The sequence below is a fragment of the Chiloscyllium punctatum genome, chromosome 25, assembly GCF_047496795.1.
Source record: "Chiloscyllium punctatum isolate Juve2018m chromosome 25, sChiPun1.3, whole genome shotgun sequence".
Taxonomy (NCBI): Eukaryota; Metazoa; Chordata; class Chondrichthyes; order Orectolobiformes; family Hemiscylliidae; genus Chiloscyllium; species Chiloscyllium punctatum.
The window spans coordinates 15172837-15244925 of NC_092763.1; the positions used below are offsets into that span (position 1 = coordinate 15172837).

General features: G+C 42.1%; 1 protein-coding gene across 4 annotated transcripts; it reads left to right on the forward strand.

Annotated features, from left to right (window-relative positions):
- Positions 1-1604: 1604 nt before the first annotated feature.
- Positions 1605-59829, forward strand: LOC140495711 (lysophosphatidic acid receptor 4-like). 4 transcript variants are annotated; one of them, XM_072594722.1, is made up of 4 exons: positions 1812-2307; positions 45989-46054; positions 55429-55464; positions 55578-59829. In XM_072594722.1, the coding sequence occupies exon 4, from the start codon at positions 55715-55717 to the stop codon at positions 56750-56752; it is 1038 nt and encodes a 345-aa protein (XP_072450823.1). In that variant the 5' UTR covers positions 1812-2307; positions 45989-46054; positions 55429-55464; positions 55578-55714; the 3' UTR covers positions 56753-59829. The 4 variants fall into 4 exon arrangements, with proteins under 4 accessions (XP_072450825.1, XP_072450823.1, XP_072450821.1 ...); XM_072594720.1 differs by lacking the exon at positions 45989-46054; XM_072594724.1 differs by lacking the exons at positions 1812-2307; positions 45989-46054; positions 55429-55464 and adding an exon at positions 1605-1801.
- Positions 59830-72089: the final 12260 nt, after the last annotated feature.

The window sequence follows — 72089 nt, forward strand, 5'->3', positions numbered from 1 at the left end:
CACACCATGACTAGCCAGCGTCAGTCACACTGAGGGGGCAGCAATATCTGGAAGGGATGCCAGTTGCCAAGGTAGAGTAAATAAATCACCATAGTTCTAGATGACCATCAGGCTGCTTTCTCATTAGAGTCATGACTGGTGGTGAGTTTAATTTAAGGATCACCAGGCCTCAGGCCAAGGGAGAGATTGTGAAGATGGTAGTTGTAGTGACTGAGAAGGATGAGGGTACCTCCTCTTGAGTGTAAGGCCTCCATGCCCTCCCTGCCAATTATTCTTTCTACAATGCCCTCCCGATGCCTGGGACCATGCCCTTCCTGCAGAGACTGGTTTCATCTCCAACTCCACTAGACCCAAAACCTGATAGTGCATGGCCTGCTCTTGTGATCCTTATGCTCAGCTGCCCACACCCCTTCTCCATTTGTGCATCTCAGGCTTCCCCTTCCATTATAACCACCAGAAAGGTGACTGTCCTCTGCACTGGACCAACGGGCTTGAACTAACTGGAGGTCACCCAACATGCCAATGACTGGATTCCTTTGGCACCATTCACATTTCATGGTGCCCATTGAAATCTTCAGAGTAACTGGGTCGAGGCATTGAGTATAGGAGTTGGGACACTATGTTACAATTGTGTACGGCATTGGTGAGGCTGTGCTTGAAATATTCTGCGCAGTTTTGGTTACCCTGTTCTAGGGAAGGCATGGTTAAACTAGAAAGAGTACAAAGAAGATTACCAAGGATGCTGCTGGGACTAGTAGGCCTGAGTTCGAGGGAGAGGTTGACCAGGATAGGACTTATTCCTTGGAACGTTGGAGAATGAGGGGTGACCTTATTGAGGTGAATAAAATCATGAGGGGCATAGATATGATGAATGTGTGTCGTCTTTTTTTCCCCCAAGGATGGGGAATTGAAAATGAGAGGGCATAGGTTTAAGATGGGAGGGCAAAGATTTAAGAAGGACCTGAGGGGCAAGTTCTTCACGCAGACAGTGCTGCACGTATGGAACAAGCTGCCTGAGAAAGTGGTTGAGGCAGGTACAATAGCAACATTTAAAAAACATTCGGAGAAATGCATGGATGGAAAGGTTTCCAAGGGATATGGACCAACTGCGGGCAACTGGAACGAGCTGAGTGGGCATCATGGTCAGCATGGCGCAGTTTGGGCTGAAGGGCCTGTTTTCATGCTGTATTACTCTACAGTTGTATCTGGCACCTTGGCATGTGCCCATCTGTTCCAGATACGATGTGGAGGAGCCAGTGTTGAACTGGCGTGGACAAAGTTAAAAAGCCCACAGCACCAGGTTACAGGCCAACAGCTTTATTTGGAAGCACTATCAGGTAGCTCTGAGGAAGGAGCAATGCTCCGAAAGCTTGTACTTCCAAATGAAGCTGTTGGACTATAACCTCAACTGGTTTTCTTTATAGATTTAGAATCCCTAGAGGGTTGGTGGATCATTCTCCCTCCGTCCTGGTGACTGATGGGCCGTTTTGGAAAGGCTAAAAGGGTATATTACTTCCTCTCCCGCCCCCTCCCCACCTGCCTCGGTTCTTGCTCTGCTGAGTACCTAAAAATACCCAGCCCGCTTTCACATCTAACACACACTGCCCGTTCCTCCCCCTTTGTGTCTCCCTCTCATTCCGGACCGGAATCCCTAGAAAATGCAAGTCCCTCCAGAAGTTAAGGATTAAAGAAGCAGCAAAAACACGATTTTAAACTTTTTGTTTTCTCGCTGCGATTCGAAGTTGCAAAAAAAAATCAAAACCTGGTCGTCTTAACTTGGGCGGTGGCTGAAAAAAAAATGGTGAGATTCCGTGTTCTCCCTCCCCTGAATTGTAACACACAGAAGACAAACATGTTCCTAACGGGCTATCTCATGGGGGAGAGCTCCTGGACAGATGTAAATGAAACCATCTGATGTGTGCCGTAGCCAATCGTGCTGTGGTAAAGTGGAAGTTATAGAGCGGGGCTGGGATTGAGTTACACACACATGGGGGGATAAAAGTTGATGCTGCTCCCTGATGGTATAGAGAGAGAGAGAGAGAGACAGACAGACAGAGTGGCGTGCAGTGCAGTGGGGATCAGATCACACCAGAGGCTGTGCAGGTTGGGGAAGTTGCTTGCAAAATGTCCCTAGACAGCACTGTGTGGCCAAACCAAGCCGCAAGGTGTGGCATCACAGCCAAGAGGAAACAAAGGATAGCCTGAATCCGTCTGGCTGTTTGTTACTGACTGCAGTCAACGTGCACCGAGACTGAATTGCATGAAGACATCCCATGCAAGTGTCCGCACAAGGAACTCAAACTCGAGGTAAGATTTAAACCAATTCTCAGTCGTTCCGCGGTTTCTGCTTTGTCTTCTCCAAACTGACTCAAGCGAGGGTCCTCTTTTTTTTAAATTGTCGCTGCTGTCCTAATGGTGTGAGTGCTGCTTCCTCTGATCCACATGTTTTACACTGATGTATTCCCCGAGCTATTCTCACACTGATGTGAGCTTTTGCACATCAACTGCCTCACAGCTCCCCCACCCACCCCCCTCAGTTCAGCGAGGTCTCTCCGTCTTTTGTACAAGAAAGTGTTCTTGTTCCCCTGTTTGCAGTCCACAGATCGGGATTTTATTCCCAGTTTAAGGGACGTGTGTGAGACCATACATTTTTATATCCTTTGTGTTAGAGCTCATTTGCTCCCACCCTCCCTGGACAGCAAGTCTGTCAGCTTCTGAAAGGACAAAAGTCTCGGGTTGAACCCTGGGCATGGAATCCTTTCCGAAACGCCTAGCTGATCTTCTGTGTATTTCGGATACTTTCAGCATTTGAATCATATTTCCAGAATTTGTAGCGGTTTTTGTTTTATTTCGTCTGAGCAACACCTTCTCTCTCTGTTTCTAAATAAAGTTTACAAAACTCAGTGTAATCCTGCAGAGTGTTGGGGAGAATCTCACAATAACAAATTCACACACTTAGGAGATTAGGCGGAAATAAAATGGAATTGATCATGTCACAACCTTCCTGTTGTGAGATCACCCCCCCCCCCCCTCCTCCACCAGCCCCTCAGAAAGACGTTATGGCACACTTTCAAAAAACAGCACAGGAGTTATTGTCTGTGACCATGTCAATGTGTATCTCTCAATCAACACCACAAAATCAGATCTGACTATCACTCTACTTCCCAGTCACAAATTGGCTGCTGTGTTTCTGACATTGCAACATTGCTTTGTTTATGTTGGCATTGCTGACAGACATCCACATATTAGTTTTAGTTAAAAATCACACAACACCAGGTTACAGTCCAACAGATTGATTTGGAAGCACTAGCTTTCGGGGCATCGCTCTGTCTTCAAGCAGCTGTCTCACCTGATGAAGGAGCAGCGCTCTGAAAGCTAGTGCTTGCAAATAAAGCTGTTGGACTGTAACCTGGTGTTGTGTGATTTTTAAAAAGTTTGTCCACCCCAGTCCAACACCGACACCTCCATGTCATGTTCTTTTTAAGCACAGTGCCATTGGGTTTGATTCCACCCTCAGGTGACTTGCCAGTGTGAAGTTTGTGCATTCTTCCTGTGTCTGAGTGGGTTTCCTCCCACAGTCCAAGTCTGTGCAGGTTAGATCGGTTGGCAGTGATAAATTTCAATAGTATCCAGGGATGTGCAGGCTAGGTAGATTAGCAGTGGGAAATGTGGAGTTACTGGTTAGGGGGTTGGTCTGGGTGGGATGCCCTTCAGAGGGTCAGTGTGGACTTGACAGGGTTAATAGCCTGCTTCCACACCTTAGGGATTCTGTGATTTTAGTCCAGAGGATCACATTTCAAGAACTCGTTCCCTCATTTTATTCCCTCAACTTCACTTTTAACTCTTACTTCCCCCTCCTGTTCTAACTATCTAGCAAAGGCAGCATCCAAACCAGTGACATACACATTATGGATGTAAATGGAATTTCAGTGTTGTCACTTGGGTCAGCGCTTCTTTGTTACCCAACTCTGACTGCTCACACTCTCTACAAGAAGTCACTGAAATGGAACAGCAAGTCTATCCGCATCGAAAAGTTTGGATTAAATTCTGGGCATGGAATCCGTTCCCAAATCCTGACTGATATGCTGCAACATTTTTGGATCTTATTTCTAGAATTTGCAGTCTTTTATTAAAATATATAAGCAGTTCATTTTCTCTCTTTTTCTTCATTAGAGTTAACACTCTCGAGAAATCGTGGAGAGCAGGGATGAATTCCTTGCTTGGGTTTGATTGGGTTATTTCGAGTGGGCTGACGTTTGTAATGTACATTTTCTATTCCAGACTAATTATAAACCTAGAAATTTGCTGTGAGGAGCAGTCATTTGTGGCTTGAGAATTTAAACAGCAAGTTGCTGATACCAACTCCTGCAAGAAAACCAGAAAGGGCGATAGCTTTTGTCACACATGTAACAAATAACGTATTTGCCTCAATAATGAATGACCTGCTAACAAAATCAATTGAAATTGAAGACTGCGATTTTTTTGAGAAGGAAATTTCATTTGTAACCTTATATGTTGCAGAATGTGTTGTGTGCTTTCCACTTTAATTGAAGAGGAATTTCGCTTCATAAATATCCTCAAATATGGGCAACCAAATAAAAATTGATACCCACACATTGAAACCTAGTTGTTAAATATGCGATCTTTAAAAAGACTTTGTGCTGACTAAAGCAGAGTTTATTTTAGCTGGTATAGCGTAAGCAAATTCACTCAAATTCATATCAAACAATCTCAAAATAAGTGGTTTGATTTTTGAGTTCTGAGCATGCTTACACACCAGTTCGTAGAATCTATTTTATTTTTTAAAGTACTTAAATACCACTGGGAACTTTCATCTACACTGTTGGACTGTGTAATTAATCAATTGTATGTGTGAATTCTCACCCAAAATTGTTCGCAACAGTGGGAACCATTCAATATATAGATTTAATGAAATGCTTAGTTTCTTTCTATTAGAAGCAGACCATCTATAGAATAAACTGACTGTCTCAGCAGTAAATGATGAACAGTTCCAAGCATCCTGAACAGTATCCGCACATTGTGGGACTTTCATCTTTGTGGAGTAGCTCACCAGCAGCCACTGATTCACTAATTAGGGTCTGAGGGAAGTGTAAGACTCTGATGCCAGTTTTGCATTTATGCTGGACTTATGTATCAGATGGCCCTTTTCATCGGATTGTTGGACTGGTGTGGGATGTCTCTAAAAGTTAGCTGCAGGCCAAATAGAAATTACAGGGTGTTTGCATCTAAGAGGATCAGTGATGCCAAACAATTTTCAGGATTTTAATTTTTTGCTCTAAGTCTTATCGTTAATGGGAATGTGCTCTCTTGTTTTCCCTTGACTGATTACTCTGACATATCATGTTTTTAGATTTGAAAAGAAAGGAAACAATTAGCTTAAAATACAAAATAGTCAGGCAAAGACTATCTGGCACAATATTGGATCGAGATGGATAGGTGGAGATGGTGTTTTCTGCTGCACGAATTATTAATACCTAAGCACAATTTGCAAAATAGTAAAGAAGCTCTTAGGGTGTGTAGCTAGACCACTTTTAATCATTTGTTCATGGCATGTTGGAGTTCTTACTGGAGCAATAATTTGATTCCCCATCCCAAATTGTCCATCTAAATGTGGTAATAAGCTGCTTTCTTGAACTGCTGCAATCCTGTGCATTTTTTTGTACTAGAAGGGTAAGAATTCCAGAATTCTAGACCAGCAGCAGTGGTAAAATGGTGGGTTTTTTTTGTCCCCCCAGTTTGCTGATATGTTTCAGAACGACAGTGAGTGAAGGATGGAACTGGAACCAGTCTTTGCACACTTTTTTATGAACATTTATTTGAAGTGATACACCTGCTAACAAAACAACCATATTTTCAGTCTGTGTCCTATTTATAGGAGTAAAAGTGAATCCCCAATTAATGCTCAACATCCTGTATATAATTAAAACGCAGTTAGTGTGAAAGTGACAACAGAGAGGCATGCAACTTGAAGATTTATTTGCAGGTGGTGTTTTCTTTATGTGCTCAATGCCCTAGTTCTCCTAGGCAGTAGAAGCTGTAAGTTTGAAAGATACTGTTAAGGAGGTATGGGTGAGTTGCTGCAGTACATCTTATAGATGGTACCAGAGGCAGCTATGACACAACAATGGTGAAGGAGGTGAATGCCATTGAGGACCATTACAGCTAATCATATACCTCAACTTCATCTTACTGTCTCCTTCCCACATCCCTTGATTTCCCGAGACCAAATATCTGTCTATCTCAGCTTTACATAAATTCGACAATGGAACAGCCACAAGATTCAAAAACATTCAAGTGAGAAACTTCTCCGATTCTCAGTTCTAAATGGTTATCCTCCGACCCTGAGACGATACCCCAGTGTTGTAGATTCCCCAGCCTAGATTCCGTGAGGAGACTGTGTAACTGAATAGTGTTCGTAGGTATTAGAGGAAATGGTTTTTGACATGAGAAAATATTTGATGTGCGATGACACTGACCAGAAAGAACCTGGCGGCCTTTTCTGTTGCTGCATCTTCCTATTTGTGAAGTAACGTTATACCTTCCCCCACATCCAGTAAATAAAAATGCCAGATAGGCAATGCTATTTCAGACAGTAGGCACTGAGAAGTTGTTCTGCATGTCCATAATTGGTGCAATGCAACCTTCCAGTACTTCCTAGTACTGGCATCAAGATAGCTCCTAAAAGTAGATCACTGTGTATTGCCAATTGTCTCAAATCCAGAAACCTGTTCTGTGGTCACTGGCTGAAAATGAGACCCATTCACTTTAAACTACAGCCTCAGTCTTGTTTACACTTAGGATGTTTTTCTCTGAACATGGTTCTGCTTGGTTGTGCGGGAATGTGTGAACAGAAGTTACAAAGGTGGATTAGAGAACCTTGGAGAAAGAGTATGCTTATATAGCATATTTCATGATCACAGGGAATACCAAAGCATGTTAGAGCCAATTAAATATTTATGAAGAGTGCTCCCTATTATAAGTGTGTTCTAGACTCCCACCAGAGGGAATAACTTCAATTTAATGTATTTGATGGGGATAGGATTTGATAATCAGCTTCAATTAGATCACCCTTCTTACGTTTACATTCAAGGGAATAGAAACCTGGTCTGGACAACACCTTTTAGCTCGCGTACCACTCTGATAAACTGTATTGCATCCCAGTCAGAGCCAATATATTCTGCCTGGGATGTGGTGTTTTGTGCCTTTATGTTTTCATTTTTGCCCCATTGTATTGCATTGTTTTGATCCAATACCCAGCACTGGGGCAGCACGGTGGCTCAGTGATTAGCACCGCTGCCTCACAGCGCCAGGAACCCAGGTTCAATTCCAGCCTCACGTGACTATTTGTGAAGTTTGCACATTCTCCCCGTGTCTGCGTGGGTTTTCTTTGGGCGCTCCGGTTTCCTCCCACAATCCAAAGATGAGCAGGTTAGGTGAACTGGCCATGCTAAATTCCCTGGAGTGTTCAGGGGTGTGGTTTAGGTGCATTAGTCAGGAGTAAATGTAGAGTAATATGTAGGGGAATGGGTCTGGGTGGGATACTGTTTGGAGACAGTGTGGACTTGTTGGGCTGAATGGCCTGTATCTGCAGTGCAGGGATTCTATGATTTCATTAAGCCCTTATATGCATTTCTACCTGCTTACTGACTTTTATTGATTTCTGTACTTAGACCCCAAGATATATCAGCTCGTCCAAAGTTCTCAGCATTTTGGAATTTGGAAAAAATTCTGATCCATTTTCTTGAGGCCAAAGTGAATGACTTATCATCTTGTCACCTCTGTAAATTCGAACATATAATTCACAAGAACATACTAAAAGCTTCAGGGCAGTACTGACGGAGTACTACACTGCCAGAGTCTTTCAGATAAGAAACCAAGGCTCCAAATGCCCCCTCAAAAATGATCCCACTATTTGAAGGGGGCAAAGGCCTTTTGACCAATTGTCTTGGCCAGCACTTTTCCTTCATGCCGTAACACGAAAAATGATTATCTGCCACATTTTCCTGTAATTTAGTGGTGACACGGTATTTGATTCAAATCCCTGCAGCATGGAAAGAGGTCATTCAGCCCATCGAGTCTGCATGGACCCTCCAAAGAGCATCCCACCCAGACCCAGCCCCACCCTACTCCAGTAACTCTAGCGTTTATAATGGCTAATCCACCGAATCTCAACATCTTTGGTCTGTGGCAGGAAATCAGAGCATCTGATAGAAACTGACACAGGCATAGGGAAAGCATGCTGCATACAGACAGCCATCCAAGGCTAGAGTTGAACCCTGTGAGGTAGCAGTGCTAACCACTGAGTCACATTTCACCACAAATGAAAGGACTTGCATTTATACAAGACCAAACCAGTACTGTAATTTTGTCCAGATTAATGCTAAATTTAATTGAACAGTTAACAAAAAGATTACTGCTTCTCAGGGAAGGTAAATTTGCAGATGTGAAAATCTCAAGGTGTTCTAAGTCTATGCACAGCTCACAAAATTACAATGGTTATTACAGTTCAAAAAGTAATGTTGGGATATACAACAGCCAATCTGCATTACAAGGTCTTAAAAACAAGATAGATGATTGGATAAACTGTTTAAGGGTATTGAGCAAGGGCTAAATGTGGGCTAGGTCTTTTGGAAAAAATTCCGTCCTCTTAGTCAAATCTCCAAGATTTTTAACATTATGAGAGCAGACACGGCTGCTATTGTGCATCTCACCTGAAAGGGAGCTGTGAATTATTATGGAATGACTTGAAACTGTCAAAGTTGGGATATAAAGACATGTTCTGTTATTTTTCCTTTTTGGAAGAAGAAAATAAAATATCTTATTCCAAGACTTTTAGCTTGCTATCAGGATTTGTTTTTTAAATGCTCCTTTAATTGGAGGAATAAAAACCAGCAGAGTTATTTGCACTTGAGAGGCTAATAGTCCTCTGTTTATTTCACTGTGAGGTGTGTAAGTTATACTCAGGAAAACCTATGAGATGAGTAAAATTTTCTTTGTCCCTTTAGGCAAAAAAGTGTGTACCCTACAGTACAGACAATATATTAAAAAATGTATATATGTGTACATTGCTCTTTGTATTCCTTATTCTAACAGCAGACACCGATCAAAGCATCCAAAATCTATGAGACAATGGTAGTTTTATCATTTCCGAGAATGATTTTTATTTGTGATTGGTGGTGATTTGTTAACAAGAGTTTAATCTTGACAGTTTAGCAGTGAATAAAACAAAGGACTGCAGATGCTGTTGATCTGAAATAAAAACAGAAATTGCTGGAGAAATTCAGCAGGTCTGGCAGCATCTGTGGGGAGACAATAGAGTTGATGTTTCGAGTCCATTGACTCTTCATCCAAACTGATCAGTTACGGTCTGCCAGGAAGTGAAAAAAAATTAATATAATTGAAGTTCTACACTTTAGACTAAGAATAGTACTTGCTTTGTGCTTTGATAATTTACAAATATACCGTGCAAGTAAATGTCTGACTGTTGTAGTTGAGCTGTAATTGCAGAATTTCCTGTTCAAGTGCAAACTGAATTTGGCATAGAAACTGCGTAGTGTTTCGATGATCAGAATAACATTGAGAGTTTGTGAAAAGCTTTTCACTCCCAGCGCCCACAAATTGACAACAATTAACAATGTGCCTTTTTTTTTGTTTTACAAGTTCCATTGCTGGAAATGTTCTCCTCTGATTGACATGTTCTATGGTGCTTCCTGCTTTCTAAGCTAATATAGACAATTGAGCGCATCAAATGACAGAGGTCACTGTAGGTGGAAAGAAGGCAAACCTTCAAAATAAGTATTCTTTTAATGTGTAAGTGTTAAGACACAAAGCAGCAAAGAGGAATCTTGCAATGATTTGTATTGCTTTGGAATCTTGCAATGATTTGTATTGCCTTGGAAGCAGGAGATTAGGGGGTAGCTTAATCAGTACTTAAAATGATTTGATATACTAGATATGGCAAGAAAATGCAATTGGAAGAAATTCAGAATTCTCCCTTCTAGAATATTGGGGCTATAGAGCTAGTGATGTGCTTGGAGATGGGTATAGTAATGTCCTTTCCCAGTAAAGTAGTTGACGCTAGTTCAGTAAACATTTTTAAAGCCAAGATAGATATTGTTTGAACAATAAAGGAATTAAGGGTTATTTTGAGAGGGCACATACGTGGAGCTGAATCCATAAAAAGCTCAGCCATGAACTTATTAAATTGTGGAGCAGGCTCGAAGGGCCAGATGTGGTCTACTCCTGCTCCTAGTTCTTGTGTTTTTATGTCCTCATATTCTGTGTCTTCCTGCTTACATTGAAATAGGTTTGGGATAGGGAGGTCTGTGGTGAACCTTCTCACCCATTGATGTCCTTACATGACTAATTAAGGGTAATGAGGGACTGAGTCAAGAGTGTGGTGTTGGAAAAGCACAGCAGGTCAGACAGTATCCAAGGAGCAGGAGAATCAACATTTCGGGCCTTCATCGCAATTCCTGATGAAGGGCTTATACCCGAAACGTCAATTCTCCTGCTCCTCGGATGCTGCCTAACCTGCTGTGATTTTCCAGCACCATACTCTTGACTCTGGATCCCAACATCTGCAGTCTTCACTTTCTCCTAATGAGGGACTGATAGAGTGAGCTGTTTTGAAATCAAGAAACCCAGACGAATGGTTTATGAGTTCTGCTGAAATTTAAGAACAGGATCTGACTGAAACTTTGAGTGGACTCTCCCAGCCACTGAATGATGAGGGTAATCCAACCAAATGTTGAATGGTGAGACAAGACTTTTGTTGGTGGGTGGTGAAAGCCAATATGCATTGTGACAATGCTGTGGCTTTAAGAGGATATTTCGTCCTGGTTTAATTTTGAAGAGAGTTTGTAAGGCAGAGGTGATGAGCAGTCTATTAAAACCACTAGAGTAAACAGTTTGTGAGGCTTTGGGGATTTTTATAAAGTTGGAACAATTGAAGCAATCTGGATGAGTGTGGCCAGCTCTCACAGACCAGCATTTCTAGTTTATTTTAGTTCGTGGGTTTCACTTTAAGCAGTGACTGTTGTGGGCTGAAGAAGTAAAAGGTATTTTCCTCTCTCTCAATTACAGCCAAAAGCTCGGGGTTTAGCTTCCAAGGCTGCTGGATTGCATGTGAAATAAAATCTGTTTTTCTGAATTTGTCTTTTTGCCAAAGGCTGTGTTTAAAGGATGCTACTATATTGGAACAGTTAATTAATAATAGTTACTGTGTCTATTATTCTGTTAAGTTTTCCAATAGAGTTGAGTCATTCTAAATTCCTCTTTCTTTGGTTGTATTTTAACTGTAGTGTTTCAATAAATTGTGTTTTGCTTAATGTCAAGTAGTTTGACCATCGCATTGCATCTGGAACACGGCAGTTCACATTTGCCCAAAAACTAAGAAAAAAAAGTTAGGGGTTAGGCGACCTTCTCAATATATCTTGAGGGGGTCTGGGCTCGTTCATAAAACATGCATCATTGTGCAATAGTGAGGACGTTAATCCACAATCTCGCCTCAATGGTATGCAGCTTTCCGTTCCTGGGATACAAGCTAGACAGTTGCAATTCCAACCTGAAATTTAGCGCAGGAACATGATGACTCTAGCTTGCCGCTTGCAGCTCTGGCCTTTTTGTTTTGGACTCCAGGCACCAGCAGCTCAGGGCAGGGTGTTTGTGGTTAGCACTGCTGTCTCACAGCACCAGGGACCCAGGTTTGATTCCACACTTGGGCGAACGTCTGTTGGAGTTTGCACATTCTCCCCGTGTCTGCTTGGGTTTCCTTCAGGTGCTCCAGTTTCCTCCCACAATCCAAAGATGTGCAGGTTAGGTGAATTTGGGCGTACTGAATTGCCGACAGTGTTAGGTGCATTAGTCAGAGGTAAATGTCGGGGAATTGGTCTGGATGGGTTATTCTTCAGAGGGTCGGTGTGGACTTTTAGGGCTGAATGGCCTGTTTCCACACTGTAGGGATTCTATGACTCACTTCCTGGGCAGTGTTCGCACGTGTCCTGTCCACTAGGACCTTTATGTCTCCTTCAAACATGTCAGTTTCCTTCTGTTTAACCTCTCTTGGGTAATTGATAGGAAATGTGTCGGACAGCTGTGGGCTGAGGTTTGTGGTCCCAGTGTTTTTCTTTATTATTTTGAAAATATCCTTTTATGATATAAAATATAAAATTAATGTAAGATATCTTTGTCATACATAGTCAGTAAAGCAGTTTGGTTCTGTACAATTGCGTATGAAGAAACAAATGAACATTAGAGTTTGACTGTATCCAGCAAACAAGCCAAAGGCATTTCTTACTTCTACAAGACTACATTTACATGTATTGGAGGCATTAGGAGGGCCTGATGACTGAATGTATCCCCATTTCACTTCAGCAGAAAGACCTTCGACATTGGTCTTTCCCCACTGTACCTTGGCGGCAGCTGTCCCAACTTTTAGTGCATTCCTCAGCACATAGTCCTGGAGTTTGGAATGTGCCAGTCTGCATCCAGGTGCACGGCTGGACTTTACAGGTAATGCCAGTGCCAGGATCCCAGCAATAGTGGCAATAGCTGGTAGCTTTGCCTGGCGTGACTAGGATGCTACCATGAGTGGAGTGCCATGGGGAGTGAAGTGAGTTTGAGATGTTCAGCTGAGAATACGAGATAAGCCTTGCTGTGTGGGGGTCCCCTCTATGAAACTCACCAAAAACGGCATTAGCTGATTTGTGGTAAAATTGAGCCGATTGTGTTTCTATTTCCCAGTTGTAGCCAATCAGAATGACAGGTGAAATGAGAGGTTAGGCTTGTAACATGAGAAAGTGAGGACTGCAGATGCTGGGGATCAGAGCTTAAAATGTGTTGCTGGAAAAGCACAGCAGGTCAGGCAGCATCAAAGGAGAAGGAGAATCGATGTTTCGGGCATAAGCTTCTCCTTTGATGCTGCCTGACCTGCTGCGCTTTTCCAGCAACATATTTTTAAGCTTGTAACATGAGAACACAGATTGCAATCAGAAAGGACGGAACGTGGGATCAGCGACTTGATCGTGTGTATGTGTGTGTGTGTGCTTGTGTCTGTCTGTGTGGATATCTGTTTGGGGTGGGAGATCAGAAGCAATGTTGGTGGACTAGGGGAGATCAGGCTATGAGGAATTTGGAGAGTTTGTGGCGGAGTGTCCCGTATGTGGGGTCTGGAGAAATGGGTTAGTACCAGCAGTCAGCAGGCCTCACCTCCTCCTGTTACCTAGGTAAAAACAATGACTGCAGATGCTGGAAACCAGATTCTGGATTAGTGGTGCTGGAAGAGCACAGCAGTTCAGGCAGCATCCAAGTAGCTTCAAAATCGACATTTCGGGCAAAAGCCCTGATGAAGGGTCCCCGGTTCATTTCCAGCTCGGGCATCTGTCTGTGTGGAGTTTGCACATTCTCACCTTGTCTGCGTAGGTTTACTTCAGGTGCTCTGGTTTCCTCCCACAGTCCAAAGATGTGCAGGTTAGGTGAATTGGCCGTGCTAAATTGCCCGTAGTGTTAGGTGCATTAGTCAGAAGGAAATGGGTCTGGGTGGGTTACTCTTTTGAGGGTTGGTGTGGACTTGTTGGGTTGAAGGGCCTGTTTCCACACTGTAGATAATCTAATTTAACAGAGGTTTGAAGAGCTAATGATGATATGAAAATTGCTTTTACTTGCTGATTTGCATTACCTGCATAGGGGCAAGAATGTAAGGTCTTGCTGCAGTAACCACCAAAGAAAGCTCTCCAGGCGGGTCTCCCATCTTCCATCCTCCAAATGCTTGAGTTCATCCAATGCTTTTCTGCCTGTATCCTAATTTGCACCAACTCCCCTTCTGTTAACTGATCTATATTGGTTTCTAGTCCTCCAAAACTTCAAGTTTAGTAATGCCTGGCAATCCTACAACCCTTTTGCAAATTCAGCACTTTTACAATGTAACCTTGTGTCCATCCCTCACCTTTAGCCTTTGCTGCAGCTGGCCATGCAGTTGGCTACACCCAAAGCTCTGTAACTAACCCATTAAACAAGTTTACGCCACCCCCCCCCCCCCCCCCGGCCGTCTTTGTAAGTGTCACATCTAGGTTCTGTTTGCTGTTAGTAGATGAAGACTCAACACTATTCTAGTACAAACGAATGAATATTTATTTACTATTTACAGAGATATGGTTCAGTAGCACTTCCTCTCTTGTTTCATGTGACCTGATATTACCGATAACACATTCTAGTTGCTGTATTAGCACAATAGCTATTAACCTTTTATGCGACACTCTCAACCTCAAATCCCCATTTTTACCTTTTAGAATTTGCATTTTTAACAAGTTTAGATTGCAGCTTATGTCAATTTTGGGCACCTGTGAAATGCTGTGGGATATATTAAATTAAAGGTGCTACATAAATGCAGGTTATTATTGTTTACAGAAATGTAGAAGAGCATTAATAGAATCCCTACAGTATCGAAGCAGGCCGTTTGGCCCATTGAGTCTCTGAAAAACATCCCACCAAGACCCATCCTGTAATCCCATGGCTAATCCCCCTGACCTACACATCCCCGGACAATTTAGCACAGACAATCCATCTAACTTGCACATCTTTGGACTAAGGGAGGAAACTGGAGTGCCCAGAGGAAAGCCATGCTGACACAGGGAGAATGTGCAAACTCCAAACAGACAGGCCCCAAAGAGAGGAATGAAATCCAGGTGTTGAGGTAGCAGTACTAACCACTGAGCCACCGTGTTGTCACGTTTGAAGCAATACAAGGCAAATATGGTTCATCAACATTAAAGTGACTTCTGAATCATTTGGGTCTCCACATTGTGGGATAATATGTTGATAAGTATAACAAGGGCTTACATTTTCAACTTGCAATGGAAGATGTCAATAGGGGTAGAAAGACCGGGTAGTTTCTATAACACAGGGTTGATTCTCATTGTCAGTTTACATTGGGTAACAGATTGAAAACTGCCTATCCGATCTTTTATTTAAGAAGTGATTGTTTTGTCTTTCGTCTGGAAAGATGTTTCATTCAGGCTTTAGAAACTCATTTGCTGCTGTGATAGGTGGTGTGTGATTCAGAATCTGTGGCCAGACAGGGACTTTTGCTGATTACATTTTTCTATTTAGTTCATCTGCGAGTGTGGGTTTTTGCAAGCTAGTTTTTGTATATATCTCGTTAACCAGAGAAACTGGTGATTTGAGAACCTTTTTCTAATTGCTACAACTGAGTGGTTTCTCAGCCATTTTCAAATGCGGTCAAGGTTCGATCAAAATGTAGACCAGACTAAGTTGATTTCCCCCTTTAAAGCACCTTAAAGCCACTCGTACTCTTGTCGTGACCAGCCTTGGATTGTAAAATGTCTTAATTGCAACCTTACATTATAGTTTAATCAAATTAAGCATGACACCAATATTTAAAACTTAAAGCAGTGCAGCTTCATCATCTTGAAGTTTATTTACTTGCATGATTGGTTGCAAGATATATCCCATGTATGGAATATATAGTCTGACAATTATTGTTGATTGGAAGAGCAGGTAAATGTTGATCATGATTATTCGTTTGATTATTTTAGCAGAGACCTTAACCCATCTTAAAAAAAGGTTAGTACGTGTTAAATGTAGCAGACAGAAAAAAAATGTGTACACTGATTTTAAAAATCAGAATAAATATATTAATTTTTAAATTAAGTACAAGGAAGTGCTGGTGTAAAACGAGGCAGTCCGTTTAATTGGACTGTGTAACACCACGTGACAGGGTGAATCTTCCTTTCCCCTGTACCGAAGGAGTATTAGTATTATAGTTCCTAGATACATGAGAAGTAAACCAGGCAGAAGTTTAAAGCTTCCCCATTACATTATCCTAACAATCGCTGACATTTTCCATACAAGACATGGACAGCTTCATAGAATTCCCTGCAGTGTGGAAGTAGGCTATTTGGTCATGGACTCTATACTGACCATCAGAAGAGCATCCCACCCCAACCCTATTGTTCCCATGGCTGCATATCCCGGGACACTATAGGCAATTTAGCACAGTCAGTCCACTTCACCTGCACATCTGTGGACTGCGGGAGGAAACCCACACAGACACCGGGAGAATGTGTAGTCTCTACACAGACAGGGTTGCCCTAGGTTGGGATCAACCCTAGGTCCCTGGTGCTGTGAGGCAGCAGGACTAACCACTGAGCCACTGGGCCATCCTTAATATCATTAGGCTTATATTTGGACTAGGTCCAGGGATAGTAATGTAATAAGTAGACAATAATGCTAGCCTTTAACCTTGCCTTCCTCATTAGCTGGCCAGGAGAGGTTTTATCTGTGAAAAGTTGGCAATGGGCATTGAACTAGGGGCATATAGGAACCAGACAACCCAGAGATTTGAAGATCTTAATACTTGAGAATTAGGATATTGGTAAAGACTTTGTTATAATATTTTTACGACATGGCCTCCCCCCAGAATGACTTGGTCTCAGACCTCAGTGGCAGAAATGAGTGACCCAACAATTGATGGTTCTTTAAAACCTGCCAATTTTTACCTGGTCTGTTTTCCAGTATAGGGATTAGCCAGGGAGTGTGGGTGGGGCTGGGAAATGAGAGACAGGTCTATGCTGGGAGTGGACCCGGGGTCTCCTTGGATAGTCAAAGTACCCCACTGATCTGTGCTTCACCTCGGGAACTCGCAAAAGACTGGGGAGCATTTGCTCCTGAGAACTAACCTGAATTGGACAGTGTTTTCCATGGAAAGCTCAGCAAATATTATAACTGCATTTATTTCATGAGTATAAATATTTTCATATTCATTCCATTTTCCATAACTCGTTGCACTAAATTCTATTTGCAACCAGGGAAATACAGAATTAAGGCAGCTTGACATCTTTCCCATAAAGATTTCAGAATGTAAGTGGTTCATTGAAAGATGTTTAATGGTTTTTCCAACACTGCAGGCAGTGTTCAATTTATTTCATAAGTAGTAACCTAGAATTTAAGAAGGAAAGACAAACATGCATTTATGTAGCGACCTTTCTCAACCATTGGGCACCCCAATGCACTTCATTGCTGATGCAGAACTTTTGAAGTGTAGTCCCTGTTGTAATGGAGGAAACAAAATAGCCAACCTGTACACACCGATGTCCCTGAACCAGAACGTGTGATGTATGGCCAGATTAGCTCACTCTCATCCACTTTAATTTTGACAGAAAAACCTATGTAAATGGTGCACAAAACATGTGTAGGGGAGGCTTCTGTGACTGTGTTTCATGGCCAGCTCCATCTGGAACTTTGCCCTGAATAATGCAGTGGGATCTTTACATCCACCTGAAAAGATAGGCTTTGGTTTAAGCTCTCACATAAAATAGGGCATCTCCAATAGAGCAGCACACCTTCAGTATTGCACTGGACGATCAGGCCCTGATTTTTATGAAGTTGTGGTGATGGTACACATTTTCAAATATGGTGGACAAGACTCAGACCGAGAAGTCTCATCCACATTTCTAACAAGTCCTAGTTTCACCAGTACAGAAGGGACGAGGCATGTGACTCACATATGCAGGAAACCTGAGCCCAACAGGTCCATTTGAACCTAATGCTTGTACTGTAGTTAGGAGCTGAAAGTGCATTGTGTGGGAATTATGGATCATTCAAGGAGATATAGATACTCATGAAGGATGGATAGTATCTGTAGCCTGTGAAGTTATTTAAGTCACTGGCCCTTCAAATAACACAGGTATTTTATTTAAGGTAACAGAAAATGTATGCTCCAACAATTTTAAGAGGTGTTTGATCACTGGAACCTAAAGGTTATTATTATTAATAGTTGGCTCCTTTCCGCAACTTGTCAGTGTCTCAGCAGGAGATCCTAAATTCAGCTTAATTGATAAATCTCAAAGAAATTCCCCGTGTCTGCGTGGGTTTCCTCCGGGTGCTCCGGTTTCCTCCCACAGTCCAAAAATGTGCAGGTTAGGTGAGTTGGCCATGCTAAATTGCCCGTAGTTTTAGGTGGAGAATGGGTCTAGGTGGGTTGCTCTTTGGAGGGTTGGTGTGGACTTGTTGGGCCGAAGGGCCTATTTCCACACTAAGTAATCTTAAAAAAAAATTCCCAACTCATTCTGTCTACCTTAGAAGTGAAAATTCAGATCTCAGTTTAGATTATGCACTAAAGTCTCTGGAGTGCAACTTAAACTTATAAGTATCTTTCTCAGGGACTGGCAGTGAGTATTGAACCACAACTGAGACCAATAAAGCAAACAAACCTTTATTTATAAATACCTTCTCGAGTGATGTCCTGCCATGTTCTATTGGACAGTTAAAAATTTCCTGTATGTCCTAGCCAATAGTGTTGCATACTGTGGCGTGAATATGATGTGAAACTAAATGTGTCACAGGTAGACAGGGTGGTTAAGAAAGTGTTTAGCATGCTTGTTTTTATTGCTCAGATCTTTGAGTATCGGTGTTGGAACATTATGTTGAGGTTGTACAGGACATTCTGGGGGCCTTTTCTCTGGTACTGTCCAGGTTTGGTTGCCCAGTTATAGGAAGTGTATTAATAAACTGGGGAAGGTTCAGAAAAGATTTACCAGGATGTTGCCAGGAATTGAGGGTTTGAGATATAAAAATAGACTGGATAGGCAACGATTTTTTTCACTGGAATGTAGGAGGTTGAGGGGTGATCGTATTGAGGTTTATAAAATCATGAGATGGCAGAAATAAGGTGAATGATAAGGGTCTTTTCCCTGGGGTAGAGGAGTTCAAAACTAGAGGACATATTTTTAAGGTGAATGAAAAAAGATTTAAAAAGGATATGAAGGGCAGCTTTTTTACACGGAGGGTGATTCGTGTGTGGAATGAACTGCCAGAGAATGTGGTGGATGCAGGTACAGTTACAACATTTTAAGACATTTGTATAAGTTAATGAATAGGAACAGCTTGGAGGCATAGGCAGGTGGGACATGAGTAGTTTGGGAACATGGTCGGTGTGGACTGGTTGGACCAAAGGGTCTGTTTCCATGCTGTATGACTTTATAAAGAACATAAGGAAATGTTCAGTTAGTTTTCAATGCATGTTTTATTTAAATCTCAAATGTATACTGATTCTGCAAATTGAAGTATGACTGACAACAATAATGATAATCCTGTAATTCTTGAATGGAAGTTTTCGTCCAAGAAATCTATTCTTGAAAATACATTCATCCACAAAATGTAAAATTATTTTACATCGTGATTACTCACACATTGGTTTCCTCACTATTAATTTATATTCACCTCTCCCTCATCTGACTTCCGTAAGTGTTATTTTCGTGCAGTTATCTAAAAGAAGACTCTGCCAATCTGTTGAGGTTTTGTTGATTCTTGCATGGAGCATTTATCCCACTTCATTTTGTGGTTACTGTTTCAGAAACTTATTTTTTGATGTCTAGTTTTCATTGTCATTGTTAGGGCATATGTCTCCCCAAATCAGGAGTCATGCCAGGCCAGTGGGATTAAGGAGTGGGTGTAGCAGGAAACTAGCATCCATGAAGAATCCATCTGGTAATGGGGCCATCAAAGAATCACCATCGGATGCAAAAGAAATAAATTCCAAAAAGCATACTGTAACCCTTGCAATTGCCTTTCACTAATCAAGAGGAGTGTAGATTGGATGATGTAGGAGCAGTTAACAGGGCAACTGAAATGTTCAGCAAATAGTCTCTTTATTTGTTGGAGGGAGGAAATTAAGGGGTGACAGGGGTACAGAACGGGAAAGAGAGATGAGCAACTGAGGCAACACCATTATCAACAAAAAATGCACTTGATTGTTGCCTTGAAATTTGTAAACCTGCCCAAAATGCTCCACTGCAGCATGATGGAACAAAGCATTGACAGAGAGTTGTCTCGTGGAGAAATTACAAAGGTCTGAAAGCAACTCTAAGCATCGAGATGTTATTAGACGTGGAATTAATCTGTGCCAGTGAGCACAGTAGTAATGGGTGGACTTTGCACAAGTAAAGACACATGCAACTAACTTATTTATTTTGAAAGAATGTAGTCTTTTGAGTTTGACGTCAACTCTTCCGTAGACATAATAAATTTCCGTGCTCGTTGGTCTCCCAGCTTCCACAGCTTATTTCAGATGGTCTCTCATTTACAAACACTTTCCATACAAGTTTGTAAATAAATTGTGCCAAGATGTACCTAAACAATGAGTAATATTAAGAAATTATTTTATTAAGGGCATCATAGCAATATTCTTGAAATATAAAACAGAGTCAGAATATAAGACAGTCAAATGGTCTTATGAAATGGAAGTAATTTTTAATAAATGTATTAATTTTTTTTGAGGATGTAATTAAGTATAGTAGATAATGGAGAACCAGTATATATAATAATAATTGATTTTCAAAAGGTTACCATACAACAGGTTAGAGCTCAAGATAAGAGTTTATGAAGTTGGCAATATATTAGCACAAAAGAATTGATTAACAGACAGGAAAAAAAACAGAGATAAATTGAGTACCACAAGGAGCAACACTGGGGCCTCAACTATTTATAATCTGTGTTAATGATGTAGTCAAGGAGACTGAGAGTAATGAATGCAGTTTTTGCTCAATGGTACAAAGCTGGAGGGAACAAAATCTGTGAATGAATACAAAGAGGCTGTAAAGAGTACAGGTCAAATAATTCAATGGGCAACAAGGTGGCAGTTGGAGTATAGTTTGGGGAATTCTGCAGTAATTCACTTTAGTAATAAGAATAGAGAAGTAGAATTTTTTTTAAAATGCATGGAACTTTAAATATTGACATTGAGAGAGATGGGTAAGAGGAACATGCAGGTTCAGCAAACAATTGGGAAGTCAATGATAGATTAAATTTTATTGCAAAGTGACTTGAGTACAAAAGCAGGGAAATCTTACTACGATCGGAGATTTGCAGCTCGGATATAGTTTTACCTTTTGCACTATAATCCTGTGATATGATTAAACCTAAGGCATATGTGCAAAAGTAGATTAGCACTGAAGAGCCAAAATGTTTCTATTTCATGGATTTAACATGATTTGCTCTCTTCTTGCCAGCAGTTATTATATACAGTACCTTACATTCAAGTGATAAATTCTTAACAATGATGTTATTATGGTTAGTTAGTTGAACAGCAGACTTACCTCATCCGTATCATTTTTCATTATGAGCTTGTTCAGTTTTTTGACCACTAGAATGCAAAGCCAACAATAAGTAACAATGGTTCTGACTGATGTGAAGAATTCATTGCAGGGAACTTGCATTGGTTATTTTACTCTGAACAACAGGTCCCATACTCAACAGCACAACGGTCCCTTGGAAAGCATTTCCTCAGTTAGGTTTTCCAAAACTGTCAGATTAGGGAAGCTGGGTTCCATTTGTCTTCCTGCAATTTTTTGACCTGTTATAACCTTGGCTTCCTGCTTTTAAGGAGTCTGGCAGTCCAGAGTACAGAATAGTGATGCAAGGTGAAAGAATGTACACAACCATACATAGTCAGTGCTTATTTACGAGGGGTTTGGGGGGGGGATAAAAAGACTGGTAAATAACTTTTGTAGCGCCGCTGATCTGTTGTTTGCCCAGTGTGAATAAATGTGTTCTGTGTGATTACTATCCAGTTATTTTATTTGGTAATGTGTTAGTATTTCCTCTGTTTAAATGGGCAGGCTATAAAATGATCAGTTCACAGTTTCACAGATCTTGTGTACAACCATATGAATTAGGAGCAATGATAAGCCCCTTCAGCCTGTTCTGCTGTCTGATAAGATCATGATTGACCTGATTATGGTGTGGAGGAGCCAGTGTTCGACTGGGGTGGACAAAGTTAAAAATCACACAACCCCAGGTTATAGTCCAACAGGTTTAATTGGAAGTACAAGCTTTCAGAGTGCTGCTCCTTCGTCAGGTGGCTAGTGGAGCAGGATCATAGGACATAGAATGTACAGTAAAAGATCAAAGTGTCATACAATTGTCTGAGCTGAGCTATCACCTTTTTTTAATAAAACTTTATGTTATCTCCGGAATGTGACTTAAAAGAAGTTCTGGAATTTACATATTAATGAATCAAAACTGGTACCCATTCTAAAAGACAAAAGACCTAATAGCAGTCTAGGCTTGTTCGATATATCACATCAGTTGTATAACACTTTGATCTTTTACTATAAATTCTGTGTGCTACGATCCTGCTCCATAGCTTCCTGATGAAGGTGGAGTACTCTGAAAACTTGCAGCCTCCAAATAAACTGGTTGGACTGTAACCTGGCATTGTGTGATTTTTAACTTGATCTGATTATGGTGTGAAGTCTACTATCCTATCTTACTTACATATCTCGCTAGTCAATCAAGAATCTAGCAAACTCTGCCATAAAAGATTCAACATCCCTGGTTTCCCTGCTCTCTCCGAAAGAGATTTCAATGATCAGAGAAAAATACCTTTTCGATTCCTTCCTTCTTAAACAGGAGGCACCTTAATTTTAAACTGCATCCTTTGGTTCCAGTCTCTCCCATCAGGGCAAGCATCCTCTCAGCATCCACCCTGTCAGTTCCTCTCAGGGTCTTATACTTTTCAATAAGATCACCCCTCATTATTCTGAACTCGAATAGAGAAAGGCCCAGCGTTCCTCATGAGGTGATATCTGCACTCCTGCAGTCAGCAATCTCAGAACTGCTTCTCATGTTATATCTTTTCTCAAGCGCCGAGGACAGTATTGTACAATATATTCCTGGGGCAGTCTCACCAACATCCTGTACAGCAATGGAAATCATGGAATTCCATTACCTGCAAGATCCTGTGGGTGTTGTTGGCCAGAGACAAAACTGGAGCATTTGCGTAATTGATGTGGCTGCATAAACAGGTCAGAGGCAGGAAACTTTGCAGTGTGCAGCTCACCAAATGTAGAGGGGAGTACTCACTATTCACTGTCTGACTACAGCTTCAACAACACAACATTCAAAGCCATCTTGGACAAAACAGTCTTCTTAATCAACTCTCGGTCCACCATCCATAAATAGATATACAATCTGCAGTATGGACTATAACATCTTACTAATTGTAATGTCAGGAAGACAGGGAGAGCATGAGGTGAAGTTGGTTGTCAGTGAGGGTGGCAAATGCCATGTTGGCCTTCAAAGCGAGAAGATTTGAGTCCTGGAACAAAGATGCCTTGCAACAACTACACACGACCTTGGTGAGACCATGCCTGTGGCATTGTGTTGCAGTTTGTCATAGAGGTCTTCAGCACAGAAAAAAGGCCCTTCAGCCTATCAAAGCTGAGCTGGTCAAAAACAATGACTGACTGAGCTATTCCACTCCCATTTCATAGCACTTAGTCCACAGTCTGGTACGTCTTGGCATCACATGTTTTGGTCCCCTTATCTGAAGGAGGAGGGAGTGCAATGAAGACTTACCAGTCCGATTCCTGGGATGGCAGGACTGATCTACCATGAGTGACTGGATTGGTGAGGACTGCATTCACTGGAGTTTAGAAACATAAAAGGGGGAGTGGGAATCTCATAGAAACTTTAAAATTCTAACAGGATGCAACAGGATAAACACAGGAAGGATGTTCCCAATCATCAGGGAATACAGAATGAAGGGTTCTGTAGTCTATAGTTTAAACAATACAGGGTAGGCCATTTAGGCCATGAGAAGATTTTTTTTTTCACCGAGAGTGGTAAGCCTATGGAATTCTCTCAGATACTCACAGCCATATAGGATATTGGTGAGACCACCCCAGGAATACAGTGTACAATACTGGACTGTCGAGAAAAGATATAACATTAGAAGCATTTCAGAGATTGTTAATTCCTGGATTAAAGATATCATCTGATGAGGAAAGGTTAGACACAGTGGGCATCTGTCTATTGGAGTGACCATATTGTAATTTATAAGACCCTGTGAGGAATTGACAGGGTGGATGCTGACAGGATGCATGCCCTGGTGAGAGAGACTAGAACCAAAAGGATGCAGTTTAAAAATTAGGTGCCTCCTGTTTAAGAAGGAAGGACTTGAAAAGGTATGTTTATCTGTTCATTGAAATCTCTTTCCCAGAGAGCAGAGAAGATCGATTTATTGAATCTTTATTGGTTCAGTTCGATACATTCTTAATGGACAAGCGAGTCAAGAAGTGGTTAGATATAGTTCTGAGGGCTAAAGGGGTCAAAGGTTATGGGAAGAAAGTGGGAGCAGACTACTGAGTTGGATGGTCAGCCCTGATCATGTTGAATGGTGGAGCAGGTTTGAAGGGCCGAATGGCCTAATCTTTCTTCTATTTCCCATGTTCCTAAGATACAATGTTATAAATTTCTTTTTGCACCGAATCATCTTCTTCTTATCATTACCTCTACCTGGATTTTAAAATGGCTGATAACAGACATAGAATGTGCAAGTTGGCTCCTTCCAGAAATTTCCAGCAATTAGCAGGACAAAAGGGAAGGTAAAAACAAGTCTGCAGATGCTGGAAACCAGAGTCTAGATGAGAGTGGTGCTGGAAAAGCACAGCAGGTCAGGCAGCATCCGAGGAGCAGGAAAATCGATGTTTCGGACAAAAGCCCTTCATTAGGAATAGAGGGCAAAAGGGAACTCCGCTGTTCATGGAATGCCACACTCCTTGCACTGTATGGTCATCTGAGTCAAGTCAACACAACAGACTAATTAGATGAAATGTTGACTTCAGTGAGTTCTGAACAAAGGTCATTGAAACCCAATACTGCTTGATTTACTGCATTAATTCCATAGTTATCTGCTCTAAAACACGGTAAGCTTTGGCCAAGACAAGATCCATTCACATGACTGAAACTGCTGATTGAATTGCTCTTAATTACAAGATGACCCCAGATTATGAAGAAGTTTCATTCCTGAGTACATTCATAATCAATTTGTCGGCTCACAGTATAGACCGTATGAGATATGTTTGTATTGCATGTTGGATCCTTAAACTTAATAGTAGTATGTGATCTCATCCATAAGCACAAGTGTTCATAAGTTGAGTGTTTCTTAATTAGAGACCTGGTGTGTGGAATCGTTGACCCCTTTCCTCAGTCTGCTTGTAACACCCGAAGAGTAAGAAGCTCCGGGTAACACCTGAAGAAAAAGAAGCTCCAGGCTTATTTAATATCTGCCTTTGATTGCAATTTCTCTCAAAAGTCTGATTTACAAAAGAAATTTACAATTTATCTACAAAGTGAAGCAATAACCAGCTTCCAACTGTCTACTTTCACCAGCAATTCAACTGCATCTGTGATCCTGCAAAAGAGATTTACAAGAGCAGCCAACTGAAGGAACCTCTCAAGGACACTTACTCACTGGCTGTACATAGAACATAGAACGATACAGCACAGAACAGGCCCTTCGTCCCACGATGTTGTGCTGAACATTTGTCCTAGCTTAAGCACCTATCCATGTACCGATACAATTGCCGCTTAAAGGCCACCAATGATTCTGACTCTGCCACTCCCACAGGCAGCGCATTCCATGCCCCCACCACTCTCTGGGTAAAGAACCTACCCCTGACATGTCCCCTATACCTTCCAACCTTCACCTTAAATTTATGTCCCCTTGTAACACTCTGTTGTACCCGGGGAAAAAGTCTCTGACTGTCTACTCTATCTATTCCCCTGATGATCTTATAAACCTCTATCAAGTCACCTCTCATCCTTCGCCGTTCCAATGAGAAAAGGCCTAGTACTCTCAACCTATCCTCGTACGACCTATTCTCCATTTCAGGCAACATCCTAGTAAATCTCCTCTGCACCCTCTCCAAAGCTTCCCTAAAGTGAGGCGACCAGAACTGCACACAGTACTCCAAATGTGGCCTAACCAAGGTCCTATACAACTGCAACATCACCTCCTCACTCTTGAGTTCAATTCCTCTGCTAATGAATGCTAATACACCATAGGCCTACTTAAAAGCTCTATCCACCTGAGTGGCAACTTTCAAAGATCTATGAACAGAGACCCCAAGATCCCTCTGCTCCTCCACCTGACCAAGCACCCTACCGTTAACCCTGTATTCCGCATTCTTATTTGACCTTCCAAAATGGACAACCTCACACTTGACAGGGTTGAACTCCATCTGCCACTCCTCAGCCCAGCTCTGCATCATATCGAAGTCCCTTTGCAGCCGACAACAGCCCTCCTCACTATCCACAACTCCACCAATCTTCGTACCATCTGCAAATTTACTGACCCACCCTTCGACTCCCTCTTCCAAGTCATTAATAAAAATTACAAACAGCAGAGGACCCAGAACTGATCCCTGCAGAACTCCTGTAACTGGGCTCCAGGCTGAATATTTACCATCTGCCACCACTCTCTGACTTCAACCGGTTAGCCAGTTCTCTATCCACCTGGCCAAACTTCCCACTATCCCATGCCTCCTGACTTTCTGCATAAGCCTACCATGGGGAACCTTATCAAATGCCTTACTAAAATCCATGTACACTACATCCACTGCTCTACCCTCATCCACATGCTTGGTCACTTCCTCAAAGAATTCAATAAGACTTGTAAGGCAAGACTACCCATCACAAATCCGTGCTGGCTGTCCCTAATCAAGCAGAGTCTTTCCAGATACTATTAAATCCTATCCCTCAGTACCCTTTCCATTACTTTGCCTACCACCGAAGTAGGACTAACTGGCCTGTAATTCCCGGGGTTATCCCTATTCCCTTTTTTGAACAGGGGCACAACATTCGCCACTCTCCAGTCCCCTGGCACCACCCCCATTGACAGTGAAGACGAAAAGATCATTGCCAACAGTTCTGCAATTTCCTGTCTTGCTTCCCACATAATCCTAGGATATATCCCATCAGGCCTAGGGGACTTGTCTATCCTCAAGTTTTTTGAAAATGCCCAACACATCTTCCTTCCTAACAAGTATCTCCTCTAGCTTACCAGTCCGTTTCATACACTCCTCTTCAACAATACGGTCCCTCTCATTTGTAAATACTGAAGAAAAGTACTCATTCAAGACCTCTCCTATCTCTTCCGACTCAATACACAGTCTCCCACTACTGTCCTTGATCAGACCTACCCTCGTTCTCGTCATTCTCATGTTTCTCACATACGCATAAAAGGCCTTGGAATTATCCTTGATCCTACCCGCCAAAGATTTTTCATGCCCTATCTTAGCTCTCCTAATCCCTTTCTTCAGCTCCCTCCTGGCTATCCTGTATCCCTCCAACGCTCTATCTGAACCTTGTTTCCTCAACCTTATGTAAGCCTCCTCCTTCCTCCTTACAAAACATTCAACCTCCCTTGTCAACCAAGGTTCCCTCACACGACCATCTCTTTCCTACCTGACAGGTACATACATATCAAGAACACGTCGTATCTGTTCCTTGAAAAAGTTCCACATTTCAACGACATCCTTCCCTGACAGCCTGTGCTCCCAATTTATGCTCCTCAGATCCTGTCTTGCAGCATCGTATTTACCCTTCACCCAATTGTAAAACCTGCCCTGTTGCACGCACCTATCTCTCTCCATAACCAAGGTGAAGGTCACAGAATTGTGATCACCATCACCAAAATGCTCACCCACTAACAAGCCCATCACTTGTCCCGGTTCATTACCAAGTACCAAATCCAATATGGCCTCCCCTCTGGTCAGACAATCTACATACTGAGTTAGAAAAGCTTCCTGGACACACTGCATAAACACTGCCTCGTCCAATCTACTTGATATAAAGAGCTTCCAATCAATATTTGGGAAGTTGAAATCGCCCGTGACTACTACCTTGTGGCTTCTGCCTCTTTCCAAAATCTGTTTCCCAATCTGTATCTCCACATCTCTGCTGCTATTGGGGGCCTATAGTAAACATCCAACAAGGTGACTGCTCCTTTCCTATTTCTGACTTCAGCCCATACTACCTCCAAAGGCAGATCCCCCTCGAACTGCCTTTCTGCAGCCATTATACCATTTCTAAAAAGCAACGCCACCCCCCCCCCCTCCTTTTTTACCACCCCCCCCCCCCCCCCCAATCTTACTGAAACATCTGTAACCAGGAACCTCCAAAAACCATTCCTGTCTCTCTTCTATCCACATTTCCGTGATAGCCACAACATCGTAGTCCCAAGTACCGATCCACACCTTAAGTTCACCCACCTTATTTCTGATACTCCTTGCGTTGAAGTTTACACACTTGAGCCCATCTCTGTGTCCGCAAGTATTCCCTGTTAGTGCTACCTTCTCCACAGCCTCCCTACAGTCTTGGACATCCTGAAAAACAGCTAACCTACTTGCTGGACTACAAGTCCAGATCCCATCCCCTTGCCAAATTAGTTTAAACCCCCCCAAAGAGTGCTAGCAAACCTACCTCCTAGGATATTGGTGCCCTTCTGGTTCAGTTGCAACCCGTCCTGCTTGTACAGGTCCCACCTTCCTCAGAATGCAGTCCAATTGTCCAAATACCTGAAGCCCTCCCTCCTATACCATCCTTGCAGCCACGTGTTCAACTGCACTCTCTCCCTATTCCTTGCCTCACTGTCACGTGGCACTGGCAACAACCCAGAGATGACGACTCTGTCCGTCCTAGCTTTTAGCTTTCAGCCTAACTCCCTGAGCTCCTGAATGACCTCCCCACCCCTCTTCCTACCTATGTGGTTGGTGCCAATGTGCGCCATGACTTCTGGCTGCACACCCTCCCCCTTAAGGATTCTGAAGACACGGTCCGAGACGTCTCGGACCCTGGCACCTGGGAGGCACCAAACCATCCGAGAGTCTCGCCCATGTTCACAGAACCGCCTGTCTGTCCCTCTAACTATAGAGTCTCCTATAACTAGCGCTCTCCTCCTCTCCCCCTTTTCCCTTCTGGGCCTCAGAGCTGGACCTTGTGCCAGAGACCTGGTCACTGCAGCTTACCCCTGCTAGGCCGTCCCCCCCAACAGTATCCAAAGCGATATACTTATTGTTGAGGGGAATGACCACAGGGGATCCCTGCACTGCCTGCTTCCTCCCCTTCCCACCTCTAACTGTTACCCAGCTACCTCTGTTCTCTGGTGTAACCATGTCCCTGTAGCTTCTATCAATCACCCTCTCAGCCTCTCGAATAATCCTCAGTTCATCCAACTCCAGCTCCAGTTCCCTAACACTGTCTGTGAGGAGCTGGAGCTGGCTGCACTTCCTGCAGGTGAAGTCGGCAGGAGCCTCGGTGGTCACCCCTACCTCAAACATCCTGCAGGAGGAACATTCCACTGCCTGTGCTGCCATAACTCTACACTTGGTCTACAAAACAAGAACACTAAGTAGCTTACCTGTTCAGCTGACTGAGTCCTTTTTTTTTAGGTTAGAGGAGGAGGGAGGGTGGGAGACACTATGCGTGTAGTGTCTCGGGTTCCTTCTCCACTCAAACTTCTTACCTTTCCAGAAGCCGCTGATGACTTCTGGGTTCCCGCTCCTAGTTGAAAATAAAAACACAGACTGCGAAAAGAAAACCGTTCATTTAAACTGGTCTCCGCTTACCTTCCGACACCCCTCTCTGTGCACCCGGTGTAGCACTGAGGTCGAAACCTTGGAGGTACGCGCTTTTAAATCAAACTTCTTACCTTCCCAGAAGCCTCTGTTGCCGACTTCCAGGTTCCTGCTCCTAGTTGAAAAAAAAGACTGCGAAAAGAAAAACGTTAATTTAAACTGGTCTCCGCTTACCTTCTGGCTCCCCTCTCTGTGTGCCCACTGTAGCACTGAGCTCTCTTATTCCTGTGAACTACTTATGACTTCTTTGATTTTAAGTAATTGTAACCTGTAATTTCTCACCTTTGCTTTCTGTTGTCTTTCTTGGAAACTGTTATCATCTCAACTGATCTCCGAGTAAAGCCTGGTGTGATTGAACATTAGTTTTATTTCTGCAGTTTGGTTACCATGGTGATCAGTTACTGTAATGTATTCACGCAAGGCTATCAGTGTTGTTTCCAGAAAAGAGCACAAATTCATTGCACAAAAGAAAGTAAAACAGATCCAATTATAAAAAAGACCATTTAATAAGATCATAACATGAACAGCAGAAGAAAATGTAAACTGCAACTTTTTACTGCAGTATCCTTAAAAATCAGTGAACCTCACTACACGTATCCATCCTATCTTCACTTTAAGATTCTTTACTCACCTGACTCTTTCCAGCTCTGCATCCTGGACTGTTCAAAATTACTTTCCAGTGGGTTAGTAAATTTGCGGATGACACTAAGGTCAGTGGAGTTGTTGATAACGCTGAAGGACGTTGCAGGTTACAGAGGGACATAGATAAGCTGCAGAGCTGGGCTGAGAGGTGGCAAATGGAGTTTAATGCAGAAAAGTCTGAGGTGATTCATTTTGGAAGGAGTAACAGGAATGCAGAATACTAGGTTAATGGTAAGATTCTTGGTAGTGTAGATGAAAAGAGAGATCTTGGTGTCCATGTACATAGATCCCTGAAAGATGCAACCCAGGTTGACAGGGTTGTTAAGAAGGTGTACGGTGTGTTAGCATTTATTGGTAGAGGGATTGAGTTTTGGAGCCATGCGAACATGCTGCAGCTGTACAAAACTCTGGTGCGGCCGCACTTGGAGTATGGCATACAGTTCTGGTCATCACATTATGGGAAGGATGTGGAAGCTTTGGAAAGGGTTCAGAGGAGATTTACTAGGTTGGTGCTTGCTATAGAGGGAAGGACCTATGCGGAAAGCCTGAGGGATTTGAGGCTGTTTCATTAGAGCGAAGAAGGTTGAGAGGCGACTTAATTGAGACATGTAAAATAATCAGAGGGTTAGATAGGGTGGACAGTGAGTGCCATTTTCTTTTGATGGTGGTGGCTAGCACAAACAGGCATAGTTTTAAATTGAGGGGTGATAGCTATAGGACAGATGTCAGAGGTAGTTTCTTTACTCAGAGAGTAGTGGGGGCATGGAACAGTCGTAGACTCACCAACTTTAAGGGCATTTAAATGGTCATTGGATAAACATATGAATGAAAATGGAATAGTTTAGGATAGGTGGGCTTCAGATTGGTTTCACAACATTTTTCCAATAGAACGGAGAACCGAATTGCACGCAATATTCCAAAACTGGCCTAACCAATGTCCTGTACAGGTTGGCGCAACACCGAGGGCTGAAGGGCCTGTACTGCGCTGTAATGTTCTATGTTCTAACATTTCTTTGCAATTCTGACAGCTGGAGACATCTACACAGAAAAATGCCATCCTTTTGCTAGGATAGCTTCAACTCTTCTGAACTTAATCTGCTTGTGTTTCACAAAAACTCAGCTTTGTAAACATTCAGCAATTATCTCGCTACGCCACTGATCAGGTCGTTTAACTTAAGTCATATGCATTTTTTTTGGAAAAGATGTTTTTAGTTATAGAGTCATAGAGATGTACAGCACAGAACCAGACCCTTCAGTCCAACTCATCCAATCTGACCAGCTGTCCCCACCTAATCTAGTCCCACTTGCCAGCATCCGGCCCATATCCCTCTAAACCCTTCCTATTCATTTGTCCACCCAGATGCCTTTTAAATGTTGCAATTGTACCAGCCTTCACCACTTCCTTTGGCGGCTCATTCCATACACGTACAGCCCTCTGCGTGGAAATGTTGCCCCTTAGGTCTCTTTAATATCTTTCCCTTCTCTCCCTAAACTTATGCTGTCCAGTTCTGGACTTCCCCACCCCAGGGAAAAGACTTCATTTATTTATCCTATCCATGCCCCTTATGATTTTAAAAAACCTCTAAAAGGTCACCCCTCAGCCACTGATGCTCCAGGGAAGATATTCCCAGCCTATTCAACTGCTCCCTATAGCTCAAATCCTCCAACCCTGGCAACATCCTTGTAAATCTTTTCTGAACCCTTTCAAGTTTCACAACATCCTTCCAATAGGAAGGAGACCAAAATTGCATGCAATATTCCAACAGTGGCCTAACCAATGTCCAGTACAGCCACAACATAACCTCCCAACTCCTGTACTCAATACTCTGACCAATAAAGGAAGCATACCAAATGCCGCCTTCACTATCCTATCTACCTGCGACTCTACTTTCAAGGATCTGTGAACCTGCACTCCAAGGTCTCTTTGTTCAGCAACACTCCCTCGCACCTTATCACATTAAGTGTATAAGTCCTGCTAAGATTTGCTTTCCCAAAATGCAGCACCTCGCATTTATCGGAATTAAACTCCATTTGCCACGTCTCAGCCCATTGGCCATTCTGATCATGATCCTGTTATAATCTGAGGTAACCTTCTTTGCTGTCCACTACACCTCCAATTTTGGTGTCATCTGCAAACTTACTAACTGTACCTCTTAAACTCACATCCAAATCATTTATATAAATGATGAAAAGTAGTGGACCCAGCACCGATCCTTGTGGTCTCACTGCTCAAAATGACTTTCCAATGTTTGCTTAAAAAAGAAACAAGTCAGCTTCACCGAACTGAAAACTATTGTTCTTCCACTTTTGTATCCGAATTCAGAAATAATAATACATACTGCAAACGCGTGTGTGTGTGTGAACAAGTGTCGTGAGTCATTCCCTTTAGTCTTGAATGCTTAATTAATCTTACTTTGTTTTGACTGTATGGAATTTACTGTGCTTGTTTTCAATTTGGACTTCACAAACAAGGTTCTGTAAAACACACCATGGCCTATTATTTTTAAAAAAAAGGAAAAGAAAATTTAAAAACCACCTCTATTATTGGCAGAAATAAAAATATTTCTATTCACTTCTTCTTCCTGTCACTGATAGAAATAGAGATCTCATGTCCAGATCCAAGAGACAAGTTAAACATTTGATCAAAGGGCACATAAAAACTGACCAGAGGCCAAATTTGTAAAAGAGCCTGAAATGGTTACTGAAAGAAACTCATTGGAAACCAGAGAGGGAAAATATAGTGGCTGAAACTATTTCCAAGGCAAATAAATACAATTGCTACAAATTCCCATAATTCTATCTTGAGAGCAACGTACACAAATGAATTTCAAAGCTGATTGCCGGGAAGGAAGAGCGAACGAGCAAGATCTGGGCTTCTCTAAGCTTAGGACCTTCGAGATATGTCACTGGGAGAACACAACTTAAATCATTCACTGAGCTAAAAAGACCCATAAACTCCAGATAACTTTTTGAGCAGTTGGACCTTAATCCATATCTGGAAAAGATAGAGTCAGAACTAAGAAATGTAATTTGGAATTTCTCTCTTTTCCTTTCTGTTCTTCCTTGGAGTAATGTATTGTTAACCAGGGTTTTCAATACTGCAACAAAACCTGCTTTGTTTTCACCCTGAAGAATTTGCTGTGAGTCTTTTTTAAATTGGACTTGGCTGACATGGTTTGGGGAAACATAGCACTGCCAATATGTTTTGTTTAAAAGTAATTAGTAAATAAGAGTAGCAATGTTTTAAAAAGAATTCTGTTATGGAGAGGAGAACAGTAAATATAATTAGAATTCTCTTCCTTCTGTCTGAAAAACAATGGACCTCTGAGGAAGTGCTGGAGGCTGGTACAATTGCAACATTGAAAAGGCATCTGGATGGGTATATGAATAGGAAGGGTTTAAAAGGATATGGGTCGGGTGCTGGTAAGTGGAGTAGATTGGGTTGGGATATCTGGTCGGTATGGACAAGTTGGACTGATTGCTGTACATCTCTGTGTCTCTATCTAAACCCATGACCTATGCTCCCTTGAAGGAAAAGTTCAGCACGTGTGGGAGCACAACCATCTTTTAAGTTTCCGTGTGAGTGGTAGGAAGTGTAGGATCAATATTTGGAGGGTGTATGAGTTAAATGCGGGCGTCCATTTTCAATAGTTACTCAGGATTTAGACCATGTATTTAATGATGTAATTGCTCCTGAGTAACTATTTACTTTATCAGAACCCTCCAAATGCTCCAATTTATATGGAGACTTCCACAGGGTTGCGCAGGCATAGAGGAATTGCCGAGCAGGAAGTTCAATTTCCTGGACAATTCCTTCGGAGTCTGCTGTAATGGGAATTCTGCAGGGATTTCATGCACAATTCCCATCAACTCTGATATAATGACCGTCTAGCCAGCAGAAAATCCTGGTCATTGTCTTTAAATTCCAGGTGCACACAGATTCTATCAGTGCTGTCCAAACGATAATACATTGTGTGATTTTTCTTTTGGTGGAGCAAATTGTTATAGTTTGGAATACATTCCCTCTGGGCGTGATCAAAGCATATTTAGCGGTAATTTTTCAAAAGGGAATTGGATATTTACTTGAAAAGGAAGACAAAACTCAGGGGGTTCTGAGGAAATGCCGACGAGTAGGCTCCATCACAGCATATCTTTAAAGGTGTAATATGAATCTGAGCTGCTTGATTCTGCCAGGCTTCCGTACAATAAAAAATATTCAACTCATTCTCAAGCTTTGGATCAAATAAAGTGACATTATGCACAGCAAATAACAGTTGACTAACAAACATTTACATTGAAGTTGGTCTTTTTTTAAAAATTCATTCGTGGGATGTGGATGTTCCAGGCTAAGCCAGAATTTATTGCCCATCTGTAATTGCCCAGAGAGCAGTTAAAAGTCGACCACATTGCTGTGGGTCTGGAGCCATAATTAGGCCAGACCAGATAAGGATGGCAGATTTCCTTCCCTGAAGTGTATTAGTAAACCAGATAGGTTTTTCCCAATAATCAACAATGGTCATCATTAGACTTAATTCCAGGTAGTTATTGAATTCAAATTCCACCATCATGCCTTGCAGGATTCAAACCCGGGTCTCCAGACATTACCAGGGCCTCTGATTCCTGATAAAGAGCTTATGCTCAAAACGCCAACTCTTCTGCTCCTAGGATGCTGCCTGACCAGCTGTGCTTTTCCAGCTCCACATTCTTCGTCTCTGAATTAATAGTCCAATGATAATACCACTAGGCCATTACCTCTTAAGACCATAAGACATAGGAATGGCAGTAAGGCCATTCGGCCCATCGAGTCCACTCTGCCATTCAATCATGGCTGCTGGGCACTTCAACTCCACTTACCCGCATTCTCCCCGTAGCCCTTAATTCCCCGAGTCAACAAGAATCTATCAATCTCTGCCTTGAAGACATTTAGCATCCCGGCCTCCACTGCACTCTGTGGCAATGAATTCCACAGGCCCACCACTCTCTGGCTGAAGAAATGTCTCCACATTTCTGTTCTGAATTTACCCCCTGTAATTCTAAGGCTGTGTCCACAGGTCCTAGTCTCCTCACCTAACGGAAACAATTTCCGAGCATCCACCCTTTCCAAGCCATGTATTATCTTGTATGTCTCTATTAAGTCTCCCCTCAATCTTCTAAACTCCAATGAATACAATCCCAGGATCCTCAGCCGTTCCTCATATGTTAGACCTACCATCCCAGGGATCATCTGTGTGAATCTCCGCTGGACACGTTCCACTGCCAGTATGTCCTTCCTGAGGTGTGGGGACCAAAACTGGACACAGTACTCCAAATGGGGCCTAACCAGAGCTTTATAAAGTCTCAGTAGCACAATGGTGTTTTTATATTCCAACCCTCTTGAGATAAGTGAAAACATTGCATTCGCTTTCTTAATCACAGACTCAACCTGCATGATGACCTTTAGAGAATCCTCAACTAGCACTCCCAGATCCTTTTGTACTTTGGCTTTATGAATTTTCTCACCGTTTAGAAAGTAGTCTGTGCTTTTATTCTTTTTGCCAAAGTGCAAGACCTCGCATTTGTTCACGTTGAATTCCATCAGCCATTTCCTGGACCACTCTCCCAAACTGTCTGGATCCTTCTGCAGCCTCCCCACTTCCTTAGTATTACCTGCCTGTCCACCTAACTTTGTATCATCTGCAAACTTCGCTAGAATGCCCCCAGTCCCTTCATCCAGATCATTAATATATAATGTGAACAGCTGTGGTCCCAACACTGAACCCTGCGGGACACCGCTCGTCACCGGCTGCCATTCTGAAAAAGAACCTTTTATCCCAACTCTCTGCCTTCTGTCAGACAGCCAATCCTCAATCCATCCCAGTAGCTCACCTCGAACACCATGGGCCCTCACCTTGCTCAGCAGCCTCCCGTGTGGCACCTTATCAAAGGCCTTTTGGAAGTCTAGATAGACCACATCCACTGGGTTTCCCTGGTCTAACCTACTTGTCACCTCTTCAAAGAATACCAACAGGTTTGTCAGGCATGACCTCCCCTTAGTAAATCCATGTTGACTTGTTCTAATCAGACTCTGCTCTTCTAAGAATTTAGAAACCTCATCCTTAATGATGGATTCTAGAATTTTACCAACAACTGAGGTTCGGCTAATTGGCCTATAATTTTCCATCTTTTGTCTTGATCCTTTCTTGAACAATGGGGTTACAACCACGATCTTCCAATCATCCGGGACTTTCCGTTACTCCAGTGACTGTTGAAAGATCTCAACCAATGCCTCCGCTATTTCCTCAGCCACCTCTCTCAGAACTCTAGGATGTATCCCATCGGGGCCAGGAGATTTATCAATTTTAAGACTTTTTAGCTTTTCTAGCACTATCTCTTTTGTAATGACAACCATACTCAACTCAGCCTCCTGACTCCCTTTAATTGTTGGGATATTACTCCTGTCTTCCACTGTGAAAACTGACGCAAAGTACTTGTTAAGTTCTCTTGCTTCAAGTTTAAGGTAAATTAGGGTTACACAAACACATAGAGTATAGAGTGTGAACCACTAGTGCTGGTGCGGGAGGATCAATTTCTGCTATGTGTCTTAAACCTTACCACTGACAACATAGGCTGTATTGCCTGCTTGATCCCATGGGCTAGCTTATAAGGCAAGTATAATCTCAAACATGTATCACTGAGCTGAAAAAAAATGATGCCAGTTCCTTAATTATAGCCCAAACATGTTTATATCTGAATATTGTTTTTGTTTTGGGGGGTGCACGGGGCGGTTGAGGAGACACTTGTCTGCTAGATTTAGGCCAAACCTGCATTTCCTCACAGAAAAATGAAGTTGTCTTATACATTAGGTCCACTTACACCCTCCGAGCCCTACAGTACGTTGAAATGTCAGCGACAGCCCCTTTTACACGCACACCAGTTTTGAATGTGTTAAAATAATTGGGTGTATTGTAAAGCACACAGGCCTTATCACATGCTTCATCATGGGATGGTTTATTTTAATATAAGTCATCAACAGGATGAGGTTCTTGAAACGTTCACTCTGTTTCTCTTTCCATGAATGTTGCCTGATCTGCTCAGTTTCTTCAGCATTCTGTGTTTGGTTCACATTGCAATATTTTATCTTTATATGGGCATCACGGGTGGGACCAGTTACTGCACATCTCTAACAGCCAAGAGAAGGTTAATTGACATTGCTGTGGATCTGGATTCATATGTAGGCCAAAGAAGGTTAGGATGGCAGATTTTCTATCCTGAGGGACATTTATAAACCAGTTTGTATTTTAAAAAAAATGATAATTAACATCAGTTACATGGTTGACATTTTTCTTCCAGATTCTCTTTTGCTGAATGCAAATTTCAGCAGCTATCCTCGTGGATTCAATACAATCTTCCCACAACATAACCCTGGGCTTGCTCGTCTAATTGCTTGACCATTGTATAGCTGCCTCCCTTATCTTCACCACTATCCCCTCCCTTCACCAATCCTTCTATAGCTTCATCACCATCATCTCTCCTATCATCACCAACAACTCCCTGATTCATCAGCACCTCCCCTATCTTCAGCAATACTGTGAACATACACAATCAGCATCAGTACTACTTCCACTAAACCAACTTAAAGTGACAGAACAGAGTAAACGGTGTAAGCAGTTGCCAGTTCAGTTGTGTTCTAAGGAAGAATCTCAAATTGAGCAAAATGTCAACTTATACAGGATCAGAGTTCACTCAACTTCCAATGGCTGAATGCATCTGAATGCAGGTTGAAAGCGAGTTTCTCATTTACTGAGGCCAGAGTTTGGATGTGATCGGGGTGTATATGTTAGTTATCTAGCATGGGACATTTGTTGGTAGCTTGTCCCTGGTGCCACTGTACTGGCCCAGACCAATTAATTCCACTCCCGTTGTTGCACTTGACTGCCTCCAGCTGACTTTTCCAGGGTATTTCTTCCTCAAAGTGCTATATCTGTGAAACAGTGAAATCCTGCCCTGTGCAGTAGGTTAATTAGGCAAAAGGCTACATTTAGAAAGGTTTAGACCTTAAAGGACATAAACATGGGCATGGACAAGGAGCAGGTGATTAGAAAATGGGGTTGGAATAGTTTGGTGCTTGTTTTATATCCAGATAGACGCGATGGGTTGAAGGGTGTTTTCCTGTGCCGTAGGCACCCTTGCATTGTCAATGGTTTAGTGAAAGCAAAGTCCTGAACCTTTAAGCAAGTCAGGCTGCATCTGTGGAAAAAGAAAAAGTTAATGCCAGGCCTTTGACCAGAAATGGAAAAAAGTTTGAGATACAATGATTTTTGTTAAGCAAGCACAGAGGCATTGGTGAGGTGTGGGATTAACAGGAGAGTGAAAGTGAAAATCTGTGATGGTGGAAGACGGGAGTGATTAAAATACAAAAAGCATGGTGGTAGAGGGCAAAAATACATTGAAGTTTGAATACTTTTTAAGTTTACATATCAAAAGGGCAGCACGGTGGCTTGGTGGTTAGCACTGCTGCCTCACAGCACCAGGGACCCGGGTTCAATTCCCGCCTCGGGCAACTATCTGTGTGGAGTTTGCACATTCTCCCTGTGTCTGCGTGGGTTTCCTCAGGGTGCTCCGGTTTCCTCCCAAAGTCCAAAGATGTGCAGATCAGGTGAATTGGCCATGCTAAATTGCCCATAGTGTTAGGTGCATTAGTCAGAGGGGAATGGGTCTGGGTGGGTTGCGCTTCGGAGGGTCGGTGTGGACTTGTTGGGCTGAAGGGCCTGTTTCCCCACTGTAAGTAATCTAATCTAAAAGGCTCTATGCTCCCCAGCATAGTTCACAAGTTGACCTATGTGCTGATGTGTTTCCCCCCTGACTTGATAGAAATACCAATGGCATTGAAGTGTCACTTTATGTAAGTGTTGGGTCACACCCTGGGGAGAATGGTGTCCATCGGAAATGGGTCTGGTAAGTTTAAAATTGTGCTCCCACTCTGAGCCATCCAATATGGGCTTGTTTGGTGTTGGAAGATGAAAATCGAGCAGTGAAGATGGGAAGAGAAGGACTGAAGAAGGACTACATGAAGGCACGGTGAGGGTGAGAAACTGGATGCGTTCCATTATTCCCTCATATATCTGCCCCAAGATGGTAGGGCTCCTGAGCTGGGGCTTGTCTGCTCTGACTGCTTTGCCTTTTCTCACTTTTTGCTAAACATTTTTGTTTTTAACCTTACATTCTGGAGTGAGCTGAGTTGTGGGGGCAGCAGCGATGGAAGTGGCTGAGGTCCCCCAACCTGTCTTTGGTGCAGTGCCGCTGTGAGGGGGCTCCTTCGAGGTCCGGAGCAGGTGAAAGCGGCTTGGGGGGCATGGTGTTGTACTGGATCAGGATTTTCCGCCGAGCCGGGACGGACGCGAGCAGTCGACGTCAAGGTGGCATCATGGAGGAGCGCGAAGGAAGACCAATTTGCACGGGAGGGACAATCAAGCTCAGTGTTGGGAAGATTGAATCATCATGGAGAGTGTGAGTCCTTGTGAGGAAGCCCAGTCTGCAGGCCCAGTTCTAAAGAAGGACCGTAATCTTTATTTTTTTCTACTTTATATAAGAGCGACTGTAATGTTTAACTTTTAACCTACTTGTGCATAAGATGGCACCAGGAATGTGACTTTGTATACTTTTCACTGTACTCCTGTATTCCTGTACTTGAGTACATGTGACAATACACTTAATTCTAATTCTAAACCTAATTGTAATTCTCCTAAGAATTACACTGTTTGAGTAGCTAGAAGTATCCTAAACTCAGGACCATCTCAATAACTTTCCCCCGATCAGATATAAATGCAGTTAACGTTTCCCTCTGATTCAGTATTCTGTATCCCATTTGTGTACGATTTTGTATAAACTTCATTTGAAATGCATCAGCTTGATTCAGTTAGTCATCTTCCTACCTCTGAGTCAGAAAAGGTTATGGTTTCCAGCCCTGCTTTAAGATATTGACAGCTCATCTGAGCATTGACCATCCTGCATGCTGCACTGTGTACAAGGTGCTATTTCTAAGGCAGGATATTAAACTTAAGCTCACGCGACTTGTTCAGGTGGATGCAAGAGAACCCTTTTGTATTACGCAGAGAACACAGAATCTTCCCACTGTACAGACTGACATCCATCTTTCACTCAAAAACACTCAAAAAATGAAGGCAAAAGCATAATTAAATTACTGAGAGAAGGACCTTACAATGTTGTAAGTGTTAGTGTTTGCGGTATAATGATAGAGAGAAGAGGAATTGGATATGAAGAATCTCTGAGCATGTGAAAACCATTTTATAAATACAAATTTGTCCTTCTTATTCTATTATATCAACTGGATTTATTACATCCATTTCTGCAACGAATTCCTAATGGCATACTTTGCGGATTTAGTAAAAGCCAAATTCAAATAAGGAGCATAGTTCACTATTGCATGTGCAGCTTAAAACTTTAAAACCTCATCACCTTTTATCTTTTTTACGCTGGTAGTTTGCCAAAGCCTATTTTTAGCAGTTGAACACAACAAAGTGCCTCTGGTTCTGTTCGTTTCAGTTCCTTTCTCATTCACATTTTCATTTATATTGCAAAGGGTCTCAAAATACTGTACTTGGTGCATCGTCGTAGAAATACAGTCAGTGTAACTGAACAGAGCCTGAAACTTGCGGCTTGTTCAAAATTAATTCATTTGAACAAAAGGTTTGGGTGTGAGGGGACATGCTAGTCTTATGTCAAAAATTAGCAAGAAATCATAGGAATGCCTGGAACATGCACATGAAGATGCTGGGCAGTGATTCAGTGCAAACCAAGCCTCAGAGCTAGGGATCTGGCAAATTCATGATGTAAAGCATTATATTCTCCGAAGGGTATTGAGGCGAACTGAAGAGAGTGAGCATCTGGGCAGGCACCCACCGTATAGCTGGTGTTCCTTGTTCACATTTGTTATTTTACAAATTGCTTATCCATTCATTAGGAGCCTTGAGTGATTCATTTAAAAGCCACTGGTTAGACCATTGTAAGTTCAGAGAAACTGAATGGAGAACATTGCACTAATTTTATGTTGAATTTACCAGCTGGACAGTCAAGCGAACATATGAATGCATAAATTAGGAGTAGAAATATCCCATTTAGCCCCTTCCATGCTCTACTATTCAAGGGGGTGGCACACTGGCTCAGTGGTTAGCACTGCAGCCTCACAGCACCAGGGACATGGAATTGATCCCAGCCTCGGGTGACTGTGCAAACTCCGCACAGACATTCTTCCTGTGTCTGTGTGGGTTTTCTCTGGGTGCTCTGGTTTCCTCCCACAGACCCAAAGATGTGCAGGTTAGGTGAATTGGCCATGCTAAATTGTTCAGGGCTACGTAGATTATGTGTATTAATCAGGGGTGAATGCTGGGTAATAGGGTAGGGAGAATGGGTTTGGGTGGGATATTCTTCGGAGGGTCATTGTGGACTGTTGGGTCAAAGGGCGTGTTTCCACACTGTAGGGATTCTATATTCTGATTGTGGCCTTCATGCTGTTGTTTATCTTGTTAGTCAAAAATCTATCGATCTTTGTCTTACAAGTAGTCTGTGAACCAGGTTCCAAAGACTCAATTTAAATGAGAAACATGTTATTTTTAAACTCTGTTCCCTAGTTTTAGTCTGTCCTCTGAGGGGAAGAATTCTTTTCTGCCACATTTCCTCAGGATCTTATGTCTCTTTAATAAATTAGTTTTCTATTCTTCTAGACTCCTGGAGTGCCGAAATCCAAGAAGGTGGCTCACTATCAGCTCTTTGAGGGGACTTATTGATGGGCAATAAAGCAGGCAGCATTCTGATTTCATTAATAAATTAAATTTAAAATTCAAAACATAGAACTTGGAACAGCGCAGAACAGGCCCTTCGGCCCTCAATGTTGCGCCGACCTGTGAACTCATCTAAGCCCATCCCCCGACACTATCCCATTATCATTCATATGCTTATCCAAGGACTGTTTAAATGTCACTAATGTGGCTGAGTTAACTACATTGGCAGCAGGGCATTTCACGCCCTTACCACTCTCTGAGTAAAGAACCTGCCTCTGACATCTGTCTTAAATCTAAAGCCCCTCAATTTGTAGCTATGCCCCCTCGTATAATCTGACGTCATCATCCTGAGAAAAAGACTTTCACTGCCTACCCTATCTAATCCTCTGACCATCTTGTATGTCTATATTAAATCCCCTCTTAGCCTTCTTCTCTCCAATGAGAACAGACCCAAGTCTCTCAGCCTTTCCTTATAAGACCTTCCCTCCAGACCAGGCAACATCCTGGTAAATCTCCTCTGCACCTTTTCTAATGCTTCCACATCCTTCCTGTAATGGGACGATCAGAACTGTACACAATATTCCAAGTGAGGCCGCACTAGCGTTTTGTATAGTTGCAGCATGACATCACGGCTCTGGAACTCAATCCCTCTACCACTAAAATCTAACACACAGTATGCCTTCTTAACAGCACTATCAACCTGAGTGGCAACTTTCAGGGATCTATGTACTTGGACACCAAGATCCCTCTGCACATCCACACTACCAAGAATCTTTCCATTGACCCAGTATTCTGCCTTTCTGTTATTCTTCCCAAAGTGAATCACCTCACATTTATCTGCATTGAACTCCATTTGCCACCTCTCGGCGCAATTCTGCAGTTTATCCAAGTCTCCCTTTAACTTGCAACATTCTTCCACACTGTCCACCACTCCACTGACTTTAGTGTCATCTGCAAACTTACTAAGCCATCCATCTATGCCTGCATCCAAGTTACTTATAAAAATGACAAACAGCAATGGTCCCAAAACAAATCCTTGTGGCATACCACTAGTAACCGGACTCCAGGCTAAATACTTGCCATCAGCCACCACTCACTACCTTCTTACAGTAAGCCAGTTTCTAATCCAAACCGCTAAATCACCCTCAATCCCATGCCTCTGCATTTTCTCCAGTAGCCTTCCATGTGGAACCTTATCAAAGGCTTTACTGAAGTCCATGTACATCACATCAACTGCCCTAACCTCATCCACTTGCTTGGTCACCTTCTCAAAAAACTCAATGAGGTTTGTGAGACATGACCTGCCCTTGATGAAACCATGTTGACTATCTCCAGTCAAATTGTTGCTTGCTAGATGAGTATAAATCTTAGCTCTTCTAATCCTTTCCAAAACTTTTCCAACAACAGATGTAAAGCTCACTGGTCCATAATTACCTGGATCATCTCTACTGCCCTTCTTGAACAATGGCACAACATTTGCAATCCTCCAGTCCTCTGGTATAAACCTGTAGACAATGACGACTCAAAGATCAAAGCCAAAGGCTCCAACACCTCCTCCCTAGCTTCCCAGAGAATCCTCGGATAAATCCCACCTGGTCCAGGGGACCTATCTACTTTTACACCTTCTAGAATTGACAACATTTTCTCCTTACTAACCTCAATTGTTTCTAGCCTAATAGCCCGAATCTCAATCTTCTGCTGCGCAATATTCTCCTTTTGCTGAGTGAAAATAGATGAGAAATATTTGTTTAGCACCTCTCCAAAATCCACAGGGTCCACACACAACTTCCGACTTCTGCCTTTGACAGGCCGTATTCCTACCCAAGTCATCCTTTTATTCCTCAGATACCAATAGGAGGATTTAGGGTTCTCCTTTAGTCTACCTGCTAAAGATTGCCCATGTCCCTCCTTGCTCTTCTTAACTCTCTTTTTAAATCCTTCCTAGTTAATCTGTAACTTTCCATCGCCTGATCTGAACCATCTCATCTCAACATGATATAAGCCTCCCTCTTCTGCTTAACAAGAGATGCAATTACTTTAGTAAACCTCAGTTCCCTTACCTTATCACTTCCTCCCTGCCTGACAGGGACATTTCTATCAAGGGCATGCAGTATCTGTTCCTTAAACCAGCTCCACATTTTGATTGTCCTCATCCCCTGCATTTTGCTACCCCATTCTATGCCTCCTAAGTCTTGCCTAATCGCATTATAGTTGCCCTTCCCCCATCTATAACTCTTGCCCTGTGGCATGTACCTATCCCTTTCCATCTCCAAACTAAACGTAACTAGATTATGGTCACTTTCTCCAAAGTGCTCACCTACAACTAAATCAAACACCCAGCCTGGTTCATTACCAAGTACCAGATCCAGTGTGACCTCCCCTCTTGTCAGCCATTCGACATACTTTGTCAGGAAACCCTCCTGTACACATTGGACAAAAACTAACCCATCTGACATATTAGAGTTGTAGCATTTCCAGTCCATGTTGAGGAAGTTAAAGTCCCCCATAATGACCACCGTGTTCCTATCACTCCTACCCAGAATCATTTTGCCAATCCTCTCCTCCACCTCCCTGGAACTCTGCGGAGGCCTATAAAAAACAAACTCCCAGCAGTGTGACCTCTCTACCACTTCAGTAGACATGTCTTTGTCAAGAGTTTTTTTCAGCCACTGTTACACTGTCCTTGACTAACAAAGCCACACGTCCCCCTCTTTTACCACCTTCCCTGATCTTAATGAAAGATCTAAACCCTGGAACCTACAAAAACCATACCTGACCTTGCTCTATCCATGTCTCCAAAATGGCCACAACATCGAAGTCCCGGGTACCTATCCATGCTGCATGCTCACCTACCTTATTTCTGATACTTCTGGTGTTGAAGTAAACACACTTCAAACTAGCTTGATGTCTGCCAGCACATTCCTGTGACTGTGAAATTTGCCCATGTCCTCCCTACTCACATCCTCCTGTGCACTGGAACTACACCACAGGTTCCCATTCCCCTGCTGAGTTAGTTCAAACCCACTCGAAGAGCACTCACAAATTTCCCACCCAGGATATTAGTACCCCCCCGGTTCAGGTGAAGACTGTCCTATTTGAAGAGGTCCCACCTTCCCCAGAATGAGCCCCCGTTATCCATGTACCTGAAACCCTCCCTCCTGCACCATCCCTGCAGCCATGTGTTCAGCTGGTATCTCTCCCTGTGGCACGTGTAACAACTCTGTTTGTTCTAGCTCTCAGCTTCCACCCTAAGCTCCCTGAAATCCTGCCTTACATCTCCATCCCTCTTTCTACCTATGTCATTGGTACTTATGTGGACCACGACTTGGGGTTGGTCACCCTTTCCCTTCAGGACTCCAAAGACATGATCCAAGACGTCACAGATCCTGGCACCTGGGAGGCACCACCAACAGTGAGTCTCTCTCATTCCCAACAAACCTTCTATCTGACCCTCTCACTGTTGAGTCCCCAGTGACTAACCTTCTCTCCTCCTTTCCCTCCTTCCCCTCTGTGCAACAGGGACAGAGTCTGTGCCAGAAATCTGCACCCCAGTGCATGCCCTGGTTACCCCCCTACAGAACCAAAATGGTATACTTGTTTTTCAAGGGAACAACCACAGGGGATCTCTGCCTGACTGTGTGTTTTTTTCCCTTCCAACAGTTACTCAGCTTTCTTCATGACTAGGAGTCACTACTTCCCTTAACTCTTATCTATCACAGACACTGCCTCCCGAAAGACCCGAAGTTCATCCAGCTCCCACTCCAGTTCCCTAACGTGATCTTGGAGGAGCGAGGGTTGGGTGCACTTCCTGCAGATGTACTTGGAAGGGACACTAATGGTGTCCCTCACCTCAAAACCATACAGGAGGAACATTCCTTTCCCTACACTGCCATTCCTTATCAGAAAGTAAAAAAGAAGAGATGCTTCCCTGTTGTGTCCCTGGTGTTTAAGGTTAGAGGAGGTGGATAGGTGGGACTACAAGGGTGGAGTCTTGGGTTTAGAGACTAATATATAGCTGAGGGGAAAAAAAAAGTCCCTCCTTTCCCAGAAACCTCTGCTCTCCGATGTCAGATGTAAAGATTTAAATTAGTGACTCAGCTTTCCTGGCAGGCCCCTGGTCCGAGCTCCCAATCTTCCTGCTGCTGAAAACAGAAATGGAGGACTTTGACGCTCGAGGTAAGGCTTTAAAGATTTAAATTAGTGACTCACCTTTTCTGGCAGGCCCCTAGTGCTAGCTCCCAATCTTCCTGCTGCTGAAAACAGAATATAGGAATTAGGTCAAGGGTCAGTATATTCAACCAGTGTTTGATTTAGGTGAGGCACTGGACATTTTGAAACTCGCTGCCGATATCTGGATGAGACTGTAGATAACTGTCTCTGGAAATTGTTGCCCCTTTGACAAGTATTCTCACTTTGTTCCTCCAAAACACTGGAGTGACAGGATTCATGACGTCCGGGGTCTCTGAAAAGTTGGTCGCATCTTCAGAAGATTTTTTTTCCCAAACAAAAGAGACACAAAAAAAGCAAAGAATGTTGGACATCTGAAATAAAAGTCAAAAATGTCCCATCTAATGTCTGAGGGAGAAAATTAAGAATCCATGTGTAATTCTTTTATAAAACTGACTAGCACAATGAAGAGAACCTGCCTCTTTAAGCAAGGTATAATTTGTCCCATGGAAAGGGACAATGGTAATGGGTTACTTATACTAAGATATAACTGTTTTTACTGCATCATGCTCACGTGATAAGACTGCCAACATTAATTGGCCCCACTTCAAGAATTTCTTCATGTGATTTCCCACCTTCAACTGTTCAGCCAAACTTATTTTTTTCCTTAACGTTGCTCAATATTTTTATAGCTATTAAACAAACATGTTGAAAGCAAGTGAAAACTGACCAATAATGTGTCTCCCTGGTTACTCTGGAGATTAATCTTCAAATCCAGGAGATGATGGGACACTACTGGACAATTGACAACCATACCCAGTGATAAAATAAGAACAATTTGCTCCCAGAGCTGAACAGGCAGCTAAAACACACTGTTCATTTTGCACTTGTCTGTATCAAAGGGAGATTAGGATAGTATTGATCAATAATATACTCACTCAGACCATTGTGAAATGTTGTGAATCAACTGTTGCATAAAAATTCAGCCTCTTTGGAGGAGACTGCGTCACTATCTTTTTTTGTATCATCGGCTGCAGTCAACATGAATTAAGTACCTATACTTGATATGAAACTTTAATAAGCTACTTTCTGACTTCATACAATGCTGTGATTATTATAAGGCAAATGTATAGGTTTGAAATTGATACAATTTTCATCCAAATTACATTAAATGAATTTGTACCAAAGATTTTGTTTTCCCTTGGCCTCTGATCTGTAATTGCAGTCACAGTGTGCCTTTATATGACTTACCAACTTTAAGGGTATTTAAATGGTCATTGGATAAACATATAGATGATAGTAGAATAGTGTAGGTTTGTTGGGCTTCAGATTGGTTTCACAGATTGGTGCAACATCGAGGGCCGAAGGGCCAGTTTCTGATAACCCTCAAGATGTTGCTGATGGGGGACTCAGCGATCAAGATGATTCCTTCTTGTTGCCTGGCATTTGGTGGTGAGAAATCTATTTCTCACTTGTCAGCTTACCTGTCCCCAACTTACCACCCTTCCCCCACCCCACTCCCATTATTTGCAACTCCCCTTACACCCACCTCCAGTTCTGAAGAAGGTTTACAACTAAAACATTGACTTCTCCACCTCCTGATGCTGCCTGGCCTGCTGTGTTCTGCCAGCCTCCTGCTTGTCTACCTTGGATTCCGGCATCTGCTGTTTTCTTGTCTCTAACCGACACTGAGTATTATCCAGGTTTTGTTGCATGTGGAAATGGAGTATCCAAGGAGTCATAAATGGTGCTGAATACAATGTAGTCATTAGTGAACATCCCTACTTCTGACCTTGTGATGGGGCAAAGATCATGGTTTAAGCAGCTGAATATAGGTGGGCCTAGAGCAATGTCCTGGAACTGAGACGATTGGTCTCCAACAATAATAATCATCATCCTTTGTTCTAGATATAAGTTCCAGTCACTTTAAGTTTGTTAGGGTTCCTTGACACCAAACTTGGTCAAATGCTCCCTTGACCAGTCACTCTCACCTTTGGAATTCAGCTTTATCATCTATGATTGACCAAGTGGTCCTGACCAAATCTAAGTCATGAAGCAGTGAATAGGCTATCAGTGAGTGAGAGTCACTTGATTGCAACGCTAATTGACATTGTTTGATGACTCAGGATTGAGAGATGGGGCAATAATTGGCCAGGTTGGATTTGCCCTCCTTTCTGTGGGCAGGGCACACCTGTGCAACTTTCCACACTTGTAGGACAGATGCTAGTCTTGTGGTCCTTCTGGTAAAGCTTGGCTAGAGTCATGGTTAGTTCTGGTGGATAAGCCTTCTGTATTACCCCTGAGATGTTGTCAGGGCCTGCAGTGTTTGCAGTATCCAGTGCTCTTGCAATTAATTGAATTGGTTGAGGACTAGCATTTGTGACCATTGTTCCCTCAACACTGCGTGGCTATAAAGGCACCACAAGGTTACTCCGAAATTACATGCACAAAGGTGGGTGTGACCAGCATGTGACATCCCATTGGTGACACAGCTTGGTGATTCGAACACCCAGCGAGGATTAGAGGGAGTATTCCTGATGAAGCTGAATTGGATCATCTACTTCTAGCTGAAGATGGTTGGAAATGGTTCTGCCTTCTCTGTCAGACTGAAGTACTGGGAATCCGAGAGTTTTGAGGATAGGTTTTTGTTTTGGAGCCTCCTCCTCTTGTAAATCGTTTCATTGTCTCCCACAGTCTTGAATTTGACGGGACAGCAGAGCTTTAACCTGATCTGATGATTGTGGGATCACTTCGCATCACATGCTCTCAGTGCTTTGAATTTCACTTTTCTTCCCATTCACCATAAACTGATGGATTGAAGTAAAGGAAGAGACTATTATTGATTGCAGCTTCAGTCAAGCTTAGTGCTATGATGTAGAGGAACTGGTGTTGGACTAGAGTAGACAAAATTAAAAATCTCACAACATCAGGTAATAGTCCACCAGGTTTATTTGGCAGCAGTAGCTTTCAGAGCACTGCTCCTTCCTCAGGTAGCTTAGCGCTGTACGACTGTAATTAACCTTACTCTGTCCAAGGCCCCAATTCCAATGGAATATCAGCGATCCATCCTGACATGGAGAACCCCCTCAGGATACGGAAACCTTTGCCCTTCAGATTGGATGTGGTCTGTAATGCAACATTAGTCTCGTCAGAGTCAAAAAAGATTTTAAAAAAGCGTGTCACACACATTTACTCTGGTCAGGGGACCTTGTGTTTGAACTCAAGGTCTGTAACCATGAATCAAATTATCCATGAATCATATGTTTCAGTGCTCTGGTATCCAATGAATACACATCCAAAGAATCTTTATACATGTTAGGGATGGAAAGTGCATCATTGCTACCTAATTATGAATCTATTTGGAATTTGTTTTCGATGTACTGGAAAAATACTGTCCAAATATTTAACTGCCAGGAGCTGGTTCCAAGCCAAGGCGGAATTGACAGAATGAAGGTTTTCTCTGTCTGTAAAGGACTTATGTGTGAAGTGTGTTGGGCCTGCGTTTCAATCCATTTTCGAGACAGGCTTGAGTTTGCAGCCCAAACCTGGGACTAATTTACTCCTAATTGGCAGTCTCACTCAAGAGGGCCACAGGTGGGTAGTGTGGGAATTGGAGGGCTGCCAGATCTGTGCAGTGGGCCATGCTGCTCCTCTTTGAGGCAAGTTGCTGGCAGGCTGTATAGTGCTTTTACTGTGCTTCACCAACAGTGTTGACACTGACTTGGGAGCACTTGATGCTAATTTAGGTTGCTGAGAAAAAGCAAGTATCCATTTCCTCAATATCCACATCCCTCCTTTTGATGAGTGGAAAATCGCTCCCAAAGAAAAATCAAAATTTCAGTCAGTTATTGCAACTTCAGTACAGTCAGCCAGAAAAATGCTAATTTTGAAGATTTTTTGAATTAATTTATTGAGTGAGAAAAACACAGGGAGGCATTAAGTTCATTCCTTTTCAGTGGGTGGACCAGCTTATGACTCTGCAGTTGCATTTTTTAAATAAAGAAGTACTGCTGTGAAGAGTTAACAAAAAGTATGTGTTTTCAAAGCCATCTTCATCCTTTCTTGCTGTGCTCATACTGCATGCTTAATGGATTTTAAATGGCTTAACAGTGCTATCCCAGGAGATGTTGGTCCAGATGGTCTGTAAATGCAATAGGAAGTACCAGAACATCAAAGATTAAGAGATAGTCACGTCGACTCATATATTTAGTGGAATTTGATACTGGAAAATGAGTGATTATGCATTGGTACTCTGTAACTAGTCAGTAATAGCCTAAAATCTTCATTTATTTATTTGCAGAGCGGTTATCAAAATATTTGGATGTGACATAAAGGGACAAACAACTTGTTTTGGTGTTTTTAAGACCAAACTGAAAAATAATTATAGTGATTACAAAGTTTAAGAAATGTTATATTGATGGTTGAGTACAATAATAACATTGTACTCTGCTGAAGCTGTCATTTTGTCACTTCAGATGAAAACTTCCTGGTTGCTAACATTCAGATCGATGAATGCTGATTCCATGTATCTGACCCTGGTATAAGCACACTTCCGACTAACGAGCCAAATACTGGGTTTAAATCATGTTTTTAAGAAAACTTCGCCCTCTCTCCCCCTTCCTTTCCCCCCACCCATTGATTGAAGAGGGGGGGCTGATGTTACATGAATAAGATTGTTCATGGGAGAACTAAAATTAAAACTGGTATAAATAAAGATAGACTTATTCAAGTTTTGTGGTGAAAGTGAAGGAGGATGACAGGATTTTTCTTTGCATCTGGATAATGAACTTCATATATAATAAAAAGGAATCAATGTGACTCATATCCAGATGAATGGATATGCTGATATTTATGCCAAAAATGCTTGCTTCACTGGGACTTTGTTGCAGCAATATATTTTGTTTCAGGATGAGTGGGACTTGCAATAAAGTGAAACTGGGTTTGAGTTGGGTGTCATTAAGAGACTGCTGCAAACGTCATGTCTGCTGAGACAAGAATTTGCTTCCAAAGATAAATAGTATTTTGTCCACCCTTCCTGTTCTTATTCCCTACTGCTTATGTTTGAAATTGCTTAAAAAGATAAAAGGTCTATCTTTAGTCAATGGATATTGGTCTCGATGGATTTTGTTTTGATGAGTTAATTGCATGACTTTCTAATGGAGGGCTGAAATGAGGAACTACTCTACGGGGATTGGAAAGTGGACCATTCATTCTGCCTTGCTATCTGAGCTCAGGGCTAAAGTAGATGTACTTTGTTCAGTGTAATTTGAAAGAGACATGTCCACTGGGTTTATAAACTGAGTGTGTGTGGTGCTTGAGCAATTCCTAGCTGTCCCAAAAATTAATATTCCACTTCCTCAAATTACAACCCAATTATTTCTTAAATATTTCCACATGACCTGTTTCCCTTAAAAATACATTTGGTATGAATTATTTTGCTTTTGTTTTATTAGAATACAAATTCTTGCATTGTTTCATTCCATATCCATATCCATAAGTTTCAAATGGCAGTGTGATCATATTACTCAAGTCAGCTCCTGTATGCATATGGCCACTTAGAAACTTCCCTGAGTTTTCCCTGTAATTGTGACAGGAAATCAATCCACAATTCGATCTGTCCTTGACAACACTAGAAGCCAGGCTGCATGCATATCTTTGAGTACAAAGTTAAAAAACAGTCAGCCTCACTGCAATCATTTTGCAAGTTTGGCTCCAGTTTGATATTAGTCTGGAACACAACATGCGGTGTTGCAAATTGCATTTTTAAAACGGTTGCTAAAGGAAAAAAAAGACTGACGATTAGGAGAAAATGATCGACTGTCTTACCAGACGTTCAATTATTATAAATGTTTACAGTGTAAACTGAAAAATAATGTTGGTAGAAGAAAATGATCAGAAATGTCACATCATAGTTTTGGTTTTCAGATGGCTTCAAGAATGTTTTGTGTACCACATTTTGAAAATAGTTGATAACAGGAAAACATGTAATCCTGAAGACAGATTTAACAAGGTATTTTAACTTTAATATAAACAGATTATCTCCGGTGGAAGAGAAAGAATCTCTTTACATCAGATACTGGATCAGCAAATGTTTCTGTGCTAAAATGGGGTAACAGTAACACTCATTTATTTTGCCTTCCTGTTTTGCTTCATCACTTTCAAGGACACATCTGTTCATGGTTTTATTTGGTGGGCATTGCCTAGGGCAGAGGAGGACTTGAGGACATGATGTATGTGAGGCTGCCAGTAATTGGTGATGGAGTGAGTGGTGTTCCTGGGAAACAAAACCAAAAGGGAAGGGAAAACCCAACAATTACTCAGCTAAAATAATTTGTTTTGTGGAAGATGGAATAGTATTACTGGGAGAAATGGGGATGCTGCAGGAGGGATGGAGAGACTGGGATGGGGATAGATTCAAGGGGAAAGCTTTGAAGGGAGTCTATCACAAGAGAGTGGTAGATGAAGTAATGGAATTGGTAAACGGTGCATGATACAGCGACAACTCTTTGCAATTAGCTTATTATTCCAAAGCTGTTCCTTGTGCTAAAGTTGGAGTTTCACCACATTTAAATGAAGAGCAGAAACCAGTCAGCTGAATTAAAAGAATATGTCAGCATTCATTCTGTAAGTGAAGAAGATGATGATAATCTGCAGTGTTCAGAGTTTTTATAAAATTTAACTAAACAGCAGGCCATCACACAAACCTGTCATGAAATCTGGAAGCTGAACAAGGTCATGGGGGTATCAGGAAATGGGATGTATTCCACTACTGGAACCCTCTCCATCTCAGGATTGCTGGCAAGTGGGATATTTCTATAAACCCAGACTAAAGTGGCCCGACGGCAGGTGCTTTATCCAGAAAGAGCAGTTTAACAGCTACTTGAGTCCCAAGAAGCCTCAGCACAGTGCTTTCAGAATAGTCAACAGCTCACCTATATATGGTTGAACTTTCAAACCTCTCTTTAAACTCCTCACCCCACCTTTCTCCCTCATACCCACACCCCTTCCACCACTGTCCACGTAATTAAGAATATTCACAAGCCCCATTACAGCAGTTGAAAGCCATTGAATATCCCATAAAACTCTGTACGCAAGCAAACATCAGAACTGCTGTCTCAACAGATGATTACACTGAATATGTAAAAGCAGTGGGAAAGGTGCAACATTTATACTTGGCTATCGTACAAGGCTGCCCTTTGAAAAGTGTGAAATGTCATCTGTTTTTCTTTAGGTCAACTGAAGACTATTCCACTTTGCAATGTTGATCCTTTCTTTGACAATGTTGCCAGGAATGGGAAGGTAGTGGCTCAGTGTTAATGTCGCTGGGCCAGCAAGCCAGAACCCCACGCTAATGTGCTGAGGACATGGGTTCACATTGCACCATGGCAGATAATGAAATTTGGATTTTTTTTTTTAAAAAAAGGAATTAAAAGCCAGCCTAATGGTTACCCTGAAGCCGCGACCCTTTAGGGAAGGGCACCTATTGTCCATACCTTGTCTGGCTTACACGTGCGCTTGAGTTTTGACTGCCTTGGTCATGTGCTATAAATGCTGGTCAAGCCATTGGTGCCTACATCCCATGAACACATTTTTTTAAAGAAAGTAATAATCCAGAAAATGTTATTTAAAAGAAAGTTTCTTCATCCAGTAGTTCACCTTTTTGAACACAGATGAAACTCATACTGAGGCACTTCATGATAAGCTGCTATTTATTTCTTCACATTTTACACATTTCCCGCATCCAGTCCATTGTTGACAAGTTCTGTAAACAGGAGTCATTCTGCATTCGAAGCGTTAACTTTGCTTCCCCCTCCGTAGGTGCTGCCAGGCCAGCTGGCTTCTCCAGTGCTTTCTGCTTTTATTTCAGATTTCCAGCATCCGTAACATTTTGCTTTTATATCCGAAACAATCCGGCCAACTCCATGAAAATGAAAATAACTGAGCTGGGGTAGGCTCTCAGTGAGTACACAATACTGTCGGCTCCATCCATCAGTGGAGTGAATGGACTCAGGGACCTGTTCACTGACCCACTGTCTTGAGAAAGGGCTGAGGACAGGGATAGGGGCACAAATCTCCAGCTGCCAAAGTTTTTTGTTTTGGTCCTGCTTCCATTTGATCTAAGCTGCTGCCATGGGCATCCTGCCTCAAGTCACAGAACAAGATCAGTACTCAGCTATAAGGGCTGATGTTGTTATCGGCAGATTTCAGTAGATTGGAGTGTTTATTCCTTCAGTAAACCTTCAGTAAAAGGTGTAAACCTGCCTTTCCAGCTTTGGAGAAAACAGTTCTTTGTTAGACTTTGATATTCTAAAGACAATAAACGAGACTGTACAGAAAGGTAACATATTATACCGAAATTGTAAAATCCCAGGACATAGTTTGTTTCATTGCCCCATCCCTAAGTGCCCAGAGGGCAGTTAAAAGTCAGTTGTGTTGCTATGAGTCCAGAATCACATGTAGGCCAGACCAGAAAATGCCAACAGTTACTTTTCCTAAAGGACCTTAGTGAACTAGATGGGATTTTCCTGCAATCAGTGGTTTTGTGATCATCATTAGACTTTTAATTCCGGATTCTTATTACACTAGTGGGATTCAAATCTAGGTCCTTAGAATATTACCTGGATCTCTGAATTAATAGTTTAGCGAGAATACCACTAGGCCATCACCACTGCCTATAATATAGTTAGTTTTGTAACTTTGCAACAGTGACTGCACTTCGAAATCATCATATTGCTTATAATTCATTTGTTTGTTCAAAAGTGGTGAAAGCCACAGTATAAATATGGATAATTAATTACTTCCGTTGTTTCTCATTTTGTAGAAAAGCAGATTGTCTAAACCGCTTGGCTTTTTAGCATTAGTAAATGTTGTGAGTGAATCTGTCTGTAGATTAAATCAAATTCTCCTCTTGTTTTAAATACAGTATTACTCCACAAATTCCCTTTTGGTTTGACCTGCTGAGCCACTGTGACTTCTGCCAAATATATAGGTGTCAGTGCCAACCCCTGTATCATTGTTGATGCTAATCTATTCCTGATAATTCAGTCAGCTCCTACACTTTAAAAAGAGAATCCTGCTAACGATTAATTCAAATTAAATAACATCAGCAGCACAGCAAAGTGTTCAGAAAATCAGAAGTCCATATCAAATGAGTGCTATGGGAAAGTCAGCTGCTGTGAGAGATAAAGGAGAGATTTTTTTTTAAACCATATGACAAAAAAGGCCAACTGTGGAATGAATAAATCTAATTTCCATGAGCTATCATTATCTGGATTTCCTGAGGAAATATTTTGCAGCTTTAATTATCTAATATAATACAACAGAAGATGTTGATCTGCAGTGCCATTTCCTTTGGCTTAATGTTGCATCTTTTGTTTTTGCAGGAAATTATACACCACTTTCTGAAGCAAGAGCAGAAGGTGGGCTACTTAACACTGGGGAAGGCAACATATTCCTTTTTTTAAGGAAAGGCAATTAGATAATGAGGCCTCCATTTTCCAATGCCATTTATGTTTTTCTTTTCTTTTCCCAGGCGCAGATCAGCTGCAGAGACAGTAAACTATGGTACAAAGGCAACTCCTTATCTGGAAACCTTGGACGTGACTCCTGCCACAATTTGCGCATTGTGAAAGCTGCTCAACTCTACACTGCTGCTGCACAAGGCAAGCTATGGGGAACGACAGCCAGAACCCAACGTGTCTCATCAACGATTCATTCAAGTACACCCTGTATGGCTCCGTGTACAGCATTGTATTTATTCTTGGGTTGCTGACAAACTGCACCTCACTGTACTTCTTCAGCTGCAAAATGAAGATGCGCAATGAGACCACGATTTTTATGACCAATCTTGCTGTCTCGGACCTCCTTTTTGTCTTTACACTGCCCTTTAAGATCTTTTACAACATCAACCGCCACTGGCCCTTTGGTGACGGGCTGTGCAAGGTCTCTGGGACAGCATTCCTCACGAACATATACGGGAGCATGCTGTTTCTCACCTGCATCAGTGCCGACCGATTCCTGGCCATAGTTTACCCCTTCAGGTCCAGGACCATCAGGACAAGGAGAAACACCAGCATCATCTGTGCTGGAGTGTGGCTTCTGGTGCTCAGTGGGGGAATCTCTGCATCTCTATTCTCCACCACGAACAACCGGGGCAATAACTCCAGTACCACCTGCTTTGAAGGTTTCTCCAAGGCCACATGGAAAACCTACCTGTCCAAGATCACCATATTCATTGAAATAGTTGGATTTCTTATTCCCTTGCTGTTGAATCTGACCTGCTCCTCGTTGGTTCTGAGGACTCTGAGGAAGCCAGAGACGTTGTCTCCAATTGGAGCCAACAAAGAAAGGGTACTAAAGATGATCATTGTGCACTTGTCCATTTTCATAATATGCTTTGTGCCCTACAACTCCATCCTGTTTATCTATGCTCTTGTGCGCTCACAGGCAATTGCAAACTGCTCCTTGGAGAGATTTGCCAAAACCATGTATCCCATCACTTTGTGCCTGGCTACCACAAACTGCTGTCTTGATCCCTTCGTTTATTACTTTACATCGGAATATTTTCAGAAGTATTTCAACATAAGGCCCTGCACCAAGCTCGATTCCATTTTCAAAAGTGAAACACCACTAACAATCAAGGGAGAGGCACTGACTGAGACTGTAAACAGGAATGGAGCCAATATTCATTTAGAATCTCAGTTTTAAGCTCATTACTTGGATGACTGAAGATTGCGTTCAGGACTCTACGACGACATTTTGTCTGTAACAAATGTTCTGTGTGATCACGCTGCAGGATTTCAGAAGGAAAGGGTGGAATTTTCCCCTCCCCGTTGCAGCAAGAGTGATGGCGAGTCAAGTGACAAAATAGGGCAGGAGTGAAAAAGTCAGATTCTTGGAGAAGAGAGGAATGTTTCTGATTTCCCTCTCGACTGGCGACTTCAGAATCTCACCCTTGAGTGGTGACTGTTATATTTCCACACGTTAGTATCTTGTTTGCCCTAGTTACATCCCACTTCCAATTCTCCTTTCCTCCACTGAGAAATTAGATGGTTCAAATTCCTGACAGGTTAAACAGATTGGGCACCTACTGGCTGCAGCTCACCTCATGCATGTTCCAGCCATTATTTAATTGTACCTTCACAATAACATTCCCGCGTGATCCACAGCCACTATCTTCTTTGATCCTTCATCCACACCAATCCATGCCAACAAACCACATCTTGCCTGCTCTCAGACCAACTCCGTTCTTTATCTCATCTCTCCTTCAATGCCACTTTGAGTGAACAGATGTTGTGAAGTATTGCATTCTGGTAAAAACAAACAAGGGTATGACCTCTACAATAAATGATAGGGCCCTGAGTAGTGTTGCAGATCAGAGAGACCTATGGGTTCATAATTCTTTGACATTTATGTCACAGGTAGACAGAATGACTAAGATGTTTAGCACACTTGCCTTCATTGCTCAGAGTTGGAACGTCGTGTTGGGGTTGTACAGGATATTGGCGAGGCCTTTTCTGAAGAACTGGATGTAATTTTGGTCACCCTGTTATAGGAAAGATACTATTAATCTGGAGAGGGTTCAGAGAAGATTGAACCAGCATGTTTCCAGGAATGCAGGGTTTCAGTTATAAAAATAGATTGGAATGTTTTTCACTGGAGTTTAGGTGTTTGAGGGGTGACCTTTATAGAGGTTTATAAAATCATGACGGGTATAGATAAGGTGGGTCTTTTCCTTAAATTGGGGGAGTTTAAAACGAATGGGCATATTTTTAAGGTGAGAGGAGAAAGGTTTAAAAAGGACATGAGGGGCAACATTTTTCACACAGTGACGTGTGAAAAAAGTCCATGTGTGGAATGAACTGCCAGAGGATGCGGTGGGTCCAGATACGGTTACAGTGTTTAAAAGACATTTGGATAAGTACATGAATAGGAAAGGTGCAGAGGGATATGGCAAGTGGGACTAGTTTAGTTTGGGAACATGGTCAGCATGGACTGGTTGGACCCAAGGGTCTTTTTCCATGCTGTATGACTGTAGGACTCTATTCTGCCAGCTCATATTGTGTGCAGGGACAGTCACACATAGACAGAGATACTTTCATGCTGACATGAAAAAAAAACACATCTTAAAACTCTTAACTCGCTTTCTGAACAAGCTCACATTTTATCACTGAGTTATTCAACAGGGGCTTGACCATGTCTAGTCCAGTTGGGCAGAGGTCGATGGTCAAGTGCAAGCAGTGCAGGGATTTCACGGAGGTCAGTTGTGATGCTCAGTTCATGCTGCAGTGAGACAAAGGGTAAGACTGATTAGTATGGAAGTGGATGGAAGAACAGCTAGTGACGAATGAGCAGATGATTAGACAGGAAGTGCAGAGGGCAGGAAGGGTCAGTAGGTGGAGAGAATGAGGTGAGTGTTGAGTGGTCATGATGCAGGTGATAGTATGAGTTGGTATTGTGTGTGCCTTGGTGAGATGAGTGTGCAATGACCGAGTTAGAGTGAGTGATGTCACGGGGAGGGCGTGGTCACGGAGAGAAGGTGGTGCCCTGTTGGTGTGCAGTGACCTTGAGGCAATGTGGGACACAGCCTGTTGTGGTTTACTCTCCAGGACTGGCTGCGTTTATTAGCATGGCTTCTGTTGCTGGGTGGTCCGCAGGACAAAGCAGTGCCCTCCTCTCCACCAGGCCTGTCCACCAGCACCTCCTGTCCTACCTTGGTGACGTTTGCAGCGTTGAGTATTGCAGTGTGAGGGGACATTCAAGCGTCTGACATGGCACGACCTTTAAGCATGGTGCCGAAGTATTTAAACCAGAAGGTTGCTGCAGTGGCCAGCACTTCCTTCCCTCTGGCATTTCCCCACGAAACACCCCCAAAACCAGGCAGCATTAATTAAACAGTGAAAAGCAGAAGGTTGGAGATGTTACTTCACTTCCAGCCATTAAACTCACTCACTGCCTACAACTGGGAAAATTCAGCCCACCCTAATGACATTTGTTGGTGCACGTTGTATAGAATGCAGTCACTTTATCGATCCAAGCAATCACTGATGGTAACGGTTCTCCAGTAGCAGATTTTCATTCTTCAGTACTCCAAACCAACACCTATTTGGTTCACTCACAAACGTTCCCAATGAAGAAAGGTTTCCTCTTCTGATTCTGAAACTCAGTTATAACATTATAATATACAATCATTCACCATCACCTCTTTTCTATTGTGCATTCCCATGAAATAGGCATCTGATCTGTTATTTAGTTTTTTAAAAATGGTAAATTGAATACAGTACCATTTGTGGCTTTTCTCAGGTCTTGTTTTTAACTCGAGTAACTTGCCCAGCCTTTCAATGAATTCCTGGTTCATGGTCAGCAGGGAAGAATCAGAATCCACGTGCATTGGCAGGTCCTCGATATGAACCATGTTAAGAACAACTCCTACACATTCAAACTCATGCTAAACATTTGTACCTGTCACATTTTGGACAGATTATCTTGTCTGGCAGACATTAGGAATGTAATGCAACAAGAAGAGTTCAAGCCTTGAGGGCAAATCCATATAAGAGGTCCAAAAGGAATCTCCAAGTCTTTAGACTTCTGCTATTTTGAAGAGATTTACAAGTCTAGAACACAAATGCATTATATTTCGAACCTGAAGCTTGAGAGAGCCAGTATTCTGTGTTCCTAATAAGTCTTTCTGTTCAAAAGTAGTGCTGCTGTACCATTTTAACATTGCTTGTTTATTTGTGTGTTACTGAACCTAACCTAATGAAAATAAATTTGCATTTATGCGATTACAGCTTGTCAGTTTACTTATATCCCAGTAAGTTCTAGATTTTAACATTGGGAAATTTAATTGCTTGCATTGCGTTGTTCTAGAATCAGCTGCTTCCAATTGTGTGCCACTTCACATAGACACAGTTATTATCATATCAGCTTCAAGTTTACTGTCCAAACAGTTCCTGAATTTCCCATTTTCATACGCTGTTGATGGACTCTCTTCAGTGCTTAGCTTGCAGAATGGATTTTAGTGACAAAAAGAAAGTCTTGCTTTTAAAAGAAATTGATTGACAAAATATGTCTGTAAATCTTTGGATGCCATCCAGGTCAGGAATACACAGCATCGACTATAATTGGAGTATAATGGCAAGCTGGGACTGGGGATGAAGGCCAACACATACTGTTAACCTTGTGGGCTGATAGGGCAGTGAAGAGGTGGGCATAGTTCCTGAAACTGATTCTCTGAATTCAAGTGACATTAGACAGATGGCTGAATAAGTGTATTGTTTCACCATATAATACATTTGTTAGCTTTTGATGCATTCGTCACAGGATTAGTATCAATGTACTTTTTTATTGTTCCAACTGTAGCAAGTCAGCACATAAGGGAAACTCAGCACTTGGAGGGGAAGTGGGATGTCACCAATCATGGTTAATCTAACTCTCTGACATCAAGACAAGAATGGACAGATGGGAGATTGTTTCAGTGTCTAGTTGAGCAAGGGCAGCTGTCGTCTGGAGGAACAGTTTGTGCTTATTTAACACAGTTAGCGATTGATATAACTGAGACTCTAAAGTGATGCTGCACTGCAGCTGGGCCAGACTCTCATGGTAATTCTCTTCCGACTCAATGCTGAACAGAAAATCAGATTGTTCTGATAAAAGTCAGCAACCTCCTCTGCAGGGAGCACACCTGCGTCACACATCAGGTCACAGGTCTGCCTCAATCCACAGAGCTTGGATCCTCTGCGATGCAGTTGCTCTCGTCAATAAAATGATTTTAGGACACAGGAATAGGATTAAACCCTTTGGCCCCACAAGACTGTTCCATCATTCTATTAGATCATAGCTGATCTGTATCACAACTGCATCTTGACACCTTCCTTCTATAACCCATGATACTCTTGATAATAGATTTCTTCAGCAGATCCTTAATCTTGATAGTTTTTGTTTTGCATGCTGATGAGTCAAAACTCTGCAATGTTTACCGGGCCAGACTGTATACTCCAGAAGCTCAGACACAATATGGAGAGAGAGAGAGAGAGAGAGAGACACATAAAATACACATGCATTCATGCAAAGCCCAAATTGCTTCATATTATTTTGGAAACAATTCTGTATCCTGATCAAAGTTATAAATGAATCACCATATGATTGAAGGATGGATCAGTTCAATGATTGAGCTAGATGCTTTACTTTTTCTAATGTTGCTACAATAAAGATAGGGCGTGGGATATGACGAACTGTAAATGTTTGACTGTGAATCTTTCACACTCTTCAGGAAGAGGTTGCTAATAGGTTAATAGAGTGGATGAGTTGCAATTGCTGTTTGAAATGTCACCGAAACAAATATCAGCTGGAACAAGTGCTCAGTTAGGAAATAAGGTTGGACATAGTTGAGGTAAGTGATCCTGATCAAAATTGAGCTGTTACATTGCCGTTCCTATGGACAGCCATCAGAAAGCATATTGTGGAACAAAGCGTGACCGGAAATTTGCTGTGTGTGCCCATGTTAAATTGAAACAAAGCAGTAGGAGGATAGAAATCTCCCTTCAGCGGTGACTGCATTGAAACTGCAACAGCTGTGAATCCCCTCAACAAACTGGGGACAGCAGCCGAGAGACACTTCACAGATTGTTCATAAGTCCACATCCTTATGCTGCCTGTTTAAAACAAAAGTTCAGTTACTGCCTCCAAAGCAGCTATTTTGTTGATCTGGCAATTGAGCTACTTTTCCGTTCAGGAAAAAAGTTAATACCTTGAAGGTCACCAAATCTAAACTTGAGCTTCATTTATAGCGATGATGTGAGGCCAGGTGTGACTGAAACCGGCAGATAGGCAGTTTGAACATAGAACAGTACAGCATAATGTTGTGCCAAACATAACACCAAATTAAACTAAACCCTTCTGCCTGTCCTTGGTCCATATCCCTCCAGTCCTTGTTTATCAAAAAGCCCCTTAAATGCCTCTATCATATCCACCTCCACCACCACCTCTGGTAAACTCCTACCACACTCTAAAAACTTACCCCTCACATTGAGTCATAGAGATGTAAAGCATGGAAACAGACCCTTCTGTCCAACTCGTCCATGCTGACCAGACATCTTAACCTAATCTAGTCCCATTTGTCAGCACTTGGCCCGTATCCCTCCAAACCCTTCCTATTCATGTACCCATCCAGATGCCTTTTAAATGTTGTAATTGTACCAGCCTCCACCACTTCCTCTGGCAGCTCATTCCATACATGCACCACCCTCTGTGTGAAGAAATTGCCCCTTAGGTCTCTTTTATATCTTTCCCCTCTCACCCTAAACCTATGCCTTTTGGTTCTGGACTCCCCATCCCAGGGAAAAGACTTTGTCTATTCATCCAATCCATGCCCCTCATGATTTTATAAACATCTATAAGGTCACCCATCAGCCTGTGATGCTCCAGGGAAAACAGTTCCAGTCTATTCAGCCTCTCACGATAGCTCAAATCCTCCAACCCTGGCAACATCCTTGTAAATCGTTTCTGAACCTTTTCAAGTTTTGCAACACCTTTCCGATAGGAAGGAGACCAGAATTGCACACAATATTTCAAAAGTGACTTAATCAGTGTCTTGCACAGCTGCAACTGACCCCCCAACTCCTATACTCAATGCTCCGACCCATAAAGAAAAGCATACCAAACGCCTTCTTCACTATCCTATCTAACTGCGACTCCATTTCCAAGGAGCTATGAACTCTATCAACCTGCACTCCAATTTCTCTTTTGTCAGCAACACTCCCAGGGCCTTACCATTAAGTGTATAAGTCCTGCTCTAATTTGCTTTTCTAAATGCAGCATCTCACATTTATCTAAAGTAAACTCCATCTGCTAATCCTCAGCCCATTGGCCCATCTGATCAAGACCCCATTGTAACCTGAGGTAATCTCCTTTGCTGTCCACTACATCCCCAACTTTGGTGTCACTGCAGACTAACGAACTCTACCTCATAGGTTCACATCCAAATCATTCGCGTAAGTGACAAAAAGCAGTGGACCCAGTACAATGTTTAATCAGGTAAGTGTGAGGTGCTCCACTTTGGGAAAAGTATACAGTTAATGGCAAGGCCCCAAACAGCATTGATGTACAGAGGCCACGCAAGTAGGGTGGTAAGAAGACGTATGGCACGCTTGGTTTTATTGGCCAGAGAGTTGAGTTCAAGAGTTAGGATGTCATTTTGTTGCTTTATAAGACTTTGGTTAGACCATACTGAGGATAAACAGGCAGAAAACTAGTCACTAGGATACATGAACATCAACTAGCCACAAAACGGCATGACCCTCTCTCACTAGTAGCCTTACATACAGATGAGGAAGGACACCACTTTGACTGGGACAACACATCCATCCTAGGACAAGCCAAACAGAGACATGCATGAGAATTCCTTGGGGCATGACATTTCAACTGGAACTCTATCAACAAACACATTGACTTGGACCTGATTTACCACCCCCTGAGAAAAATAACAGGAAATGACATCACCAATCCAAAGAAACCTAAATCATCAGCGGTGCTTCATCCGGAGGCTCACTGAAGATATTACCTAGTATGGTGACGAAACATCTGAAAATGAACCTTCCAGCTCAGCGAGCAAACCTACATTCAGAACCTCAACCTGAGCTACCAATCTCAAAACTCGCTAAACCCACATTTGCATTGAATTCTGGTTGCCACATTTCAGCAAGCAACCTCCTCTGCACCCTCTCCATAGCCTCCATATCCTTCCTGTAATGTGGCAACCAGAATTAAATGTAAGTGTGGCCTAATCATTGTCTTATAAAGCTGCGAAATGATATCTTGACCCTTGAAGTCAACTCCCTGGCCAATAAAGGCAAGTGTGCCATATGCCTTCTTTACCACCTTACTTGCATGGCCTCTGTACATCAATGCTGTTCAGGGCCCTGCCATTAACTGTATACTTTTCCCAAAGTGCAGCACCTCGCACTTACCTGATTTGACTCCATTTGTCATTTCTCCACCCATATCTAGAACTGATCTATATTTCCAGTTTGTCAGCAACCTTATGGAGCAGGTCCAGTTGAGACTGGGGACATGGGGCACAGGAAAAGGCCACAGCTAGCTTTCTGTTCAATTGAGTTCAATGGAAAGGAAAATTGGCCAATGCTTTACTGAAGGCCTGCTGTCAATCCAGTGATCCTGAACTGTTTCATACTCCATCCAATCTGCTTTACAGTGATCCTGACCTGCTTGACCTTTTCATCATTCAATTCGCAGTGATCCTGACCTGCGGCACCCAGACCTCGACCTCAAAAGAGAAGAGTGCAAATCTTTGCTCCATTGTGTTCTAATATCATGTTCACCCTGTATTTCCTGCTGTTTCATTGAAGAACTTCCATCATAAGGTAAAAAGTGGGAATACTTGCTGATGCTTACACAATGTTGAGCATCATCTATAATTCCTAAAATACAAACAGTCTGAGTTCATATGCAGCAAGACCTGGGCAACATTAAGGCAAAGGTTGATAAATGGCAAGTTACTTATACGGTATATAAGTACAAGGCAATCATTTAATTGATCGATGGCTCACATTAAATAGCCTTTGTTAAAAAAAAGTTTTGTTTTCCACCAATGGCCAATCTCATTCTTCTCATATTTAAATACCATTTCCAACACAAGAGAATCTAACCACCTATCCTTCACATTTGGGTGGCACGGTGGCACTGTGGTTAGCACTGCTGCCTCACAGCGCAAGAGACCCGGGTTCAATTCCCGCCTCAGGCGACTCTCTGTGTGGAGTTTGCACATTCTCCCCGTGTCTGCGTGGGTTTCCTCCGGTTGCTCCGGTTTCCTCCCACAGTCCAAAGATGTGCAGGTCAGAGAATTGGCCATGGGAAATTGTCTGTAGTGTTAGGTAAGGGGTAGATGTAGGGGTATGGGTGGGTTGCGCTTCAGTGGGGCAGTGTGGACTTGTTGGGCCGAAGGGCCTGTTTCCACACTGTAAGTAATCTAATCTAATCTTAATTACATTCAAAGGCATTGACATCATTAAATTCCCATTGTTCACATCCTGGGGATTACTATTGACTGGAAACTGAACAGGACGAGCCATATAAATGAAGTGGCTGCAAGAGCAGGTCAGAGGTTAGGGATTTTGCAGTGAATAATTCACCTCCTGATGCCCAAACTCCTCTGTCCATCATCTATATGGCAAAAGTAAGGAGCGGGTTTGGCAGAAAACCTGGCAAAACAAAATCATTGAAGAAATAACAAAACAGAAGGTGTTTTAGAATTATTATTAATAACGCAAAATGATTTAAAATATTCATTGTACCAAAAACCAATCTATGAGCAACCAAAGATCCAATAGATGAAAGCAATTTCACAAAAATAACACCCACTGGAGGAGGTGCACTTTGAAGATGAAGAGTGCAAATGAAAGCACAGCTACTTTACAATATGAACTTCTTTAGAATGCTTTGCACTATTCAATGAACTCTGTTTCATCTAATTTTAGGGATAAGCCTCATCAAATGTTACAGTTTCAAACTGCTCTGACATAAGCCTGTTCTGCTGTCCTTTTTTCATTAATAATTGACCAACAGCTCACATGAAATAGACTTTTTTAAGAAAAAAAAGGTTTCCCTTTTCCATCAATGGACAATCTCATTCTTCCCAAACTTAAATACTTTGTGTCACCAAGTCTGTATTTCTGTTCATTCGGCTCATGTTCCCTATCTTTACACAGCAATTGTATTTTCTAACATGGCGCCTATCCTTCTGACTCTATTGCCTTTCTTTATTCTTTCTCTCCCATACCTTTTTTAATTTTCTCCTCCAGGATTTTTCTCTCTCTGCTTCATCATTCCCGATGTCCCAGTGTGATTCTGCCACATGCTTCTTTACAGATGTACGGAATTTTACTTTTTTTTTTCAAATGTTCTCATGATAGCCGACATGTGTCCATGCAAAGGTGAGTTTTGGGGTCTTGCTGGGATGCATTCAAGAGCAGTGTGGGAGATGTTTTGGGGAACTACAGCCCTGGAGTAAATTAAGAGTGGGGCCTGTGTGATCGACATGAAGGAAGTTGCTGGCAAAGAGTTGGGGAGTTGATGGGCATGGTTGCAAGGAAGGATGGTGTGCCATGATACAGAATTCAGCACCTGGGACTGAAGGTGGTGATACATTGGGCTCTAGAGTAAAGGAAAGCCATGGAAGCAATGCCACCACCCTTCACAGCCACCGGCAGGAAGCAGAGCTTCATTGGACAATAGTATAGTTGAGGCAGAATCAGCTGGTCACCAGGAACTGTTGCTGGCTGCATCTTAGAAGCAGAAAAGGAGGTGGTAAAGGGTGTGAAGTTTAGACACAGTGAAGAACCATAATATAAAGTGATAGTTCTATGAAACGGATACAGGAGAAGGCAGCAGAGGCACAAGAGGAATTCATCTGTTGCTCGCTGAAAATTGCTGCTTGTATCCAAATATAAATGAGTTTAGTAAGATGAATTCCAGCTTGTATAAATGAAAGCATATCTGCAAAGACTACTTCCTAAACAATTGTTGGGTTACTGCTGATTTTGTTTTATACCATGAGGAAACCTTCCTCTTTATCAAATCCTTTTATAGAAACATGGAAAATGGGAGTAAGAGCAGATCATTTGGACCATCAAGCCAACTCTACCATTTAATATGCCTATACCTGATCATTTATCCCACTGCCATACTCCCAGTCTCTCCCCAAACCCTTTGACAACATTAGTGTCTCGAAACTTATTTCTTAAATATGTTCAGCAACTTGGCTTCCACTGCCTTATGTGATAAAGAACATCCCAGATTCACTTCCACTCTGAGTGAAGTGAATTCTCTTCTTCTTAGGCCTAAATGGCCTAGCCTATATTTCTGAGACTGTGACCCCCTTGTTCACACCCTCAAGACAGGGGAAAGGTCATCCCTGTATCTGGGCTGTAGAGCCCAGTCAGACGTTTGGACATTTCAATGGGATTTCTTCTAATCCTTCTAAGTTCCAGAAATTACTGACCCAGTCAACCCAATCTCTCCTGATATAGCAAATCTGCCATCCCAGCAACCAGTCGGGTAAACCTTCATTGCACTCCCTCAATGGCAAGTTATCTGTTTAGGTAAAGAGACCAAACTGCACACCATACTCCAGTTATGGTCTCACCAATACTGGACTAATACCTGGAAGAAGCCGAGTGCCTTACGATGAAAGATTAGACAGGCTAGGCATGGATGCTTGAGTTTAAAAGTAGCCGAGGTGACAATTGAAACATAAAAGATCCTGAGGGGACTTGATCAGATGGATATTGAAAGAATGTTTCCCCTTGTGGGAAAGTCTAGAACTGAGGATCACAGTTTAAAAATACTGTAACTCCCATTTAAATTTATTTCCTGTTAGAGGGTTGAGAGTATTTGAAATTCCCTCCCACAAAAGGCATAGGGTGTAGAATCTTTAAATATTTTGAAAGGCAGAGGTAGACTCTTGACTACTAAGAGCATGAAAACTTACCAGAGACATGCAGGAGTGCAGAGTTGAGGTTAAAGTCAGATCAGCCATGATCTTATTGAAAAGAGGAACAAACTCAAAAGGGCAGAGTGGCCTACTCTTGTTCCTTATTTGTGTATTCGTATGTACTCACAACTTCCTGCAATGAAGGACAACATGCAATTTGCCTTCCTAACTTGCAACTTTACATTCCTGACATTTCCCTTCACGCTACCTGTATTTCCCATCATTTCTCACTGCGTCTACATGTTGCCAGTTAGGCCAGATCTACCTGCTTCCTTTCTATTAATCTGCCTCAAGGTGACCCCATCACATGTTCAAGATTTTGCGCAGTTAACTGATCTAGAAGGGAGAACTAGAATTCTATGAGCTACGTTTTAAATTTTTGGCTTGGAATTTATATATCACTTTGCACAACCATCCCTGTCATTGTCTGGAATGTACTACCATTGTGGCATCACTTCCCAGGTTTTCTTTCCTCTCCAGCCTGTAACATACGAAGCTCTGATTCTCTCCTTAGTTGCCAGCAATGGTGCACAGTGCAGCTATCCTGAATCCTCCAAGATACTTCTTTATTCTTTATTAGGCATCACTGCCTAAACCAGTATTTGTTGCTCATTCCAAATTGCCGAAAGGGCAGTTCAGAATTAGCCACACTATTCTGGGTGTGGAGTCATATGTGGGCCGGTAAAGACAACACATTACCTAAAGCACATTAGTGAACCAGATGGGTTCATGCAATAGTTGACCATGATTAAGTGGTCACCGTTAGGTTAGCTTCTAATTCCAGATGTTTTCAAATTCAAAATTCACCATCCACCACGCTGCATTATTCTCTCAGACAATTAGCTTGAAGTCGAGCTCATTAGTCCTATGGCATTAATAGTACACCACTGACAGTAATGATTAGTGATTGATCCAGGAGTTGGTTACCCTATCCATTAACCACCAACACATCTGCCATCCGATCTGTAAACTTCTACAAGGTGTTCCATACCATACACAATCTGGGCATAACTCCTTGATAACTGTGGACCCTATGGTTTCTTGACCTGTAAAGTATCTGAATGGAAATAGAGAGAGAGAGAGAGACTGTGTGCGTGTGTGTGCGTCCTCTTTAGAATACAATAGAATTAAAAAATGTTCTCACTGTACTTTTACATGAAAAATACAGTGAGACGTTTTCTAAGTTGCCTCACTGTGGTACCTAGTTTAGAAAGATAAATGTTACAAATAGTAGGAAGTTGAATTCTGATGGCGCAGAAGGAGGATAGTCTTCCGTATCTTTTATTTTATTCATTCACAGGAGGAGGGCGACACTGGCTAGAACAGCAATTATTACTGATTAGAGGGCAGTTAAGAGGCAACCACATTGCTGTGGGCCTGGAGTCACATGTAGGTCAGACCAGGGAAGGAAGGCAGTTTCCTTCCCTAAAGGAGATTGGTGAACCAGATGAGCTTTTCCAACAATTGACAATGGTTTCACTGTCATCATTAGAGCCTTAATCCCAAATTTTTATTGAATTCAAATTCCACCATCAACTGTGGTGGGATTTGAACCCAAATCCCTGGAATTTTACCTGGGTCTCTGGATTAACCATCCAGTGATAATTAGGCCATCACCTGAACCAGTTCTTTTCCATAGTGCTCATTGGCTGCCTTTTCTCCATAAGCATGCACACCATTTCTGTCTAAATAACCATCCAATGCCCTCTTGAATGCCTCAATTGAACCTGCCTCCACCACATTTCCAGGCACTACATTCCATACCCTAACTGCTCACTGTGTGAAAAGGACTTTTCTCACATCACACCTGCCTCATTTGCAAATCATTTCATTTGACTTATTTAGCACCAGGTAGTAGTAATGGCAATAGGTTGGGGGAAGAGGGGTGGTGATGGGTTGGGGGGTACGTGTGCATGTAAGAACCATGTGAAACTGAATATAGTGAGTAGAAAGGGATAATCATCTTGATGAGATTGTGTTGTAGGACCCCCCCAAGTAGTCAGTGGGAAATTGAAGAGCAAATGTGTAGAAAGATCTCAGGTATATGTAAGAATATTAGGTTTACAATAGTAGGGAATTTTAATTTTCCAAACATTGTATCTGCTATCGTATTAAAGTTTTGTTCTTGTTTCTTTTTTGAGCGGGAATATACCATACATCAAAATATTTACATCAAGCTGAACTTGCTTTTTTTTCTGAAATAAAAGCAGTTCATCTGCAAAGATGAACTGCTTTTATTTCAGAAAAAAAAGCAAGTTCAGCTTGATGTAAATATTTTGCAGATGAACTGGGAACATTGGAAATAGGAGCATCAGTAAGCCATTCAATTCCTTCAAGCCCACTTCGCAATTTAAACAGATCATATCTGATCTTCTACCTCAATGCAAATTTCCTGCACAATTCCCATATCCCTTGACATCTTTAATAAGCAGAAGTCCATGAAATTCTGTCTCGAATGCATACACTGGGCCTCCACACTCTCTGGGGTAGAAACTTCTCAAAGTTCATTGCCTTCTGAGTGAAGGAATTCCTCATCTTGGCAATGAACTTGCCAGTCCTAAACAATAATTCTTTTTGTGTGTCTGCATTGTTTTAAACTAAAATACTTCACCATGAAATGGATAAACAGACTAATCTAACCACTCTTGTTCTACAGCCTCCTTTTCTTTCCTGACTTTTATTTAGTTCTGGTGCAAAACCTATGTTAGAGGGAGCACTGCAGGCTGTTTGTCACTCTGTTTTACCCAGCAATGCTGCAGAATTCCCAACACCACAGGACACATCATTAGGAACAGAGAGAGGGTTAAAAACTGGCTGCCACTTGTCTCTAGCCCATGACACCCTGACAATCTCAATTGCTTCAAACAAGACAGTGCTTATGAGGCAGGGAGCATAAGTAGATGATAACTGTTCTTCAATCTGTGCTCAGACTTTCCTAGATTAAACATTGCTGTTGGTTGCCATGACAATGCTGTCATTTATTCTGGTATCTTTAGCAAAACCATTTGAAATTGCTGTACATGCCCTGGGATTAATGTAAAATGCCCCAATTTGTGTACATATTAAATATCAGCATTAAATTTAAGATTAGGAAAATATACAATAATTTCTCAGGGTATTATATTTTGGAAACCTTTGCCTTACGAAGCCAAATCCTTGTCTATTGTGAAGAGATTGAGTTATGAACACAGATGCAGAAGAAAGCGTTTCCCAAAAATATATTTTAACTCAAGGCTTTGTATTTGTTTCTTCAAAAATCAAAATCTAAAATGTATGTGTGGTAAATGAGTTGATTAAAATAATTTAAATGATTCTCTTTTCTGTCTTCTGTTTCATTTCTACATCCAAATTATTTTCTTTCGTTCGGGGGTGGGATAGTAATGTAGTCTCTAGTTATCTCCATGGTCACCATCAATAGTGCTCTTTCATCAAGAGGCCCACTTGAGCAGGGCCAAGTGAAAAAAGACAGGCTTGTTTGCCTTTCCTTTTTGCACAAAGACCTCAGCTAAAGCTGCCAACCAAGCCTTGGCAGTGGAGCTGTTAAGTACAAATACCAATCAAATTCAAATAGTGCACAAGACAAGAATTTTTTTTTTCAGTCTTTTATTTCTGGTACTCCGTTACGCAAGTTTTAATCTTATAAAGTTCTCAGCTTTTCAAATTCTAGGTGCCGTGTTTCCAGGCCCCTGACCCGGCACTCCTCAGAAGATGGGGAAAATCTCTGAATCATTCTTATCGTTGATTCTTATGATTGAATTCATTCAGTGAAAAAGGTGGCATTAGACACACAAACTCACATGTCTTTGTGCAATCACCATTGTTTTTTGAAAACTGAGATCCTCAAGTTTCAAAACTCTGATTGTTCTACAAAGTCTTTTCAAATATCATTAAGAAATGGAAATGTTTCCATTAATGAATAGGAAGCTTTGATTTGTTAACCTGAAAGATGATAAGTGTTGAACATGTATCCCATTCCTTGTTCATTAACCAGAGCAACATGAATGACTCTAAAACCTCCCTCAAAATGGTCTCACAAGCCCCTCAGTTTAAGGGCAGGAAAGAATGGGAAACAAATCCTGGGCTTGCCAGCCACACTAACATTCTATGAAAGAATAAAAGAATAAAAAGCAAACTTTTAAGTTGAAATAGAGCCTGAACTAACTTTTCCCTTATACTCCTCTTTCCTCTTGAACCATCAGCGAATTAATATCCCCAAAGCCATTGCTTCAGCTGGACAAAACATCCATAAGAGAAATTAATGGAGCAGGAGCCCAAAATTTGCATAGCTCCCATCTAAAACAAACAGACAATTATCAGCCAGCTTGAAAAGCAATTTTCAGCGTTAAGAGGGAAAAACAAGATGCTCTGGAAAACAAATCACAAACGATTCAGTTGTCAGTGGCAGGAATAAGCAATCAGTCACACTTAGCTTCAATGTGATACAAGCCTTGACATGGGATTGCTGGTTTTCCTGGAAACAGTCTGTCAAGCTAATCTTAATGAGCAAACCCTAAACCTATTTAGAACAGATTGTAA

What these genes read in the sequence shown, in the direction of transcription:
- LOC140495711 (XM_072594724.1), top strand. Translation starts at nt 55,715, where the DNA reads ATGGGGAACGACAGCCAGAACCCAACGTGTCTCATCAACGATTCATTC.